The 64,666-nt window shown below is 49.0% G+C and overlaps 13 protein-coding genes across 13 annotated transcripts; 7 read left to right on the top strand and 6 right to left on the bottom strand.

The window, feature by feature from the left end:
* Positions 1-11,128: 11,128 nt before the first annotated feature.
* ura7 (small subunit rRNA maturation protein UTP4) lies at positions 11,129-14,188 on the top strand (the record flags this gene model as incomplete). Its single annotated transcript, XM_026759405.1, has 3 exons — positions 11,129-12,185; positions 12,243-12,475; positions 12,542-14,188. The coding sequence occupies 3 exons, from the start codon at positions 11,129-11,131 to the stop codon at positions 14,186-14,188; spliced, it is 2,937 nt and encodes a 978-aa protein (XP_026612310.1).
* A 672-nt stretch (positions 14,189-14,860) lies between these two features.
* Positions 14,861-17,466, top strand: CDV56_105540 (uncharacterized protein; the record flags this gene model as incomplete). Its single annotated transcript, XM_026759159.1, has 6 exons — positions 14,861-14,951; positions 15,041-16,116; positions 16,186-16,419; positions 16,491-16,979; positions 17,050-17,363; positions 17,421-17,466. 6 exons carry the CDS (start codon positions 14,861-14,863, stop codon positions 17,464-17,466), a joined length of 2,250 nt encoding a protein of 749 aa, XP_026612309.1.
* Positions 17,467-18,309: 843 nt separating this feature from the next.
* On the bottom strand, positions 18,310-19,999 carry phzA (putative serine/threonine protein phosphatase; the record flags this gene model as incomplete). Its single annotated transcript, XM_026758962.1, has 2 exons — positions 18,310-18,591; positions 18,662-19,999. The coding sequence occupies 2 exons, from the start codon at positions 19,997-19,999 to the stop codon at positions 18,310-18,312; spliced, it is 1,620 nt and encodes a 539-aa protein (XP_026612308.1).
* Positions 20,000-21,796: 1,797 nt separating this feature from the next.
* Positions 21,797-22,255, bottom strand: CDV56_105163 (uncharacterized protein; the record flags this gene model as incomplete). The annotated part of the gene is made up of 1 exon (XM_026758782.1): positions 21,797-22,255. One exon carries the CDS (start codon positions 22,253-22,255, stop codon positions 21,797-21,799), a length of 459 nt encoding a protein of 152 aa, XP_026612307.1.
* A 3,035-nt stretch (positions 22,256-25,290) lies between these two features.
* CDV56_104532 (uncharacterized protein) lies at positions 25,291-29,933 on the top strand (the record flags this gene model as incomplete). Its single annotated transcript, XM_026758151.1, has 6 exons — positions 25,291-25,445; positions 25,508-25,576; positions 25,631-26,459; positions 28,483-29,011; positions 29,061-29,286; positions 29,339-29,933. 6 exons carry the CDS (start codon positions 25,291-25,293, stop codon positions 29,931-29,933), a joined length of 2,403 nt encoding a protein of 800 aa, XP_026612306.1.
* A 1,134-nt stretch (positions 29,934-31,067) lies between these two features.
* CDV56_104324 (uncharacterized protein) lies at positions 31,068-32,171 on the top strand (the record flags this gene model as incomplete). The annotated part of the gene is made up of 3 exons (XM_026757943.1): positions 31,068-31,128; positions 31,297-31,639; positions 31,718-32,171. The coding sequence occupies 3 exons, from the start codon at positions 31,068-31,070 to the stop codon at positions 32,169-32,171; spliced, it is 858 nt and encodes a 285-aa protein (XP_026612305.1).
* A 1,987-nt stretch (positions 32,172-34,158) lies between these two features.
* On the bottom strand, positions 34,159-35,666 carry png1 (peptide-N4-(N-acetyl-beta-glucosaminyl)asparagine amidase; the record flags this gene model as incomplete). The annotated part of the gene is made up of 3 exons (XM_026757584.1): positions 34,159-34,574; positions 34,639-35,039; positions 35,104-35,666. The coding sequence occupies 3 exons, from the start codon at positions 35,664-35,666 to the stop codon at positions 34,159-34,161; spliced, it is 1,380 nt and encodes a 459-aa protein (XP_026612304.1).
* Positions 35,667-39,494: 3,828 nt separating this feature from the next.
* Positions 39,495-41,201, bottom strand: CDV56_103409 (glycosyltransferase family 20 protein; the record flags this gene model as incomplete). Its single annotated transcript, XM_026757028.1, has 5 exons — positions 39,495-39,546; positions 39,601-39,940; positions 40,005-40,375; positions 40,434-40,809; positions 40,901-41,201. The coding sequence occupies 5 exons, from the start codon at positions 41,199-41,201 to the stop codon at positions 39,495-39,497; spliced, it is 1,440 nt and encodes a 479-aa protein (XP_026612303.1).
* A 1,569-nt stretch (positions 41,202-42,770) lies between these two features.
* Positions 42,771-45,623, top strand: CDV56_102904 (trehalose-6-phosphate synthase; the record flags this gene model as incomplete). Its single annotated transcript, XM_026756523.1, has 3 exons — positions 42,771-42,793; positions 42,871-44,203; positions 44,256-45,623. 3 exons carry the CDS (start codon positions 42,771-42,773, stop codon positions 45,621-45,623), a joined length of 2,724 nt encoding a protein of 907 aa, XP_026612302.1.
* An 800-nt stretch (positions 45,624-46,423) lies between these two features.
* CDV56_102225 (putative chromatin assembly factor 1 subunit B) lies at positions 46,424-50,879 on the bottom strand (the record flags this gene model as incomplete). Its single annotated transcript, XM_026755844.1, has 8 exons — positions 46,424-47,099; positions 47,153-48,251; positions 48,323-48,559; positions 48,616-48,718; positions 48,800-48,815; positions 48,881-48,998; positions 49,866-50,310; positions 50,376-50,879. 8 exons carry the CDS (start codon positions 50,877-50,879, stop codon positions 46,424-46,426), a joined length of 3,198 nt encoding a protein of 1,065 aa, XP_026612301.1.
* A 337-nt stretch (positions 50,880-51,216) lies between these two features.
* CDV56_101815 (uncharacterized protein) lies at positions 51,217-53,800 on the top strand (the record flags this gene model as incomplete). The annotated part of the gene is made up of 4 exons (XM_026755434.1): positions 51,217-51,266; positions 51,349-51,674; positions 51,734-53,472; positions 53,549-53,800. The coding sequence occupies 4 exons, from the start codon at positions 51,217-51,219 to the stop codon at positions 53,798-53,800; spliced, it is 2,367 nt and encodes a 788-aa protein (XP_026612300.1).
* A 705-nt stretch (positions 53,801-54,505) lies between these two features.
* On the top strand, positions 54,506-55,612 carry FGAOX3 (alkene reductase; the record flags this gene model as incomplete). Its single annotated transcript, XM_026755189.1, has 1 exon — positions 54,506-55,612. One exon carries the CDS (start codon positions 54,506-54,508, stop codon positions 55,610-55,612), a length of 1,107 nt encoding a protein of 368 aa, XP_026612299.1.
* Positions 55,613-55,774: 162 nt separating this feature from the next.
* Positions 55,775-57,500, bottom strand: CDV56_101297 (putative MFS transporter; the record flags this gene model as incomplete). Its single annotated transcript, XM_026754916.1, has 6 exons — positions 55,775-55,786; positions 55,839-56,791; positions 56,837-56,874; positions 56,930-57,038; positions 57,089-57,250; positions 57,308-57,500. 6 exons carry the CDS (start codon positions 57,498-57,500, stop codon positions 55,775-55,777), a joined length of 1,467 nt encoding a protein of 488 aa, XP_026612298.1.
* Between the last annotated feature and the right edge of the window lie 7,166 nt (positions 57,501-64,666).

Raw genomic sequence — 64,666 nt, 5'->3', positions numbered from 1 at the left:
GAGATGTATAAAAGAGACAGGAACTCAACGTGCAAAGAAGAATGAGCACAACGTACAGATTACAGTGCAGCGTCTCCCGATGGTTATCTTTGTACAGGGCCGATATCGTGAGGTGAGAGGAGCGTTCGACAACCAACTTCCACATATAAGGGATAGAGGATATGTCGAGGTCAAGGCACCGGAGGATGGAAATTTTTAGTGTCTCCTGGAAGCAAGATTGACAGTGTTAGCCAGCCAATCTTTGTGGAAAATGCAGTAAAATGCAGCTTAAGCAGGATTCGTCTGAGGTGGCATTATAGCACAGTGGCTAGAAGATCTCTCAGATATGCTGCGAATAGCCTTCGTGATCGTCTTCAGGTATGCCACACACATTCCATTCACCACGCCTGAGAACCCCTTAATTCACTTTGGGTGAACTGTACGCTTGGAGCCGACTCAAGGTAGGCGGAAGATTCCATAAAGCTCAGAGGAGAGTGAAATATTTTCTTCCGCCTGCGAACCCCTCGTCTTCCAGCCAGCCATTGTGAGCCCACTCCGACCGTCCGGTCACCCCTGACCCAATTGTACTCGAAGTGTGGCAGGTCACATCAATTCAACGTCGGATTAGGCGAAGGAATCCTGAAAGATGATCGAATCTCAAAGCCTTGCAATGGCAACTGAACCGCGTCTCTGCTGTCGACAATTCCTGCTTTCACTCGAAAGTCGCCTCATCCAGACGCTCGTCTTCTATCGAACAAGGCAACCCAACTTGCATCAGGCCAATTGACGGCTCGCCGTAGGTGCAATCATCGTCTGAATCTCCAATCCGAAATGTACAACCACAGGCCACAATTGCACGAAAGGAGAAAACAACAAAAGAAAAGCCAAGTCTCACCTTTCCCAGGGTCACAACCGAGGTCAAATCATGTACAGAGAAACGATGAACGAGAAGAAATTGACGAGATCCCCGTCTAATCGCTCTTCTAACCGGCAGAAGCAGAGTTAGGGGAACCTGATCGTCGACGTCACGGAACAACGAGGGCACCGAATGTCAGATCAGGGAAAAGAAGAAATTCGCCGTTTGAGTTAACAAACGTCGAAACAGAGGAACGTCGAAGCAAGAGCTGACGGACACGGCTCGACTGGAGAGCTAGTACAGCGGGCTGAAGACAAAGTCGACTGATATAACACAGTCGACAAGATCTCCCTGCCTGTAGACCAGTCTCGAGGATCTCTCCGGAGAATTGGCGGGAGGCTAGAAAAGGGGGGAGGAGAGGGGTAGGAGAGAAGGGAGAAGAGGTAGAAGATTGAAAGAAAAGGAGGAGAGGAAAGTGAGGAGGAGTTGCTCTCTCTCCAGACGGGTGTAGAAGAGGAAAAAGAAAAGGAAGAAAGAGTAAGAGAATGAACGGGACGAGAGCCGGAGATTGAAGTCAAGAGAATTGCTGCAGGCTAGCTGCTTGCCCACTGTATCGTAAAGCGTGTCGCTTTTCCCGTATTGGCTTGTGGTAAATTGGTAATGAGTCCGATGGTCATGTATTTCTTTTGCGTACCGAGGTCGTCTTATTTTTGTTAAATACCAAAGCCTCTGGTGCTGTACAGATGGATCTACCTAGGTGTTTCTGTTTCATCTCTTGCCTCAGTAAACCTTCACAATCTCTACAATGCTGGTTGTCAAGATATACAAAAGTGCTGAAAATTGCCCTCAACAGGCATTTGAGAGGTACATATTTTGCCATGAAACAGCAGTGTCACAGGTTGGCGATGCAACAAGCACAGTAGTTGGTATTTCAAGGCTCTCCTGACCCCCGAAACCACCTGTGACACACCACTACCTGGATAAGAAGCGCAGGGCAACGTTACCGCGTTGTTTACCTTATCGATCAGATATAAAGATGACTAGGTACCTATAATAATAATCATGATGACACTCAATATACTGGGTAAAAGTATGGAGATCATACATTCGATAGTATCATTACCACTATTATTTTATGAGACCTCGCACGCAAGTAATACTTAATACTAGCTCTACATAGTAGCAAATCTGCCTAACAGGGCCTGAGCCCGGAGGATTCGCCCTTACTGAATGCGAGAAAGTCAATAATAGCTTTGCAAAAGCATTTATGGTAGTAGTACTGCAGCAGTGTAAGACGTCCGCCTCCTAACTTACCATAAGGTAGTGTAATGGCGATACTGTCTTGTATGTCAGTGACTGCCTTCTTCCAGTCAAATCTGTTTCTGCCTCACAACCAGCCTTTCCAATCATCCATCAATTATCGACCTCTAGGTACCCTTTTAGGAAACAGATAGTCTGGAATTCTAGAATAGAGTGTTGCGGTTCCGGCTGGAAGACTGTTTGATTATCCCCTGAGAGGAGTCTTTGTTTCTCCAGCAAAGAAATAAGCCATTCCAATGGCTCCGGTAAACCCTCTGTTTCTCAAACCAAGCCTCGTACAGCGGCCAGCAGCAGCACTCCTTCGGTGGGCTTCTTAGTGGGGTGATCTCCGTCGCTAACAACCAGTCTTGAGTCTTCACCACTCGTTTTCCTCCCTGATTCAGGCCAGGAACACCTCGGGCCCTTGGCTAGAGGAGACTAGAAAATTGCAAAATGAAGGTCCGTCTGCGTCACCACTTTGGAGAAGTCAGCAGCAACATCGCTCTAGAATCACGACTTCTCTACAGATCACAGCAGCATGATCATGCCTAAGCGTATTCAGAAACATAGATTTTCGTCCAAAATGTTATGAGATAGTCGATCTCAAATCCAAAACACCACAAGAGCAATTTTACATTCTTATTTAAGTATGTAATTAATAATAGAGTAGCTGACTGCCAGCTGCCAACTAAACCACTACGTATTAGAGCTGTGAATATCAAATTCATAGTCTCGCTGTCCACTGTAGAAACTCCGTACAGAGTACACGGTTCGCGATTGAGGATACTCGAAATGTAGGTAAGCAAGTAATGTAATCACTCCTGTCTGACTAGAGTAGTAAGTACGTACATACATACAGACTTACATCTATGTACGCACATACGTGCATACAGCCGGTCGCGTCCCAGGGTCTTCTACCGCCATTGTTGACTGCTGAGTGGCCCAGCTAATGGCCCTTACCTCCATTAACTTCATCGCATGTCCAATGCCGCAGCCATTCACAAGCGGTAGCTGCATTATCCCAACACTACCTTATGGATTCCAACTTCTTTCAGCCCGGTCGCTTCCTGTCGCACCTCGACCAGTCGATACTCCCGCCATGGGTCTCTTTGTCTTCAGTTTAACAGGGATCTTGCCTGAAATTCAATATGTGTGGGGAGCTAGCACAAACCCACGCTATTGAAACCCAATTAAATTGCTCAAAAGAAAGGATGACACGAACGCAACCCAAGGTACAGGTTTGGGAATGTCTTTATTCGCGTGGGAATAGCTCCTCGACGCGTTGTCAACTTGTCATCGATCTCCGGTACACATCACCACTTTCCTCAGTTTCGGTCGCCAAATTGTGAATTTTAGAGATAATGGACTGTGGAGGCTCCTTTCATCAACTAAGATTAAGTTTGCGGGCTTGAGTTTCTTACTTTGATTCCCCAGGGACATCATTTGCTAAGAAGCCTTCACCTTTGTGCTCTATGAACCTTGAAGTCTCAACTCCTCGAATGTTCGAAATCCACAGCGGGGGTGGGCTGTCGACTGGTCATTGTTGTCTTTTTGGCTATTGCGAATAACCAGCTCGCCTCAAGCACCACACCATATACCAACAGGCTCATGGGTATTCATAGCACACAAGACGCTATCGACGCTATCGACGCTATCGGATTCTGGTTCGGATCTTTGTCAAAGTTGAGGGACACAATATCCGCGGTTCCGCACACACTGGTGACTGAGCAAGTGAGGAGCTCAATTCGATACAGATTCAATCGCCACCCTGTGAGTGACTCCCTATCTAGTCCTTACACATGTCAAAAGAAAGTACAACTGTCTAAGCGCATGCGGACCCACTGTGGCATTGCCTCCTCTGCAATGACTGCGGAGATCAGCTATGATAATATGTTGATGATGAGCTGACTTTGCTTCATCGGTGGGTAGATAGTCCTGATCATCCGTTGCTCACTAGTTCTAAGCAAGTACTATTAGGATGTTCAACTTGAATCTCACCCTCGAACGGACCTGGACGTAGCCACTAGCCAGCATCTAGATTAGTCCAATTCCATTTCAGATTTTAGGAGTCATGGTTGTGGCTGGCCTGGAATCAGTCCATACTCTTTCTATCGGTGCCTCTCTGATAATGTTCATTGGTACTCCGTATTATCTACTGCAATGGCTTGATTGTTCAAGTGGCTACAATATTGAACCTCGTCTAACCCTTACTTGGCTCCAAGTTTCTGTGATCTCCCCTTTTTTTGATAGGGCGGCCCTTGGAATGCATGTACTCTGCCATGGTTCCGCATATGATCTCAACAGACCATTGTTGTGACTACTTCTTGGACCCTTATCATGGAGCATCAGTCGGTGTAGATGCTTCAATTATCAGTTGGATATTTTAGCTACTCATGTAAACAAAAGAAGATATTGGGGCCAACGCTTCTGGGTGAGTCTTGTATTAGAGAGCACAAAGAGTTGAATTAGAGGACGCCAGGGGCTGTCAGAACTACGCTCATAGATTACAATCAGATAGCCATTAACTAATATCTATTTAACTACTCCGTACTGCATTGTGAGGAACGAGGAAAATGTTGACAAAGAATGGGCGACAGGAGCAAACAGACGAGGCATGTTGCACCAACTACTACCGCCAAGTGTCCGAGTCCATGCTTTTGACCAACCCCCCCGTACTCGGCAGAATGAGAAGCCTTTGTGCTCAATTCTAGATTGAACGCGTAAAGGGGTCGAGATTAATGTAAATGATTTTTATAACTTTTGGCTCGTCAAAGCAGGAGGCTAGACCATGTAGCAGTGATCGCTGGGAACTCGGGGACTGCTTCAGTGCTTCCTCACTTGCCCCTTGCGCGTACCTGCAGATGGCTAGGATAGCGAGACGCCGTCAAGGCATTTATTCCTTGATCTTATGATCCTTCAATCTACAGTGCAGAGCCTTCAACTCTCAATCCACAGATCTATGCTTGAAAAACAGACTGTTTATCAATCAAACAATCCTTAACTGCAATAATGGTCGATCAGGATCAGCTTATGCAAGGGCTTGGTCCACGTATGCTCATAATATATAATTACTGATGATTTTAGGATCTCAGCATTCAGTGCTAAGTATCTTGATTGATCACTCTAATTATCTATAGCATATCTTGACTTTCTTTATAATGATACAGAACTTCCTATATTTGCAGTAGCTGCTCCACAAAGGGTCCATCCTGGTTATGGGTAGAAAAATCCTTGAGAGCTGTGTAAACCTGTAAACTACTATGAAGGCTTCAACTGCTAGCTTAATGATCTGTCAACTGGAGAAAGCGAACTGCAAAATCTCCAGCTTCCCCATAATTAAACCCGATCGTGGCTCTGGGCTTCCATTCCATTTCTTTCTAGACGCCTTCCTAGTTTGTGCAAGCGCCAAAAACACTAGCATTGATCCGTGTCAACGAAAAAGCCAAAAATACCTCTATCTCGTAAGGTACTTTGGTATCCAACCCGTACCACTAGTCCAATAAGAACGATGATAGTATTGAGTACCTCAACTCGCAGACTCGAGTCTCAAGAGAGGCAGAATGCCGAATCAAATCCACAGCGGATCTTGAAGAAAAAAAAATCTACATCACATGGAAAGACTTATTCAGTGAAAACTCTTACACCCACTTTGACATACCAACTCTCAAGTAACCAGCGGATACAATTAGATAATAATTCGGCACCCTGGGCCGTTCCGACAGGTCGGAACGGCAAACCCTAAGAAAATGTCAACAGTACGAAAGGCATCATGATTCGCCTAATGGTTCTATACTACCTGTGACTTGCTCGAAAAGGTCTTTTTTGCAGCCCCGCAACTTGGCATACCGTTCCACTTGGGAATTATAGCTATATACCGGTTCGCAGGCGTCGAGCTATGTATAACGTGTGTACTCCGTACGGAATCAAGGACTACGAAGTGCTAGCGGTACCCGGATGCTGCGGGTATTATCTGAAGCAGTGATGCGGTGAAGAGAAAACTTCTGAAGAGGGGCGAAAGGAAAAACAGAAACTACCATTGAGAAGTGAGCAATTATGGGAGAATGTAACCATATATGTTAACATACTACATATGGACGTTGTGGAAATTAAAGTTGACATGCGAGTTGCGACCAATGTTGAAGATCAGATTCTTGAACTATACATAGTACCTCTTAGTTTGGGGAATGTAGAATATCTATGTGCAAAAGACTCAACTCTACATCTAGAGCCAGGACAAGTCAGCTGGGTTCAAGGTTGCACAGGTTGATATTGATTATCAGTCACTCAATAGTTGATGCGTCTCCTAGTCTCTCTCTACAGATCAAAAATGTTACTTTCCATCGTAGCCAAGAATCTCAATCTCGACTTTTTGCTGAAAGAAAGATGTATTTAAGCATGTATTGCATTCCTTTAACCTTGACACAGATACATGGCCCATTGTGGCCATCTCCGAGGTCATCCTTAAGAAAACACACTTTTTTGGTGGTGGACGAGATACATGCCCCTCCATCCAAGTGAAAAATGTTGAGAACAGAATCTCTTTCTCAGTTTCTTCTTCTATTCTTTGATCAAGTCTGGGTTAGAGTAGTAATAACCATTAGTTATCGCCTTTCAGAATATGTCGAGGTGGCAGTAGAACATTGCAAGATCAATGAATTGACAATGAGATGCCCTTTCAATCAAGCTGATTGTTTACTACAAGAAATTCCAACTACATGGATGCAATTCATCGATTGTTGCGAGCGATCTTTTGTGTTCCCTCGAATCAAGGTATCAAGGTCCTGTCTATCAAATTGTCATCATCATAATAGCCCTCAAGGCTTCAATCATAGACGCGGGAAACATGAATCCATCATCATTCACCCAGCTCAGGCAATATGACCTATTTTGAAAAGGCTGTGTCTTTCACAGCTGGGGCAGTGGAGAGCCTCAACCATGGGTACCCTTTTTTTCCCTCTTCTCCATTTCCTTAGTTTTTTACAACAGTCAGCATGGAAGTTGTAGGCTGAAGCAGTCTGCCAGTGTACTGATTATTTAGGTAATGGGGAATATCTGCTGTACTGTACGTATGTACAGAGTAATTATGTATACCTTAGTAAAGGTGGGTGAGAACCAGGACTGTCTCATAGGTAATTACCATGTCTGACACTGAGATTTTTTTGCATACATGGCGCTAGGAAAAGTATGGTCTAGTGGATAATGGAGAGTGGGACCCGATTGTAGTGTAAATAAACGACTCCACATTCGATCACAAAGCCTTAAAAAGGGAATAACTTCTCTTCGCTGCTTCTTGAATTTTGTATGGTATTATCCCTCCATCCAAATAAGAGTATCTCATGTTGACTACTTGATGGTACATCCATGGTTGTAACCAACATCCTTACCTGTCACAGAATTGCAAGAGACAGAGTTTGACACACGCGTGGATTTGATGCGGAGATAAACAAATGTACATGATACTGTGTCCTCTTTGTTACAAAATCATTGCGTCATTGTTGGACTCGCGTCCCATGTCCCAGCGTTCGGCCTGCCCGTTCTGGGTAATCTTGAATCGCGATCTTCAAAAGGGGATGATTCTCCACGATCAACCTCCATTCTTCCCATAAAGTTGATTTGCAGAGGATTCTTCTCTGACTGCATGAGACAGTCCTCTCAATTCACAATGAAAAGGCCCTATATCTCCCTAACTATTCTGTGCGCGTCGGGAGTCGAGACCTAAGATACTTGCTCCTGAAAGTTAAATAGGGGAAGTCTTATCCTTGATGCTTGGCAATACAATCCGAAGTGCCTTTGACGCGCCCTGATTCGACGATCGCGACAAGATTGTCATCGCGCTTGTTGCTAATCTGGCGTGTCGTTCTCCAGATAATCCTGATACAGAAATTAAAAAGAGGTGCCCATCCCGCTTTCATGCTTCACCACTAACTAATCCCGGATAATAAATCAGAATGATTGTGGTGATTAATGGTTGGGTTCGGTTGGCGGCGGATTCGCCTATGCCTTGGAATCCCTGCACGCTGTGAGACGTTTCCAAGATTCCCGAGATTGCTGGAGAGGCGTAGCGTGTCTTACTCTTATGGCGTCTGTTTTCTCGGGTCTTGAGGCTGGAAAAGGGGAGGTCAACTTCCTATCCCCTACGGAGTGCACCATCAGCCACCTCCTGAAGCTAAAAGCAGTGCTGCCTTGTACACCACTATCATTATTACTAAGAGTGGTCGGTTTTTGGGAATTTCCATAGAAGTACAGTCACATGTCTTCGGATATCGCCTGGTTTGTCGATGCTCATCTCAACGTTGCAATCAATGTGTCTCATTTCTTTATCTTGGAGACCATCACCGAGAGAAGTCATCCCTGCTGAGAAGACAAGAAAGTTTCCTGTCGGACCCTTGCGTTCAACAATGATGATCTTTGTCGGTTAAGGATTCCTACACCGATGACCAGCTGCATGATTTGCTCTTGAGTTTAATCAGATCACCGTTGCGAATGGCCAGGCCAGCATATCGAGCCTGCGGCAATCTTCAGCGCAAGCTGCTTTGTTCCACTCATTCTAGGGGTTGTTTGGTAGTCGAAGTAGCTGCCGATAAAGCAGCTTACCTCGAGTTCTACATGATGGCCAGATTTGTGAGATACTACGAATACTCTTTCCTGTTCTACCAGTTGACCTTTAAAAAAACCCCAACCTGTAGTAGAGCATAAAACGGCCGAGACCAAGCATACTATCATAATGACACACATTTGTGCCCTTTGCAGGTTGCCTGTTGACTGATGGAACGGCACGGGAGCGACTCTGTATCATGTCTACATTGGGCAACCCTCAGGCTACTATCTTTGCAAGTGATTTTCCCGTGCTCGTAAATAGCTTGAAACACGCATGTAGCCGAGTAAAGGATAGCACCCCCTCGTAATGAGGTAACATCGCTTGTTGCGTGCGCCCGAAGTGTGCTTGTGCGGTACTAATGGCCAGTCCTCTCCAACTTCAGAAAGTTACTAAATGGGGAAAAAGTAACGAGTGCACGAGTGCGCGCCATGATATGGATGATAGGACGTTAGGAGCTTGAAGATCCTGACGTTTCCCGTCGGTTACGTTTGCCTTGCACCAAAGCCGGAATCAAGCGTTCCATATCAAGAATATGGCCCCTAGTGCTTATGTACCGATTATTCGACCCAGGTGAAGTGCAGACGCGCAACTTACAAGACCACAATCCCGTGTGCGGCTCATGTTTCTAAAAGCAGAAGCGTTGTCATGATTATCAGGGATGATGCCATTGCCAATCAGGTCAGTCGACACCCCGCACCATGCGCATCTCGGGATCGAATCAGAGCTAACACAGACGCTCATTCAGCTGGACATGGGTAGAAAATCTAGTGGACTAGGAACTCAGAATCCTATCCTAACGGCTCATTTGTTGGAATTTATTGTCGAGGATTTCGAATAGCTCCACCTCAATCCATATCTCAGTTCTTAAGTCTCTGCATATTGAACTGTGGCTGACTAGATCCAGACATGGCTGCCTCGGTGCCTGATATCCAACCATCTGCGGCTATCAGCTTCAAGGATGATCCCTATGTATGTTGTGCCTCTTGGGTGCCATGTGTACTGGCCCCTCTAGCCAAGTGGATTGAACTTCCTCTCCAATCGATTCGTACCTCTGACAGCGTCGTGTCGTGTCAAATCATTCGGGCTCAGAGGAAGGAGTAAGGAAAGGCATGCATGGATATGTCTTCCTGCTTAGCCCCGCCGCACGGGACCAGGGTTGGACTGACGTGGCAGTCCCCCGATCAAACCTCGGCCTTGCAACAACCAACGACTCTGAAGGCTACCTGTGTCATTGATACGACATCTGTCTATGAAAGGGCAGCATGCCTTGTGTGATAAGGGCTTTGACTGTGTTTTTAGTACTACTGGTTGCGTCTGGGCCTGTCCGGTGATACTGTCGAGAGTTTCTTGGATTGTGCGCATCCATGTATGCTGAGCTGCAATACTACTAACAATCCTCTTGTGAAGAGGCATGGACTGAGCGTTCTGTAACCATCCTGGCGCAAACCCGGATTCGGTCCCCGGTTCGATGTCGATATCTGGCCTCCAACTGCATGCTTGTGCGACATCGCTCCGGTAGAACCACACCCTGGTCTTTATTGATAACCATTGCATGTCTGATATCCAGTCTCTGTGGATTCAAGTATTGGATAGGTATTGTTTGCTCAGGAGCTTCAGTTTTCTCATTGACAACACGAGCTAGCCAGGTGCAGGCGAGCGACATGTTCCATTGGCTTCATGCCGTTCTCTGTCTCCCATGGAAAGGAGAGCTGATTTGAGCGTAGCAAGTCATGTGTAGAATATATAAACATCAATGTCCTTGCACTCCAGGTAATAGTCGCATAGCAGCTACAGTCCGTCTGCCTCTGCTGCATTCAAATGTAAACATCTGATCGGACATAGGGATATATGGTCAGACATAAATTAGACACCTTGAATCAAAACTATGCCAGCTATATTGTGGATCTCACTGTCTGCCAGAACTCAGAGCCGAATCGGCTTTAAAGGTGATCAATGTCAACTAGATACCTGTCAGTATGATACGAGAAGCTTTCGTGTATTTCCGTAGCACTTTCAGGAATGTACTTCACAAAATCAAACATCTCATCACATCACTTAATGGCTAACTCTTAGAGGTTTGTGGAAATGAGGGCCATAGTCAGCATAACTAGATACCATCACGTGATATATCTCCGCGGAGTCTTTCTTGGCGCGCTAAAAATTGTATTCTACAGGTCAAGAAAAAAAAAGTTAAGAAGCAGAAAAAGCACGTTGGAAACAATCAACACCACGAACAACAATATTTCACAATACCACCGGAATGTTCGTTTAGCGATTGGCTCTATTTTTTGAGCCAAGATAGATATCTCCCTCATTTGACGGATATCTCCTCCTCGCTTCCCATCCTTTACGTTGAAAACTTCAAATTCAGACTTGACCGCATCTGGTAGCCGACCATGGATATTCATCGCTGTCGTTTCGTGCCTTACAACCCCCAGGCGATCAATGCGCTCTCATTCTCTCATCCTCCCTCTGCGGAACTTGCCGGACGAGGTGTCCCTACCCTCCGACTTGCCATCGGTCGCGCAAATGGCGATATCGAGATATGGAACCCAATGCGCGGTGCCTGGTTCCAGGAGACTGTTCTGCGCGGAGGAAAAGACAGAAGTATAGAAGGGCTTGCATGGACTCTTGATCCCCCCGAGGCTGGACCTGACGGAAACAAGATTCCCGGGAAACTGCGCTTGTTCAGCATTGGATACTCGACCGCGGTAACGGAGTGGGATCTGGAGCAGGGCCGCCCCCTGCGTCACTCGAGCGGGAATTACGGTGAAATCTGGTGTTTAGCGGCGCAGCCAAGATGGCAGGCTACGAAGCGTGGCAAGGATGGGAAATTGCTGCCGCCTGCAGAGGGGGAGTACACCGGGCAGCATCTCGCGGCTGGATGCGCAGATGGCTCGATCGTGATCTTGTCTACTGCCGACGGCGACCTGAAATTTCTACGACTGATGCGTCCATCTACGAAGAGAGCGAGAGTCCTTAGCGTCACTTTCCAGAATCGTAACACCATCGTGGCTGGTTATGCCGACAGCTCGATTCGACTATTCGATATTCGGTCTGGGCAGCTTCTGCGTACGATCTCTCTCGGTAAAGGACCGGCTGGTGGTCCTAAGGAATTGCTGGTTTGGTCGGTCAAGTGCCTTCCCGACGGTACGATTGTTTCTGGCGACTCCGCAGGCGAGATCCGGTTCTGGGATGCGAAGAACTACTCCCTTATTCAACGCATACAAGGCCATCTAGCAGATACCCTCGATGTCGCTGTCAGTGCCAATGGAGATACGGTCGTCAGCGGAGGTGCAGACCAGAGGACGGTTGTGTACAGGAAAAGTCCGGGAGAGAGAGGCGACAAGAAGGGCAGATGGGCTGAAGTGATGCACCGTCGGTACCACACCCATGACGTTAAGACCTTTGCTGTTTATGAGACAAGGGATATCAGTATTGTTGTTTCTGGAGGTAAGATTTGACTCCCTTCATTTTCTTTTGTGAGGTTGGCGCGTTGACAATCTTTAGGTCCCGATGCCTCACCTGTCGTACTCCCATTGCGCGAATTTGGAAAAGAACATCACAGGAAGCTTTCGAGTCTGCCGCAAATACCTCAACTGGCATCTTCTCCTTCCTGTAGGTTGGTGATGAGCTTCTGGGACAGAGAGGTCAGCATCTGGCGCGTGTCTCGTGGCCCTACCTCATCACACGATAATCTGGATGGGCAGAAGCACCGACTCGTAGGAAAGGTTCTAATTCAGGTGAGAATGCAAATGCCCATCATGCAATGGCAAGCTGCTAAGTCGTGTTCTATCGTTTTATCACAGGGCGAAGAAAACATCACGTCAGCGATGCTCTCCGTGGACGGAAAGGTTCTTGTTGTTGCTACGGTCTCTGAGGTCAAGGTTTTCTCCGTCCGACGACGAAAGAGTGATGAAAGGGGGGCTTTACGTATAACAAAGTTGGATGTTCCTGCTGCGTTCTCCGAGGATGGTGCACGAGCTGTGGCCTTATCACCGGACAGCCGGTGGCTCTGTGTGGTTCGTCCCAATAGCGCCATCTACCTGGCCAGGCTCATGCCTGCTTCGTCTCCTCAGGAGAAACCACAGATCCTTCCACAGCTTGTCAAACTTGACAGGGCGACTCGGCACACTCGTCACGAGAAGGCTTCCCATGGTACTCTAGGGGATTACGAGAGAACTGTCCGCTGCGTTGTCTTTTCCGAGGACAGCAGAATTCTGGCAACTGGTGATCTTTCTGGTTGTGTGGATACCTGGTTCTTGGAGAATGTCGAGGGCTCGTCGTCAAAGGCTGCCAACAAGCGCAACGGAGCTGCGGATTCTGACGATGAATCTTCGGACGATGAGGATGAGCGACCAGTGATAGATGGAGAGCGCTGGCAGTACGCCGCTGCTGACTCGCCCATACCTAGACTCAAGTCTGGTGTGGTTTTGCTCTCCTTCCGCCCTCAAAGCCCAGCAGAAGCAAAGCTTCTCACAAACGGTACTGATCGGTCTTCCCAAAATACTCTCAGGGGCGAGAGTCGATTGATGGCTCTCACAAGTGAACACCAGCTTGTGGAATTCGACGCTCTCGAAGGAAAGCTATCGGACTGGTCAAGAAGGAACCCCAAGGCTTATCTTCCGGAGCAATTTAAGGGGGTCAAGGACCGCGCAATGGGCTGCTTGTGGGATCTTTCCGAGGCGCGTGACCGCCTGTGGTTGTACGGTACTTCTTGGTTGTGGATGTTTGACCTGAATCAGGATTTTCCCTCTTCGGAAGAGTTGAAGGAAAGCGCAGATGGCCACGAAGAAGGAGACTCTTCGGAACAGCTCGTTAAGGCATCCTCGGCTCACAAGAGAAAGCGTGAGCAATTAGAGGAAGAAGAGAAGAGAAGAAAAGCGAACAGTGGTGCTGGTGATCGAATGTCACTGGCTCAATCAGATGTTCACTTTGGCCCCAAATATCGCAAGATTGAAGGTCACGATGACTCCAAGGGAGAGTGGGTCTCCCTGGATAAGGAGCGCCCACGAGCCGCTGGAGGAGACGAAGAGACCTTTGAATACGACGAAAACTCTACAGCAAGCCATGATGCAGCTTTGGCGCGACTCAGAAGAGGAAAGCTTGAGGAAGACGAAACCTGCACTCCGCGAAAGCGAGTCTCTCTTGGGCCTCGTGATAAGCTTCTTTCGCTCAATGGATTCGATGATACACCCGCTCGGAAGCCGAATGACCACGACATGCTTGACACGCCCCAGAAACAGTTGGTGCAGTCGAACGGATCTCAACCGGCACGTCGGTGGTGGTACACATACAAGTACCGTGACCTACTCGGTATTGTGCCTTTGAGTTCTTCGTCGACCGAGGATGGCGTCGACGAGGGTACTGCTGGCAATACGCTGGAGGTTGCCGTTGTCGAGAGACCTATGTGGGACGTTGAGTTGCCAGGCCGCTACGTCAGGGATTACGCGTAGGCCGCGAATCGATTTGTTTGCAGAAGTGTCTTGAGGAGAAATTTAGGCACCAATACTTGATCGTCGACTTTGCGAATTCCATTGGCAAATGTTCTATTTTATAATCCGGATTTGCCATTGAACGTCATACTCTGCACATTTCTGTCGTCTGGCGCTATGTATAGTGTTCTCGTCTGCCTGTCTTTCTTGACTTTTGTACTCACTTGGCGAGCTGGATAGGTCTATTTATAAATGGATAAAAGTTTATTCTTGGGACGAACCTTTCCCTTCTGCCTGTGCCGGTGCCAGTGAGGCTGTAGGAACTGTCATTAGCTCTTTTAGCCTGAGGCACCGAACACAATAAGCAGGTTCGCCAACCATGACCTCCCTTGAGTCCCTTCACCCCGAACCAGCAGTTGCATCTCTCTCTGATCTGCGCCTGGTGCCTGTTGCTACGCATTAGCCCTGTATAAGGCCAGGCATCAGCTTAATTGCTGAACAAATACGATGGGTTGAATCCCACTCTCTCCAGCAAAACACGCTTCAAAAGCGGGTTGCAGAATGACTCTCAGCCCTATGCTCCAAGTCTGTATAACCCACGTCAAGGACTTGGCCGCACCTAGCCTTCATTCTAGGATTTCCAACACTCTCTACTCATCTCAATCTTTTGAGTGAACAGCCTTGGCCGTTACGATGGAAGGTTCACACTCGCTCTGCGTCATCTGTGGTGCCAGGATCCCATATCATAGTCCGAATTCATCCTGGCAAAGGGACTTCCGCGCAGGTTTGTATCTTGCGACTTTCTTCTTACCTCTTGTATTCTGTGGATTAGTGACAATGCTCTCAGAACATGTTGAGCTAACCGTTCAATAGTGAGATGTGATCAAAACTCCGGACTCGAGGGGAGGCCGTTTTTGACTGGGGTAGGTGGCTATGTACCACGAACCATAATACCCGACTGCGCTGCACCTTCAGCAGCTGAGAGGCGATGGAGCGACGAAGGCTTCGAGTTGTCTGCGGAAGATGTCTTCCCACTGCTCATTGGAGAGCGATTACGTCCACAGCCTGGTTTTCTCTTCCACGAGGTCTGCTGGGAACTGTTGACGAGTCGGTTAGCGCCGCGAGCTGTTCACATCGAGCGGCTCTACGATATCTTACTTTCGTGTCCGGCGAACAAAAAGGGATGGTTGGATTGGGGTCACAATTATGGTGGGCTCATGGATAGAGCTCCTGAGGGATATCCGTGGGAGAATGTCTCCATTGTGGGCTTTATTAAACGATATCTGGGCGATAAGAACTCACCCTTGTCGTTGGCAACAGCGAACCCTATATTTGTACCCGAGTTGAAGCAGGCTCTTGTGGACTCTCAAAGGAAAAATGTTCTAACAGCAGAGGCCTCTTTAATAGCACCAGTCTTTCAGAACGTGGCGGATTGTTTTCAGAGCCTGCCGCAAGAAGTCCTAGAGCTCATCCAGACGCTTCTTCCTTCTCACAGCGTCGCCAATGCCAGGCTAGCTTCGAGGTCCTTTGCGAGTCTACCTTTGAGTCAGACTTTCTGGGCCTCGAGATTAAATTCCCGTCAGGAGCACGGGTTCTGCTTCGAAGCGACGGAACCGTCGTACAGCAGCATCGCCGAGCAGCGCAATCGAGAATGGAGAATCCTTTATGAAAAGACGGGGCTGCTGTTGATGTCTTCACTTGAGATGAAGAATAGAAAACGGATTTGGAATCTCCTCGAAGACTTGGTAGATCTTCTTCTGGAGGAACCCTTGAGTAACGATAGCTTGGTCAGGACGCTGCAGGCCTTTCCAGTAAAGGCGTCAAAGGCATGGAGGCCCATTGGAGGAGACTTCTCTGCGCAACCTGCGGACCGCTTCCCTTGCGGTGTGAAATGCAGGAAGATATATGAACAGACAGTCTCAATCTCAGCACTGATCCGATCCATTGAAGTCTCTTTTAGGCGTCTCAGTGGGCAACGGTACATCTCAGGTGTAAGGTTCATTCTCGAGGACTATTAGGAAGTCACTCTGGGCTACATTCTACCGGCGAACGAGAGAATGCTCGACATAGGCGCCGAATGCTACAGACTCACCGGCTTCATCGCCGCCGTCGGTCCCAGAGGCATCATGGCCCTACGTGCTGTGACGGCTAAAGGCGACGTCTCATCCTGGGTGGGATCATGGAAAGAGTACCCCCAAACTCTCCGTTTATGCATGAAAGAGGCCATCCATGAAATAAAGGGTTGTTTCGATGTGAGTGATAACACACAAGCCTCATCCACAAGATCACGCGAAAAAAACCTACCTGACAAAACCTACTACAGGGCTTCAAAATGGTCTCCCTAGCCGTCCCATCAACCCTCAACCCGCTCTTCCCCTCTGACCCCAGAGGCGAGCACCTCCCCCTCCGCACAACGGGACTCTGGTACCCAGACCTCCCACCACCGTCCCTCCACCTCCACGACGGTACGTTCCCAGGCGGTCAAATCCCCCTACAGGAATACCGGCCCCTCGTGCACATCATGTTCGGCGGACCCAGGGGCCATATGCTGCAATACCTCACCCGCATCTCGGTAACCGTCTCGAAGACCGCAATTGTCGGAATCGATTTCTTCTACAGCGACGACGCACCCGTCAAATGTCTACAGGCTTGCCCGGCAACCGCTACGGGTGACTACACAACCAAGATCCCCTTTCCCGTTGACGGCCCAGCTGGTGAGCGGTTGACGGGGCTCCAGGCCGATATGGATTTCTTTGCGAGTGCGCCCGGCTGCAGCAATCCTTACAACTATGGGGCAATCACGTCTTTGAAGGTGAGTGGCCCAGGTCGAAGATAGTGTGTTTCATTGTCGACGGAGCTTACTGACTACGTACGTGACGCAGGTGACCACGAACTTCAAGACCGTTCCCTTCACCTTTCAACCGAGTGCTATCCTGCAGCTGAAACTCCCTGTTGGCCCATGCATCCGCCAAAGATCCAGAAAGACAGAGATAGTTCCTGGGACGACTTTGACAGGGATATACTTCATGCATGTGGGTAGTCAATCATTGGAGGAGAGTTCTTTGTGCCAGCCGACTGATTCATTCTACGTGGACGACCAGGATCCAAAGTTCGGCATGTTAAGCATGGGGTCTATTTCCCAAGATCTCACTGCAACTGAGAACGTGCCACACCAGAGTATAGAGGATGAGATAAGGTGTCGAATCCTTGGATGAGTTCTGAATCTTATCGCCCTGATGCTTCGACTCAGTAGTGAGATTACTGACAGGCGCTGCTACAAGGCACGTCTGGCTATTTAAATCAACATGATCAATATTGGGAGAATCCGATGCGTGATGGAGAGAGAATGCTGACCCCACAGGTGTCAATTCGTGATTCCTTAAGGATGTCTAATAGAGTGTTTGTAGAGAACGCCCACGCCTTGTGCTTCGTTGTGAGAAGAAAAACAAAAAGAAGTGAAACAAACAATAACTACCGCTCTCAATCATATATCATGACGTAGCGAGATTAGTGCGAGGCAAGAAAAGAAGAGTTGAGAAATTGTAGAAGAAACACCTGGAAGCGAATACAACAGCGGCTTCTGCCAACTGTTTCGTGTCTGGTTTCCCGTTCGTCATTCATGGGACGAAATCCGATAACTGCCCGGAATGGATGGAGACAGTATATAGTTGTTGGAGCGGCCACAGGCGATTTCGAAGCAGGCCCTCGTCTCATCCGTGCGGACAAATGCCTCCTGCAACGGGAAACTAGCATCGAGCAACCTGTCTATGCGGAAGACCGGACCCGTCAGATTCAGGGTTCGGCCGGCCCTATTAATGACATACAGGGTAGCCTGTGTTTGAAGGTGCAAGGGTTGCGGGGCAGCAAGGAGAGCAGCCCAGAAAATGAGCACCATAGCGCTCAGATATTGACGGTGAGAACACGCTCTCGTAGAGCCTGCACCGTACCATAAAATGCTTCTCGCTTCCGAGTATTACCGAGAGAATATGCACTTTTGAGAAAACGTCACATTTGGCCTCAATCGGTCGAAATGGGCTCGGAGATGCTTCGCGGTAGCATGTTGCAAAAGCCAATTTCTTGGCGGGTGATCGGTGGAACATTTAATAGCTTTGCGCCGATACGTGTGCGGGCTAGAACTATCATTAGTGACTGATGCCCCATGTGACGATAGATGGATAGGCAAGAAATAGACCACAAGCGCCTCGGCAAGGTTGCACGAAGAAGTGGTGATCTTCCTTGGCGAGAACGAAGCGAAGCAAGGGCGAACTTACAGGACTGCTTAACATGCTGTTCCGCTCTTTCCTACCCTTCTTAATATGGTTCTTCAGAGCAGTGGAATCCAGCGGTTTTAGTAGCTCGAAGCTACATAGCAGCTCGCCGGACACTGACATAATGGCACCCCAATTATCGAACTCGCCACAGTACTACAAACACCAGTCAGCAAACAGAGTAATCTTCACAAAAAAAAGGACAAAACGAAAATTTGGTACTCACGTTAGGAGCTGAGAAGACAGTGACTAAAATACGGTCTTGATAAAACTCGTACCCGTCCTCGACCACCATATGCGCGCGGCAGACCAAGTCGAAGTCGTGACGCTGCAAAAAGTTCATGATCACCTTTTTACCAAAGCAATAACTGACACCGCGTTCGTTGGGCTCCCAATCTTCTTCCATGTCTGCTGGGTCGCTCCACAGGAGGTCATTGAGCAGGCCATAGTCAGGTACGTCAGTGGGCCTTGCAATTCCCCGAATATCGTCCATGTGAGAGAGACTAGGAGACAGCCCGCCATGAACACAAAAGATCTTGCCAGCGACGGTGGCAGCGATAGGAAGGCAGTTGAATGTATCGATGAAAGTCTTCCAAATCTTGATGTTGCAGCGCCGCTTGCACTCATCATAGAATCCATAAACACGAGTGACGTTGGCACATTCATGATTACCGCGGAGAAGGAAAAAGTTCTCGGGAAACTTGAGCTTGTAACAGAGGAGGAGAAGGATCGTTTCCAAGCTTTGTTTGCCGCGGTCGACATAGTCGCCTAGGAAGAGGTAGTTGGAAGCGGGAGGAAAGCCGCACATCTCAAAAAGACGAATCAAGTCTGTATATTGGCCATGGACATCGCCCACAATCTTCACAGGAGCCGACAGCTCCAGCAAAGCAGGCTGGGAGAGGAAGAGCTCCCGTGCCGCTGAACAAATGGCCATGATCTCCGCATTCTTAAGGCAAACAGTCTTTGTGACTTTGGTGGAGTAGCCGGCATCGAGAAGTCTCGAGATCATGTCATCCAGGTCGATAGATTTTAAAGCACCCATTCCCATACCCGGAGATCCAGAAGTCTCTAATGGAGCATTCATGATAAAGTCCAGGATAGGATTCAGTTGGTTCTCTCTTTTGATGAGAATCGATTCGCCGACTTTCTGGGTCGATGGGCCCGAGGGCGCAGCGCCGGTGGGAGGTACATCGGACACATGGTCGACTTCGCCACTCTGCTGCATAGCATTGACATCTTTGTGGCCACGTTTCAAGCTATTCGACAGGGAAGGAGATGGAGGAGGTTCGGGAGCATCGGTTTGAGAAGCGGTATCATCGGGAGATTGGACGCTTTGGTTGGTGGAACTGCGTCTACTGGTGGTCGACTTGACCGATGCTGCGTCGGATTTATCGTCCGACAATCCTGCAGTCGATCCTCTGGGACTGTCGCTACTCCGAATCTTGGACCGAATGGAGCCTCGAAAAGAGCGAAGAGACTCCTTAGTATCGGAGCGGGAGAAGGATGGATATGACTGCAGAGAGTCGCCAGGGCCAGAATTGCCCTTGGAATGCGACTGACCCATTACTGCAAGGCGTGGATATCTGCCAAGCTCGAGATTGTATGATCCAACAAAACGTGTCTATTCAAGACGATACGAAGTTCCGGGCTGGCACTGGAATGCTCGGGCCTGCCTTGGCCTGCACGACGGTACTGAAATTATAAAGGAGGATGGAAATCCGCCGGTGAGAATCGAACGGAGACTATGCCTTCAGATCGAGATTTCTGCAAGAGTTGCTTGGAAATAGTTCCAGATGCGAAATAGTGCAATTCTCGTTCGTTGCCGACCGTTCAAGTCGAGGAGTGAGGAAGGGAATTTGCAAAAACCGACCGAGAGGAGAATGGCATCACAGTACAGTGTCCAAGCCACAGAGCTAGCTGGTCGGAAGGGAAAGCTCCGATTCGCCGGTAAGAAGAAGCTTCTGAAATATGTGAGTTAGTATGAGCGGAGCAGGGTAATTTGACAGACAGGACACCGGGGAATTGGGCAGGTGACCGACAGTGGAATGACTAGGGGAATGGTATGTGGGTGGAGGTGGCTGAAGAGGATTTGCGCGACGGATGAGTTTTGAGTTGACTTGGGGATGGAGGGGAGGAAGAAAGATGCACTAGACGGGGGGAAATACTGCGTCATTATGGGGTGTGCAATGGACGGAGATACGGTACCTGGGACTGGGGCAGATCGAAGGGACGAAACGAACCTGTATGAGCCTATGAGGCAGTACAGATGGAGACAGTAGGGGAAGAAGAGGTCTGAAGCTGTCAGGAAAGTAGAACGGACTGAAGAGAGGGCAAAGAGTAATTTTCTGTTTGTAGCAAGTGAGTTGATTGTGGCGTAGAAGACGACGAAGTCAACAGGTGTACTACTTTAGTACTAGGGAGTCCACTTCCAATTCGGTTGCTGAGATTTGCTGGGATTGGGAAGCAGTTCTGTCATGTTCGCCTTCTCAATCTCCAGGCCGTCCTTTTTGGGTCTCGATCATGCGGTGGCTGTGGGCATGCCCCGGATCATCTGTCGGCCCGGACAGCTCGGGTCTGGTTTTGGAACGCCTAAGGCCTAAGGTATCGACGAGCTGCCCCAAGTCTATGATGTTGATACTGGTGCCTAGTTCTATAAATAATTATCGATACGTCTAAGGTTGTGTAAAATCCGTGTGTACTATGTCAGAGAACCTCTTTCTGACAATTCAACATCGAAATGTGTTATCAAAGTCATTAGCATCATCACATTGACAGGCCCACTGCTTGTCTTACATCAAAGAAGAGAAAATGAGGTAATGGTGGCCAATCACCGTTCACAAGGGATGCCTGTTTGTCATCTTTCCACTTCTGGGCTTTCGGATACTGCTGAGCCACCGGTCAACAGCGCCTCTGGACGCCTCGTGACTGGCGAGTGTGGAATTGAATTTGACACATCTTCAGCACAGACAACACGATCTCGTTTTCCCCCTCTTTTCTCTTGGCTTGGCAGGTTCTTTAAGCGTTCCGGGCTTTGAGTCCTTGAAGATCTGAACCCATTCTACAAAGAGATTGGCATGCAGTCTGGAGAGCATGTGATGGGCAGTATGAGTCAGCTGTTCTCTAGGATATAGTTAAAGAGATGGTGACTATGTAAATGCTTTCGGAGCACTCCGAATTATTCTCGGCCTCCAAATTTGGTCTTGTGAAGCTTAACTGACCATACAAAGCAGACAAGCGTGGAACAAGCTATGCCGCCAGTCGCCTTGGTCAATCAAGCTAGCTAGTTAGTAGTAATTGCTTAATGACTCGACAGGTTCTAAGTCCCGGACATTGAACGAAATGAAAAGGAATCTTCCTCAGTTCACTGCAGGAACACCGCCATTTCAATCCCCGATCCCAGGCCAGCTTTGAGCTGACCGTGGCTTCTATTGCCAAGCCATGTGTCCTGCGCCAAGTGTTCTCCTGCTCTGTCTCCCAGCCACGTTGTAGTTTGATAATGCGAGAAGCTGCGTTGGTTATCCTGACCGGTGTCTTGGCGGCGCGCAATGGTATCTGATTTGTGCAAAGCAGGAGTTTTCAAGCAACAGATCCCGATAATCTCCTCGCTTCTGAATATGCGGAGCATGCACAATGTTGCACAGAGCAATGCATCCAGCCCCTCCTTTCGAGGCACCATAGCTCTCATCATCCCCTTCATTCGTTGTAGAGCCTTGACCACGCGACTTGTGCCGGTCAAAATCGGAGCAGCTGTGGCAGACAATGTCCGTGTACGGCTCGACATCACGGACATCGGATATGCCCAGCGAAAGAGAGGTCTCATGTCTTCCTCAATGTGTCTCGTAGACGGCTCTGCTGAGGCGTTTCCTCGAGCTCAATTTTCGTAATATGCTGCCCAGGGACAACGACAAGACCGATAAACCGACTCGTCATATCCACTGTGACTTTTTTCGGCTCCGGGTTTGCTTCGATTGGTTCGTCATTGGTGTTTACGGTAGCATCCCTGATGGCTGACGGGGAGGGAAAGCGATACTCGTATGTGCCCGCGAGGATAATATCCCTTTCCTGAGAGACATGAGCCCAGTCAGTGATTGCTAGTAACGTTTCCTCTGATAAGGTTTGTCCGTGCCTCTTCTTCAAGGCCTGGAATCCAGGTCATGACAAGGTTCATGGCTTACTCACCGCATCTGTACATTTGAAAGTGCCTACAAACATGCGCGTGTCTGTAGTGTGCACCCGTAACGTTTGTCCGATCAACGATTCCAGATAACGAATAGCTTGCATTTCCTCCATGATTTTATGTTTCGCGGCTGTCTCATAAGGCGAAGACAGCAGTTTCACTTTCAATCTCGGTGGGTTCGACCAATGGAAGCAGTACGTTGGCTGTTTTGGTCCTGAAGAAGAATAACAAAGGACCGCTTTGGGCCGCAATTGGCGAAGGAATGGAGAGAATTGACCAAGACCTCAGTCTTCTGACTAGAAGAAATTCGGTTGCCTTTCGCAAAAAAGTGTCGACCGGCTGACAGTGCCAGATAGCTAGTTTGTGATGGGCGGACGGACAGTTATTGAGCGGAACCTGAGGCTTCCGCCTCAGTGTGGTCGCATGTGACACCTCACCTCACCATCCATCAAGATATTAATACCTTGGTATAGTAAACAACAAACGATTCTCTACTTCAAGAAACTAATATTGTAATGTGGATTATTCGTCTCACTTGATTTGATTACTCTTTGTTAAGTGTATTTTCGATAAACATGATATGGGTATATTGAGGTTTGGTGTCATGGGGACGTGCACCTTGGGCAGAGACCAACCTGTACACAACTATGAACAGATTGATGAACAGCCAATGCCGGGAGTGAGGGTGCTTATGCAATCCAGTAGTATAGGACAATGCACGAAAGCGGCCAACCAGACCTATATGAAGGGAACACTGGTGGATACATGACAGCAGTGTCTCCGGTCGAATGTTAATAGGCATGCAGATCATTAAGGGAAGGTGTATATCATCGCACGTATTGGGATTCGCCGATACTCTTAGTTGCGAAACACATACGGACAGCCGATTTGAAGGAGATAAGACCATCATGTCCACGCCAGAGGTCCAGCCCATCCCTTCGAATCTTGAGCTGAATCGTCGGAACTTGATTCCATACCCACATCCGCATCGGCGCTCGTAAACTGTAATGCTGAGCTGCTTGAGCTGCTCTCGCTTGAGACGCCTGGTGAGGCTATACTATGATTGCAATTGTGCAGGAAGATTCTCTTCGACTGTGAGGTATGGTGCATTTGTCGGTTTGTAGTTTCATTTGAAGAGCGAAGAGAAGAGGAAGCGTGAAATGTTTGAAAGAATTTATGCAAGGTTTGTTGGCGGGGGTCGGTAATTTCTGACGGCGGAATTGGTTCTGAATCCATGTCTGCGTCTTCGTCCTCGTCCTGAACGGCTGGAGGAGCAGGTCCATGTTGGTGTTTTTGAGCATTGAACAACCAGCGGAGGGTATTTTCTATAACCATCAGTCAATACGGCCGAAGTAGATGAGGCGTAAGACCAGGCGGGTTCTTACCATATACCACCTTCTCGTCTGGCCGATCATCTCTAAATCGCTTCCGCGTTCGACTGTTAAGATGTCTTGGTGAATCTTCCACCATTCGCGACGGCCCCGCGACAACTGGCATTGCATTTAGGGGCGACAGCGCGGAGAAAGAAGCTTTTCGTTTGAGAGACATGGCACTCTAGTATGCTGCAAACAACGATCAAGATGTCGAGGTCGTCAAAGTCTCCGCGCTGCCGAAGGGCGAACCTGGAAAACAATGCTTGTAAATGGAGGAGCCGTATCGCGAAGAAGCATACGCCGGGAAGAGTTCATTCGCAAAAGAGAAGAGGGGAAGCAATGAGTCCACGAGGCTGAAAAGCGTAGGGGTTGCTTGAGAGCACCTATGTAGGAAAATTGAGTGTGGTTGGCTGCTCAGCGCGTCCTGCGATACGAAAACTCGCGTCATAATTGGTGTGCCAGGTATGAAAGAATGCGCTAGGCCGCATTGAGATTAATTGGCATCACGAGGCAGGATCAAAGATCGTGATACAGTCAGTGATAAGAAGCAATACACTAACTAATTGATACTCAAAATAAGGTAAATGAGTAGTAAAAGGATAGAAATCAGGTAAAGTCTCAGGATCGAGTACTTTTTGTCTGGCTGTCGTTAGACATCCTCATGTTCAGGTCTGCATCAAAGTCACACGATGTTTTGCACAATTTACTTCTTAATAACTTGTAGACTCGAATCCCTCAGAGAGTCGAACGTAATCAGTTAACGGAAGGAGAAACATTGTCCGGACCAGAACACAAAGCTGGCTATCTTTTCAACGAAAATGAGGTAGTATATACCTTCCTAGTAACAAGGGACCATCGCAGAAAACTGCCTAGTATATATCTCGCCATCAAATACAACTAATGTGCAAGCGGTCAAGCGCCCACGCTATGAATTGGGACTATAGTCGATGATGTATACGACTACCAGTATGTTTCACAGCTTAAAAAAGATTGTCAAATCTATTTATTGATCTGTCTGAAACCTGGCTTCGATCAAAAATACGTCGCCAGTGTTGACTACCTACTAAGGCTCATGTTCGGCATGCCGCTGTTGGCTGGATCTCGGCATCCCGCGGGGCTCTGTGAGGTTATTAGGCTGTTAGCCTGTTAGTGTTTACAGACTCCACTATGACGATGTCCCGCTTCCCCGCTTCCATGGACGATGCTTCCCCAACTTGCTCAACACTAATTGAAGACCTTTAGCACTGCAGTCTCTCAAGATATATGCGAAGATTTTTCAGCATCAAGAAGGAAAAAGCAGACATTATGCAGTCCAGAGAGCCCTCTCATGCCGGTTCATGGTACTCTGACAACCGAAGCACTTTGACCCGCCAACTGGACCAGTGGCTCGCTCAAGTTCCCAACGAAATCGAGGGAATCGGCTCCTTGCCCGTACCTGGCTCCCGAGTTATCATTGCCCCGTATGTATCATAGAAAACTGGACAAAAAATTTCGTACTCGGGAGTTGGTGCTGATGATTCAGACATGCGGGCTATGCCTACTCAGGACCATGTGCGGCTTACGCATACAAGGCTCTGGACTTGTCCAAAGCGTGAGAAATGTTCCTGTTCATTGCCTGTTGTCGTTTCTGACTGATTGAGACCAGGAAGCGGATTTTTGTTCTCGGTCCATCGCATCACCACTATCTCTCGACACTTGCTCTCCCTCAACTTACTTCCTACTACACCCCGCTTTCAGACGAGCCTCTACCGCTTGACACGGTGCTTATCGCTCGGCTTCTTTCAACAAAAGCAGTCAAACCAAACGGGTCAACAGTCAGTTTTACTACTATGACCCGGTCGGTTGACGAGGATGAACACAGTATTGAGCTTCATCTGCCCTATATTCACCGTCTGCTACAACTACAACATCCCACCAAGCGGACATCTCAATATCCGCCCCTGGTACCGATTTTGGTTGGAAGCACTTCCGTGTCAACAGAGCAAGCCTTTGGAGCCTTACTTGCTCCTTACTTGGAAGATCCCTCCAATGTGTTTGTGATTAGCTCAGATTTCTGCCACTGGGGCCTCCGCTTCAGCTACACATACTACGTCCCCCAAGCTCCCAAGCCTGGGCCGAAGCTTCCTCTTTCCGCCGATTCTCTGCCTCAGCCGGGCGATGGCCTGGACGAATTTGAAAAAAAGATTGAGCTAGTGTCGGCGGGTCACGCTCTCCAGCGGAGAGACCGAGCTCACAGTCGCGAGCCAGCGATTCACGAGAGCATTTCTGCTTTTGATATCGCAACTATGGCTGCCATAGCCACAGGCGAAACTGAGAATTTTCTTGATGCAATACAAAGAACAGGCAATACGGTATGCGGCCGTCATCCCATTGGGGTGATCATGGCCGCGATTGAAGCAAGCAAGACCCAGGAGGACGGGAAGAAGGGCATGTTCCATTTCATTCGGTATGAACGTAGCTCGGATGCAGTCGATGTAACTGACAGCTCCGTGAGCTATGTCTCCGCGTTTGCCGTCTTGTAGAAATTTGTCCTCATCCTCGATTTCTATCTCTGAGCGCTTACGGAGGGAATTACTTTGCTTACAAAGTTTGACATTAAAAATAAGTAGCTTATGATTGTTTTTCTTATGGTATGATGCAAACGGTGTTGAGTTGTCATATGCAATTTATCTATCCTCTTAGTAAAACCCTGCCCTTCGGTTTTATGCCTTCTCATAATCTATTGATGCGTACCACCAGACATGGAACAGTAACACCATGGATGTCGCCAGAGCTGCACACTCAGTGACACATGTTCTGAATAGACATGAAAACTTCCCTTCTACCGGGCCTATAGCTGTGTGCAGCCGAGTCGTTACACCTTATCTTGATCTACTTCTCCAACCTCTGGCTTTAGATGCAACTGAAGACAAGGATGGCGACTCAGGAATCGTTACAATGACTCTAAGTTTTACTATCCGCGTGTTACTCAGAGGCTCCAATAAGAGACGACGGGATCATGTCACCATCACACGGGTTTGAATAAATAACTTCACGTCACACAAAGAAAAAGCGCAGTGCGTCAGTGGTTCGATTAAGGTCGCAAGCCATCCCGCCACATCTAAAACCATCAAGACTTTCGAGTCCTGCATTGACCGACAGCAAACCTGATGACTATATCTCCCAGTTTGGGAGCATAGTCCAAATACTCGGAGCCCTCTCTTCCCCAATCATAACCAAACAAGCCCACGACGACATAGATGCCGAACGTCCGGTGATGAGATCGCGTGGTTGACCGGCCAGGAATGCTACCCCGCAAACTTGTCCTTGGATTCATGGCTTCTCAGGGTTACAGAGGCTCATTAACGGTATAAGTGGTAACATGGTGTACGGCATATGCCGGTATACAGCTTGACTGGACACTTTCTCGCCTCTGTTGTGCCCCGCTATCCCCGCCATAGGGGTCGAAAAATGAAGATGAACATGCTTTTCACATCATTAAAGCAATCACAAAACCTGATCGTTTGAACGTTAATATTGCCACTGATGATATTGGAGACCGATGACCTCAAAGCTTTGTTTGAGGCTTTCGGCTCTCACGTCCTCAACCCTCTTAGGGTCCAATCGGAGCTATCCGAGTCATTCTAAGAATGAGGATCTCCCTAGCCTTCTCTTCTCAATCAAGTCATGCACGGATCGCACAACAAGCTTTAAGCTTCTCTTATTCCAGATGATGCCGTCGTTTGACTAAACGGCCCCGTGGCCTTTGCTGAAACCAGACGGATTTTCGGTTTCTGACTGGAACCGCTCCCTTCATCATGTCTCGGCGCCAAAATGAACCCGGCCATTGGGGCTGCCCTAAGCGTTTGAGACAGGACTCTTAATCTCAGGAATACTGTCCTGTGAAGATTTATGTGATACCGTTGCAATCATTGGCCTCATGATGAGACGCTCCTACAATCCTGAGGCTTGTTTTCAGGCCAATGACGAGTTCAGAACGGAAGATCAAAGGTCTCTGGTGAGCACACTGCATCCGTTATATAAACCGTCCGAGAAGTCAGTGAAGATTTGACTTGACCTTCTTGTTCAGTATTCCACAAGACCGTTCCTTCAGACCTCTCTAGTATCAGAGAATGTCGACAAACTAGCTCACTGTCAAATCAAGCTTTTACAGAACACTCATTCCTTTTGGCTTATTGCCTTCAATCATTTAGCTTATTAAATTCGTTCCTTCAATACTATCATGGTTGGTCACACCACGTTGAAGCATGTGCTTTGCTGCATTTATCCCAAGCAAAGGCTGATTGTCCGCAGATGATGCTTCTCAAGTCACTCTCCTTTGCCCTCGCTGGGCTGTCAGCATTGGCAACTGCCATTCCAATGCCAAAGAGCCTTTCAGGAGATGTTTCTGTTGAGGCCAATGCAACCGACCGACTTGTTTTCTGTCATTTTATGGCAAGTCAATAATATCTCTTGGTTGAGTACGGAGCAAGTGACTGACATTTGTGTTCATTCTAGATTGGCATCACTAGCAACCGTCAGAGCGCTGCGGATTATGATGACGACATGCAACGTGCGAAAGCATTGGGAATAGATGCATTCGCTTTGAACATAGGCATGGATCCGTACACTGATACCCAGCTCAATTTTGCCTACGAATCTGCCGCAAGAAACGACATGAAAGTCTTCATCTCATTTGATTTTAATTGGTACAGTACTGGACAAGCCACTGCCGTGGGACAGAAGATCAGACAATATGCTAGTCTGCCGGCACAGCTCAAGGTAGATGGCAAGGTCTTTGCGTCCTCATTTGCCGGCGACGGCCTTGACATCGCTGCCATGAACTCTGCCGCTGGCACCGCAGTGTTCTTCGCGCCGAATTTTCATCCAGGAGTTGGAGACTTTAATGCTATCCAAGGTGCACTCAATTGGATGGCTTGGCCTAACAATGACAACAACAAAGCGCCGACCCCAGGTCATAATGTGAGCGTTGCAGAAGGCGACAATAAATACATCGAGGCCCTAAATGGAAAGCCGTATATTGCACGTGAGTCTTTGAAGTTTTCAGTCTTTGACTTCGGCTCACACAAGAACAGCTGTCTCTGGTTGGTTCTCAACCCATTTCGGCGGCGAGGTTCCCTATAGCAAGAATTGGGTCTTTCCCTCAGATCTTCTCTGGTATGACAGGTGGCAAGAGATCCTGAGTCTCGGGCCTCGGTTTGTGGAGATTGTCACCTGGAATGACTACGGAGAGTCACACTACATTGGACCATTGTCCTCGCCTCATACAGATGACGGAGCCTCCAAATGGGTAATGGATATGTAGGTGATTGCAACATTTGTCGCCAAGTATAGCGCTGACAGCTTCTTCAAGGCCGCACAATGGATGGCTGGAAATGTCAAAGCCTTTCATTGCCGCTTACAAGGCCGGCGAAAAGTCCGCCAACAAATACATCACCGAAGACAAGTTGATCTACTGGTACAGACCGACTCCTAAAGACGTCAATTGCGACTCAACCGACACTACCATGCAGGGAAACCCGAACAATTCAAGTGGAAACTTCTTCCGCGGACGACCAAACGGGTATGAGACGATGACCGATGATGTGTTTGTTGTCTCATTGCTCAAGTCACCCGCTACTGTTCAGGTCACTTCAGGAAGCGCCAGCAAGACATTCCAAGCACAGGCCGGGGCCAGCGCCTTTGCAGCACCCATGGGGATCGGCAAACAGAAGTTTTCGCTCCTGCGCAATGGGCAAACCGTCATGTCCGACACGAGTCTGAAAGACATTGTCAACAGCTGCATCTGCGGCATCTACAACTTTAACGCCTATGTAGGCACCGTGCCGCCGGAGAAGACCATTGACAAACTCCAACCAGCGGGACTGTCAATGCTGTATCAGGGACTGACAGTACCATGTCCAACTAACACTCTAGGACTTACTAGCCCTAGTGCCACCCCTCAGTAGGCATGCAATTCTCAGAATGCATACTTTCGTTCTTTTGTGCCAGACAAGTCGTCGGGTCACTCGTTACAAGGGAGGGTAGGGCTCACTCGCTTTTTTTGTTGACTTTGCTGGCCGAATGCTTGCATCAAGTGTCGCTCGTTTGCATGAACTAGGGATTTGTCGGGAGGAAATTGTCATTCGCTTACGATGCAACTCATGACCATGATACCACGAACAGTTATTGCTTGAAATCCAATGCTGGCATTACGAAGAAGGATCTGTTCCCTTGTCTTTCTCGGAATATCTCTGTAGTCGTTGTAGTAGTCGGATAATGTCAGCAACTAAGACTCATGGATTTTATTCTGACACAGCCAAAACTACATTGAATTGTTGTTTTCTGCTTTCAGGTGATGCGGATGAATTGTGTGGGCCTTATAAGATATGGATTGTAGACATACGCGACCCTCAAGTTTTCAGCACTATGAAGATGCAATCAGAGTGTCAAGTGTTGGATTATATTCCGACACGGCTGAACTTATATTGAACTGTTGTTTACTATCTCATTGTGATATTATCGAGTCGGAAATCATCGGGATGTTGCTGCTGACTCCGAGAGCCACCGATTTAAGTACATCTACTCTGTAGATTGACTCTGGTCACTCTTATCAGTGGATCATACCTAAGCGTTATCTCCCCTTCCTTTATTTAGATCCAATGCCCCCTTTTGTTCATCCTATACTTCTTCACCGACACTTCTTCATCTATTCTCAAACTTCACTTCCTCTACTTACACTATGAACATTTCAGTTTTCCATCCGGATAACATTGATTCGACCGCTGCTCCTGACGCGCTTACTATCGGCTTCCCCTCCCCGCCAGCCACATACAACCCGACGTTCGGATATCGCGTGATTCATTCCTCCTTTCATCCATAACATCTCCTGCGCTGGCTACTCGCGTCTGAAAGGTTTACAGCAAAGCCGAATTGCTCAAATTATACCTGCTATCATTATTCTATATTGATTCCATGGAGCCCATCATGGTCTGTTAAGATGTTGTGCGGAGTTGAGCTGAGCTAGATTGGCGGTGACGAGAGCGTTGGACATTTTAACTTTGAAGAGGTATATATTGGTACTTCAAGTGTCGACACAATTCATGGCGAGGATCAAGCAGGGGGTCTTCTCCTGGGAGGATGTGCTGGCCCAGCGGTATCAGAGTAAGTCGAGCATTTGTTACCTTGTTTATTGTCGCGAAGCAAAGGTCGATGCTACAATTGCATGTATGCCTTGTAGCCTGGATCCCATGGTTGCAAATTCCTCATACGGAATGTACCTCAAAATGCAAAGCAATATCATGCAGTGCATGACTGACTGAGTTGCTCCAGGCAACAAGCCAGCCGCCCTACCCAGATCGAGAAGGCACAGTGCCCTCTCCGGACGAAACCAGTCCCAGAAGCGGTCCGACACACGGCTGGAATTCACATTCCAGACCGACTGCTCGCTACTGATGAAACTCGCGCCTGAGTTGCGCCTCCTGATCTGGGAGATGGTCTTGGGTGGGATGCGTATACATATCATCCAGCGGCCGAACCGCCGGATGGGCCACATCGTATGTTCTCTTGCTGAGACCTGCGATATCTGCCGCGGCAATGTGCCGCAGCTGGCCAAAGACGGAGCGGCCAGGCCAAAGACTCAACTGCTGTCTCTCGCGTTGACTTGCAAGCTGATGTAAGTGGCCTCTTTCCTGGCAAGATGACAGAGCCATTCCCTTTCTCTTTGCCCCATTCATCTGATTCGAAACCTCAGCTACTGCGAATCCATCCACCTGTTGTACACGCTCAACATCTTCGAGTTCAGCAATACCTGGTCCCTCACATATCTCCGTCCAACCATCCCCGCCGACTTCTGGGACGGGATTCGTGAAGTCGAACTCCGCTGGGCGTTCCCAGGCCACTGGCTCCCCAGTAAAGACCCAGTCAAGACGGTCTATTTCTCCGCCGGACGCCAGCAGTGGGTCGAGACCTGTCGCGTGCTGACGCGGATGAAAGGCCTGCAATCGTTCACGCTGCAGCTGATGGGGAACTGGTTTTGCGAACCGGTGGAGAAGATCCCCATGTTTCTGGAGCCGCTGAGGGAGTTGAACCTGAAGAACCGGTGGAAACTGCACTTACCCCGGCAGCCGTACTATGTCAAGGAGATCCGGAATATTGACGGTGATCTGCACCAGAGGGGCATTGACTGTTCTGTTCGAGCTGTGTGATGGACTTGGCAGTTACTGATCTGTATTGACCGGTCGGCTATGTTCAAGGTAGGGTTTAATCTTAAATACGGAGTATTTCAGTAAAACATGTATTTTGACATTGTCTGGAAGAGCCCTGCTCCGAGAACATACGGCCACTGCTATCTCCCCGATTCCATCGTATACAACATCCTCCTATCAACCCTCACCGTGAGCAGAGGCATATCTACATAATACTGTAGCCGAACACAGTATTTAACACGTCATCATATCCCTTTTCCCACACTCCTCTTCCCCATACTCTCCGACCTTAGTCCTACTCCTACCAACCCCAACCAAATCAAGCTAGCCGCCTCTCGGTCCTCGGATCCGACACACCGCCGACCTTACCTTAGTCACCTTAACACCTCCCTACCCTAACGAAGCTAAAACAACCAAGCCCACCACTCACAAAATCTCAAAGCACAATACTACTCACCTGACCTCAAAAGCCAAAACACCCCAAAGCGGTTAACCACCCGCAGATCACCCCCTTCTCGCTTACAGAAAGTATATTTATAGATAGATGCCGGAAGGATCTTTGGCTGGACCCTCCGGGGCTGGGCCGAGCCCCCCCCCCCCCAATCGCGGGGAGGGGGCCATTGGACCAGTGGCCGGCCCCAGTGCAGACTGCAAATCGTAATTAAACTGGCATGGGTCAGTCAGGGTCTTCGCCGCTAACTGCTCAGGAACTTGGGAACTAGATGCTTTGATTGCCTGAATTCGTCGCATGTCTCAGACTTGGAGGGTTTCGTTGCGACTTCAAGCCTGATCGAGGCCTGATCTGTGCATGTCGGCTTGGATTCTTCCTTCAAAAAATGCTCGTCCGACCTCTATACGAAGATCTACCCTGTACAAGTCAATTAGGAACAGTATGAGGATATCAATTGGCTGAATTCTCCAAGTATTGATTTTTCCCCTGAATCTCTTGTTGATGTAACATAGAAGAGTTGAGTTGACATTATATGGGACGCAGAAATTTGAGATCGCCAGGAGTCAGATCAATTTCAGAAAAGGTAAACGCTTCATCTATAGATGGCTTGCTCATTTTCGAGCATGGTCACCAAATGCAAAGCATATCTCCAGAGTGGTGGTGTCGCTTCCGTGTCTCATGGCATTGACTGCAATTGCAATCCTTGCGTACACGCTGACCACAAACATGATGGGAGAGTCAAAAAGAAAATCAAGAGTCAAAGAGGGATGAAAAAAAGAAAGAATGTGAAAGAATTATAGTAGAAAATTAAATGTATAATCATGCCAATCTCGCAAACACATGCGAGAGCCAAGTTCAAAAGTATGCTGATCATGAAGAGTGCTAATTACCAAACACCTCAATCATATCCAAAAAGAAAGTGTTGCAGAGTAGAATAGTAGATATAAGAAATAGCAGTTTTCTGGACGGAAAGAGTGTCATAGTAGAGCTTTGCAGGAGATAGGAAAGGAGAGAAGAGTCCTTGACTTGGTGTGATACACCATTGAGAACTGGCATTGACTGCCAGGAAAGCAGCGCCAAAGGTCATGTGATGATGGAATGTTCATTCACACATTGGTTTGCAGGAGTTGAATTGAAGTGCCGAACGTGTTCGCGCTATATCGAAGATTCCTGGATGATGGAAAAAGGTAAAAGGATGGGGGCGTATCGACAAGTATCGAGACTTAGGACTCATAGTAGACAACAGCGTTCTGCCATAGATGGCGGATACACTTTTGATGAGCGGCCTGACCCTCCTTCCTACTCATGGGAAATCCCTACAGTAGGCGGTGAAGCTCATGCGCATCGCGTGTACCTCGATCGCTATTCATCTAAACAGTTCAGTTAAGACGAAGCGTCGCATTGTCGCGGGAGACACGGAATGAACTTTGAACTTAGGTCAACATGGCGTCAGACGAGCACCAGCTGGGGTGTCCCTGAAGACGGCCGTAACCGCAAGAGGTGAGATGGATGTGTATAGACGACTAGTGCTTGATGTTACCGGCCGTCCTGGGATCGATCCGGGCCAGACTGGCCGGGACCCATCTGTCGAGCAGCAACCCAGTCTACCGGAGCGTCCTGCATTGAAGCAGGTGTCTTCTGCTCGTCAGGTCGACCACTGGTCTGTTGCCGAGGGAGAAGGTTGTTGATCTCTGCGGCCAGTGCGGAAGCCATGTAGGCACGGAGTTCCTTTTCTTCGCGCTCGTCCTCTTTCATGAGCCGTCTTTGATCTGGTTTTGACATACTCTCCCGTCGCTTTTTCCGGATCTCGTGAATGACCCATAGTAGGACGTCCTCTGGCACACGATTTCGCGGAGCGCCATGCTTGACCGGGCTTCGTACATATCGTCTCGTAACATCTGTCGCACCGTCAATGGAGAAGGCAATGCAGTAGGATATCTTTCGACCCCAGCCTGAGAAATATGGTCAGTCAGCATTCTACAATAGTCTGTAGCTTGACGTGGAAGATTTCCCCACCTTCAGTGTAAAGGCGTGGCTGATCCCAAGCCTCTTCGCACGCATCTACGTGCACCCAACGCCTTTGATGCTCCGAGTAGACCTCGGTCCAGACGTAATCCTCCGAATTCCATACCCATCGTACCCGACCACCCAGTGCTCTGCAGAACATACTGAAACAGTTGGCCCATTCACCCACACGCCCCCTTCTGCTCTGTAACAATTGCCAGACATCAGAATATCGCGGAAATCGCTCATATGCGCCACACGTCGATTCCGAGCAACGATATAGTTCGACCCGCGTTGCACCACGCGCTGTTTCGTCTGGCGTTGGGGGAGTCATGCCCTGAGCGATTGTAGGCATCAGGCATCGAGAGCAAGGAGGATTGTTGACAAATTGAAAGAAAGAGTGTTTGAACCATCTGTTCAAATATTCACAGTTAGTTTGACGCCATCCAGCAAGAACCAGTCCCATCCGGAACGAACCTAAGTAGAGCCCTAATCACGCAATCTTGATATCCCCACTCAGGTTTTCCCCCTACGCTAGCGGCCTGAGCCTGCATAATCTGGCTCTCCTCCTCCGCCTCGGAGTAGAGGCGATCGAGTGGGATAAGAGAAAGAGCTTCATCGAGGAGGCCAGGGTTTTCATATTTGGTCGGCGTGACAGATAGAACGTGGAGGAGATTTCGAAATTTTAACGATTGTTGATCTCGAGGGGGTGAGGGAACGACTGGAAGATTTCTCAATAAAGGCGACAACGCTGGCGATTGATGCTGTTGACGCTGTTGATGTTGTTGCGATGGTGACTGAGATGATGGGTAATGAGCACCGGTCGGCGGAGGTGGTGGTGCCCGCGAGGGATGTGGTGGTGTGTGATATGAATGAGCGGGAGACGGCGATTGTGTGCGAGATCGACTTCTTGATTGTTCCTGAAGAAGATTGAACCTCTTTGTCCGCATCAGTTGCTCGAACGCACGAGTCAATTCAGTGGCATCGTAAACGTCCGTTGTTGGCGCCCGTCGAGTGCGCTGTTGTCTGCCGTCCGCCATGCTGGTAGGGGGTCGACTACGCCAGCGATCGATTGATTTTGTGCCTCCAGATTGTATCAAGAACCGATGAACCCTTTTCTGAGATGCTGACAAGGCCTGCTTTCTAAGTCACTCGAAACAAAAGTCAGTAAACTTGGTTGCGTCGTAGTTTGTTGATTTGAAGGTAGAATGAGTTGGTATGTGACGATGGTCGCACAGCCCAGCCAAGCGTGGCGACCGCTTGGCGTTGGTTAAGCAGCAAACTGGGCAATCCTTAAGAAGGTAGACGGGAAGTCGAAAAGGATGATGAGTTACCTTTTCTGCTAATTAGTGAGAAGCGAAAGAAGATATCGATCAGTAGCAAGTAAGTATCAGGCGAGTAAGAAGTGTATAGGGTGTCGAAGGTGGTCAGGTGTGTTGGTAGGCAGGTTGGTAGGGGAGATGAAAGGGTCAGTGAGGTTCAGGTCAGGTTAGCAAGCAACAAGCAACAGAATCAGAAGGAGTAGATAATAGTACTCCGTAGTGCGGTATTATTAAGGTAGGAAAGTATGATTTCTCAGTCCTGGATCATTGGGGCCTTTCTTTTTCTTTTTCTCTCTCTCTTTTTTCTTTTTCTTTTTCTTTTTTTTTTTGGTTTTTCTCCCATTTCCACGCCAGCAGTCTTGAGCAGTGAGGGCGAAGCGTCGTCAGCCTTGGACTCCTCCCCCAATCACGGCCCCGCGAGCGCACCGCAAGCCGCGTGTGTCCCGCCCCGAAACAGTTAACCATACCATGGCCAAGACACTTTTGGCTTGTCCGCAACTACTGCTGATTCCCTTCCACGCACGTCGATTGGGGTTATGCAGACGTACATACGTGTACCCTCACACTGGGTGTCAATTCTTCCCTTCCCTCCAGGGGTCTGGGGAATCATTCTACATGGGCTCATTGGACAATATCATGGCGATGATCCCAGGCCATCATCACCTCGTCATTTCTCCTTGTCATGATTTAGAATTCATAAATCGGATATTTTAACCTTCAATTGCTGTTTCATCGTTCTCTGACACTCCACGGTTTATCGAAGACGAGCGATCAACCCCCAACACTTGCGTTGAACAGATTACGACTTCACCCTTGATGGTCTCCACTACCGGCTTCATGACCAGCAGGCAGGCTGCAACTAACTTCGCGATCAGTCTGCTGATAAAAAGACTCTAGTTTTCTCTCCACCTGCTGATGAATTCCCACAAAGCTTGGCTCCAACTGGTACGATTTGGCTTTCTGCTTCGCAAGCCCGCACAGTCAATTCTCCGACTTGAGAGAGTTATCTCTATTGAAGGCAGGTATCTACTTGCTTACAGTCATGATCCTTCACGCCATATCAAAGGAACGCCAAGTTTACTGCTTCCCACCCGCGCCATGGTGTACGTGGGATATCCGCTGTCAAATTTCGACGTCAATCATCTAGCCCGTCTTACGCGGCTGTCCAATAAACAGACTAAAATGTCACCATTTCACACTTGGGATGCGCAACTACTCCCTACCACACCGACCAGCCATAGACCTTACGCCCAAAGATACGTCAACAGCAACGGACTTAAGAAGATCGCGGATAAGAATTTTCTGAAGCATCAGGAACAGCCCCAGGAGGCATCGAGATTCGACGAGAAGAGAAAATACCCTCAGTAGATGTAGCGGGTTGAACCGACTGCGGGCCCAACCCAGGCTCTGGCTCTACAATAACTTACCCAACGGAGCTGACGAATTAAAATCTTATTGATCATGTGCTGCTCTCCTCCCATGAACACCCATCCAAGGATTTGGCGCAAGAGTACGCGGCGACGCCTATGCGCCATCAGTCGCAGAGTCTGCTTGAACAGTAGAAGACCTTGATAGCCACACACGAGCGTAATCGTCCCGCGGCAGCAGTCAATAATCAATGTTGATAACTTGATCATGGAGAGCCTGGTTTGGTTCGGTGGTTTGGGATTCCAGGGTCTCTGGAGGAAGGCCTGGTGTGGTCGGCTATTATTCTGTGACTAGATTCTAAGCTCGGAGATAATACGGGCGCGTGGAATTGCATCTATCAGCCGATGATCACTTTTAGTTGACTAGTACCTCTGGTAGGATATGTAAGTATCCATTATTATTAATGTCTTACAGAGCACAGTCTTGTAGATAGCCCTGTAGAAGTATTCAGGGCCAGGAAATATGAATCCACGCGGCCTACGTGCACAGGGCACACCTGATGAGTTTGCATCCCCACTCTGACAGCAGTTCATGTACATCAAAGCAACAGGATATGCGCACTCACCAGGTCTGCAAATTACGCCCTATTGCCACATCATGCCGAAGATCGGAAACTATAGCCCGGTATGTGCCCAGAGTCCTCAAGAGTCAGAGTTCCAGGGCAAATACATAGTATCGAAAGTAGGTATGATTTCATTTTCGAACATTTCCCCTCCAGTCCCTGAGACCCTGAACAACCACGGAGCAGTCACCTTTTCCAGCACCTCGGAGAATAAAAACAGAACAGAACAGCCTGGACAAGTGGACACAGCGCTCAGCGTTACAAGATCACCGCATCCTATCCCTAGCAGGGAGACTTGGTGGCGGAGACGCGCAAGCGTCCGTCTTGGCATTAGACAAGATCCGACTAGCGCGGCGCGTAGGGATCCACTCATCACTAAACCGATTTCTGATCACGACCGCAGGACAGTCAGAACTTCCAACTTCTCTCGAGCCCTAGACCCTGAGCTAGGGGGCTTGGCGAATGCCTCTGTCCAGGTCTGGGTCACTCTGGGACAGTCTGGCTTTTTGCATGCAGACCTTGGGAACTTTCAGATTCTCTCCATCTGGAAGGTCTTGGAACGTCTTCAGAGGAATGAATAATTTCTCAAGCATGCGCAAAGCAGAGTGCAGACTACATGATAGCATAGTCTTCTGAGAAGTTGAATGCAGAGTATGGAGTACTCCGTACAATGCCTCCTGATCCTGCAATTTAGGTATGTCACCACCATCGACACCAACTAACCCATAGAGGGTAAGCTCGAAACAGCCAATGAAAATGCCACCAATCCTGTTTGGGAAAAGTACCTAGATACCTACGTAGATAGTATGAGGCTCCCGAGTCCCGAGTCCCGACTGGCCTGCTGCGCCAGGACCACTAAGCCACGACTGATCCCAGAGACCCAGCCAGACCGATAAGCCACGATTCTGAGTGGCTGATGATGGAAAGCTGCGGATATGATTGGGGGAGGCTTTTACATACTTGGTGTCGATCACAGTAAATTGTACAGTACCCTTCTATGCTACCCTAACCGGGGCATGATGATCAGTACTAGGGGCACAGTATTGTTGAGTTACGATTGCAATTAGCGGTTAGCCAGCAATGAGCAAGAAGTCGATTTTGTCTATTTCCAAGATGCGGGGAAGATAAGTTAGGGATTTCCTGGAAAGGATATGGCGTAGTCATTATGAAGTCATATATCTCATGCTCTACCCCTAGTAAGAATATGCATCGAGTATTGACATTGTGGAACCATCTAGATTCGCTGTTACACTCAGGCAGGATTCATGCCAATGCTCATAATATCGGGGGATCTCCAGGATGATTTCACTGTGACATTGAAGCATTCATGTCTCAAGTTGATTGAGATCTGAATGTACACGCTTGAAGAGGTGACCTCAAATGAAAAAAATAAAAAGAAGAAAAATCTGGTTCGTATCTGCGTTGCCTATTGTCACTAATATTCTATTTACCTTTTGTTTGGTCATCGCTATGCATTGTGCAGGGACAGTTCGCCACGCTTAAATCCATACCCCGTAAAGAGAGTAGAATGAGGGGAAAAAAAGGAATAGCTTTCATCATGTCGAGCATTGAAGTAATTCTGCCACAAACGATTTGCCCCAAAAGGCACTGAACCCAATTAGCTTGCATACAGGGGGGTGATCCGCAGGGTGAAATACGTACCTCGTGTACTTGGAAATGTACTTGTAAAGCTTCTCAAACTTCTGGGCGCGCTGTTCATCACTCATTGAAACAGCCTCATGATACGCTCTAGCGAGCTCTTCCGTGTTCCATGGGTTGACAACGAGGCTACCGTTGAGACTTTGAGCAGCTCCTGCGAATTCAGAAAGGATCAAAACGCCCTTGCGCTTCTGCTGGGTTGCAATGTATTCGAATGATACCAGGTTCATCCCGTCTCGAGTAGAGGAGACAACGCAGGCGTCAGAGGCAGCGTACAGGGCGATGAGCTCATCAAAGCTAACTGACTTGTGCATGAAGTGAATAGGCATGTAGTCGACGGTACCTGTTTGAGTGAGGGTATCAGCGATATTGTTTTAGCGAACTTGAGCAAGGGATTCCTTTCTTACCAAATTTGCCATTGATACGTCCCACGAGCTCGTTCACCACCGCTCTGAGGTTCTGGTACTCTTCGACATCCTGTCGACTGGGAACGGCAACTTGGACAAGGACGACCTTGCCCACCCACTCTGGGTGGTTCTGAAGAAAGACCTCCAAGGCGTGCAACTTCTGCGGGATACCCTTGATGTAGTCCAAGCGATCAACGCTGACCATCAGTTTGGTGCCTTGGAACTTGCTCTCGAGGCTTGCGATGCGATTCTGCACTTTGGGGCTCTTCAGACCCTCCGTGAACTTATCCGGATCGATTCCAATCGGAAAAGCGCCTACGGCTACGGATCTGCCTTCGTATTTGACGCTGCTCGGGGTCGTGACCAGGCCTCTGTACGGCGCCATTAGCAATTATCGCGAAGCATGATCAGGGTCTTGAGCAGACCTACAGTAGATGTGAACAGCTGCTTAAGAAATGACGTGCATAGTCATAGGTGTGGAAGCCGATCAAGTCACAGTGCAACACACCGCGCAGAAGCTGGCCTCTCACAGGCAGAATTCTGTATATTTCACTGCTGGGGAAAGGTGTGTGCAGGAAGAAGCCGATCTTGTTATCTTTCTTGCCCGCGGCCCGTAACTCCTCGCGAAGCAATTCTGGAAGAAGCATGAGATGATAGTCTTGTACCCAAATCAGGTCGCCATCTTGCGCTTCCTTTGCAATTGTTTTGGCGAATAGAAGGTTGGCCTCACGATAGGCATCCCAAGCGCCTTCGTCGAAGACGATCTCGCCGGGGTGGTAATGGAGGAGGGGCCATAGAATCGAGTCTGAATACTCCAATTAGCGATGGAAAGTTGATGTTGTCGCTCGCACACCATCAGGCGCAGACTGTATAGACTGTTGGTAGTGGTGACTTACTGGAAAAGCCATTGTAATGACGATCAGCCAGTTTGTCGTCCATGAACACTGGAGTCGCATTGAACTCATCCTTCAGCCTCTTCTTCACCGACCCAATTTCATCCTCCGGCACTTCCAGGCCTGGCCAGCCATACCACTGGAAAGTGGTTGTTTTCGACAGACCACTCAAGCCAGTCACCAACCCTCCCGATGACATGGAGAACTCATACTTTCCTCCTTCCGACCGTCGAATTGTGATGGGAAGGCGATTCGAGACAATCAGGAGGCGATGGTCGCCTTCCGACCCGTTCGTGCTGGACATGACAGAAAGAACTCGTAGCTGTCTCGCAAAGCGGTGCGCGACCCGGAAACAAATGCCCCGCTTCGAAGGTAAAGCTGTAATTAGTTGATCGAGAATAAATGAGGGATGTGATTAGATGCAACTGAGATATCTGATACTAATAATACGATAGATTGAGTGAGTAATGTCAAGGAAGATAACCAGGACAGAAAGAAGCAATAAGAAAAACTTGGAAGAGCGCAAGCAGCCTGGAAGCTGGTGATGTTAACCCTTTTGCGGTGACGTTTTTCGTGTTTGTTACCCAAACTATACGAGGGGTACTTTGAAGGTCAGGTAGTTCCAGCAATGCAATTCTTTCTATCGATTAGAACATTCTGATCTACCATGATTCTCCGGATGATTCTAATTTCGAGGATAGCAGAGGGGAAAATATTCCACACCATACCATAGTAGTGACTATTCCATCTACTTCTCAGCAAGTAGAAACAGGGACATCGCACCGAGAAGCGGCGGGGTCCAGACTCCCGAATCTTTTTTATCGAACTGTCTCGAAAGATCCTTACCATAGTGGGGGAACTCCTAACGAGATATCTAGACTTCTTGCATAATCCCACGCAGACACTCTAATCCAGAGCTGATTGTCTACGGATCTGCCCGGCATTCAGGCCAGGAAATCGCTGTTATTGGGCCATTCCCTGCTCAGAACGGAGCGTTAGGCTGATGAATCTATGGCAGATGATATATCACACCTGTCAAAGCAAGTATGCAAGTCATGCACATTCACACCTGAGTAGGTTTGAGTCTATGTAGGTCCCTCGATCAGGTATGCAATATCTAGGAAGAGACTAGTTGATGAAGGACGGAAGGGGAAATGAGCGCAATTGAAGGCCATAGCCCATTCTCCACCACTGACAGTCCAAGGGGAAAAAACCCTCATATAGATGGCCGTCCAGTTGGATCAAGATAAGACTGATGATGATATTAACGATGATGCCCAAGGCACAGAAGCCTCCGGAAACCACCCCCTCCTTCGTCGTCTTCGGCTTCATTCATGCGCTTTTGAGTTCTTTTCTACCTTACCAATAAATCTCGGTTTGACTCTTTTCTCTCACCTGGAAGATCCCTCCCCCTCTTGTCCCTCTCCTACCCAAGAAAAGCCCAGAATGTTCTTTCCTGTCCCATCATATGCCTCAGCCTAAACATGCAGGTTCCATGGTCCAATCATCAACGTCATGATCCCATTGTTTATTCAAGATGCTGCGAGGATGTCTAAAGTCACCGGGAATTTCAGGATGCATTGATTTTGAGTGACCCGCAGAAACATATAGACAGCCATTCTTTTCTCCCATCAGCATCACCAACTTCACCTAGTCAAACCATCAGTGCCATCCATCATCACCACTCATCCTTTGGTCCGCAGCCCCCTCTCTCCGTACATCATCCGTTTTCCTCTTTGCCCTGAATTCCTCGAGCTTGAATTACTACCTAATAGTGGTTGACTCCCATTAGACTCTTGGATACGCTGCAGATAAAAACTTTCTTTGAGGTGTTGGAGAGGTTTTCAGGCTTCTCCTCCTGCCATCAGAATCAATGACGGTCTACATCGCCTCACTGTAAGTTGTGCCCCTCATTGTTGCTTGCCTTAGCTTCAGGTGGTTAGCGGCCGTGATAATCTTACATATCACATTAGCTTCCTTCCATACACCATTGACTTCCAAGCCACCGAGCTGAGGCATGCTCGTCGCAAGTCATCCACCAGCCACACTCCAATAGACGACCATGTTATTGGACGGCTGGCAGAGGCGCGTCAGAGACGCCACAACAAGTCGCTCAGTCTTTCCTTGACTCCTGGTGCGACTACGGATGATGAGAAAATCTTCAAGCCGTATGTCTCTCGGTCAGCGGGCGAGATACCCCAGGCAGATGATCCCAACGGTCCTGGACTTAGCGAACCCAGAACCATTTCTTGGGGTCAGAGTCGTAAATTTAATCAGCCACGATCCACGGCTCATGTTCATCCCGAACCATCAATCTTAAGAGCGTCAGATGCTGGGGATGACCTAAACAGCCAGCTCTACGATGGAATTTTAGAGACCCCAGATTCAGAGGAGGATCATGGAAGTCCCCGTGCGTTACTATGTGTTGATGACTGGGTTGTCAAAGCGGCAGAACAAGGCAATGGTGGGCTGCGCAATGCAGTCTATGCAGCCGAAGAAGCCGGTATTCTGACAGACAAGATGTGGGTGGGCACACTAGGCATGCCTACCGACTTGTTGAAGGATGCGACACGCGCCAGCATTTCCGAGACCCTCGAAGATGAGTACGAGTCGTTGACGGTATTTGTACGCGATAGCGAGTTCGACGGCCATTATGCCCATTTTTGCCGTTCAGTTTTGTGGCCAGCCTTCCACTATCAGATGCAGGAGAGCCCCCGACACACTGAATACGACGACTATTCCTGGAAACAATATGTCAAAGTCAACGAAGCGTTTGCCAACACCATCGCTGCACGATGGCGTCCCGGGGATAGCATTTGGATCCATGACTACCATCTTTTACTTCTTCCACAGATGCTCCGACAGCGGATACCCCAGGCAGAGATTGGGTTCTTCATGCATGCTGCTTTCCCGTCTTCCGAGGTGTTCCGCTGCTTGAATCCGCGCGATGCACTACTGAACGGCCTGCTCGGCTCTGACTTTGTCGGCTTTCAGACAGAGGAGTACTGTCACCACTTTCTGCAGACATGTAGCCGTCTTCTCAGTTTAGAAGTCACCGTTGGTGGCGTTCAACTGAAAGACCGCTTTGTCCGCGTCAAGAGTATTCCTATCGGAATCGACGCCAACGCCCTTGATGACCTACGCCAGACCAACGAGGTAAAGGACTGGATCGCGAATATTTCTTCCAGGTACAGCGGAAAACACCTAATTGTCGCAAGAGATCGATTGGATGCGCCGGGCGGGATCAAGCAGAAGCTGTTGGCATACGAACTGTTCCTGAAGAAGTATCCCAAGTGGAGGGAAAACGTAAGTTTCCATTTTCTATTTGAGCCATGAACCGACGTACTAATGAACACAGGTCGTTCTCATCCAGATAGCATCGGCATCTGAGATGCCAGAGCTAGAGTCTCAAATCTCAAAGGTAGCAACGAGGATAAATTCCAAGTACTCGACGCTCACTCACCAGCCGCTCGTGCTCTTGAGTCAAGACATCAGTTACTCTCAATTCTTGGCCTTAATGAGCGTGGCGGAGATTTTTATGGTAACAAGTCTGCGAGAGGGTATGAACTTGACAAGCCATGACTACATCCACTGCCAGGACGGCAAAGTGACACCGCAATACCATGGATCCCTGATCCTGAGCGAATTCACTGGCAGTGCTTCGATCTTTCATGGCCACGAATTTCTCGTCAACCCGTGGGACTACAGAGAGGTCGCAGATGCGATTAACAAGGCACTCGAAATGTCGCCTGAGCAGAAGCAACGCAACTGGGAGTTCCTGCTTGAGAGGAAAACACCTCACACAGCCGTAGCGTGGTGCAACTCGTTCAAAGCAGCCCTTGCCGAAGCTCACAGCGCGCAACTGTCCCGCGAACTCAGTCTTGTTGCAACACTCTCAGTACCCGCATTGAAAAAGTCATATGAGAAGGCGACCAAGCGACTCTTCTTTCTCGAAGATGAAGGAACCAGCCCTGTATCCGCCGAAACAACATCGCTGCTGGAAGCACTTCTCCGGGACCCAAAGAATCTGGTCTACGTTACAAGCAACAAAAGCCCGGAGCAGATCGAATCACAATTTGCAAGCTTCTCCGATAAAATCGGATACGTCGCCGAGAATGGTTGTTTCAAGCGGGAAATTGGAACAACTCAGTGGAAGCCGCTGGTGGATATGGAGAGGGCGAAGGACTGGAGGAACGGTATCCGTCGGGTTATCCAATACTACCAGGAAAGAACAGACGGTAGCGTCTTGGAAGAACGTCGCTGTCTGTTGAATTTCTGGTACAACAATGCTCAAGATCCCGAGATCGCCGCCCGGCAGGCCTCCGACCTTGCCGACATGATCAACGGCTCCCGCGGCAGCGAGGCCATCCGCGTCGTCCTCACAGATGGAGCAGTCAGCGTCGAACCCTTGGACGTCACAAAAGCAAAGGCCGCAGAGTCCATCCTGGAGCAGTTGCCGCAGGCCCCGGACTTCCTCTTCGTGGCCGGCGGCTCCCGCGGCGATGAGGCGCTCTTCCGCTGGGCCAACCGTCTGCATGGCGAAGATAAGATACCGGACGTGATCACAGTCACCGTGGGCTCTCACGCCACCGAGGCTACGGCGGTGCTTCCCACCGGCATGAGCATCGCGGACGTTGTCAACATCCTGACTTCCTCGAGTGTGAATGGTGCGAATGGTCATGAGCCTACTGTCAATGGTGACAATTCCGCCTCCCCTTCCTCATGAAGGCTGTGACACTCAAGACGCCATGACCCTAAATTAACCTTGTTGAATTTTCTGCTACGATACCTACGGCATGATGACATGATTTCCTACTCCTGCTTCCTTTGTACCTTAGCCTCACTTTTCATTCTTGGGAAAGAGGGATACACGTGGATCATAATGGTTAATCTGTCTAGACGCTTAGACAGACCAATATACATCCTTATTTCTTTCTTGCTCCTATACTAGTATCTCTTCCGTAAGAAAAAGCTGGTTGACTGCACTATAACCAGACAAGAGATAGGTCCACATTTGCGTACAATGAATACGTTAAGAAGCAACAAGCATGAAGTGGAATTGAGAGAAATCTTCATAGACCATCACTCCTCACGCTAAATTGTTGCTTCGAATGAAGAAACCTTAAACAAAACACATCTCGTCCCCTCCCTGAAATGTAAATACCCGTAGACCTCTGATGTGATGTCAGACAAAGCACAAGCTAAGAAAAACTGGGATCAGAGCAAATCGAAATTGTTCGGAATGAAAGAAGGTGAAATTACATCGCGCCATACAAAAAGATATGACAGTGCCCGACCCAGCAACCGAGATCCCAGCATGCGGCGGACAGACTCCCCAAGCCAGATTATAAAAAAAGGGCCGTAGGCAGACGAATGGAAGCAAGGAGGAGAATTGATAGATAAAAACATAAATCATTAGGGTTGTGCTATGAACACTCACATGATTGTGAAGTTGTGTCGACAATCAACCGAAAACTCAAGATCATCAATGCTTAACTAGACTATAAGTAATTGCTCATGGAAGGCTCAGCCACCAACGCCGGCATTATAAGATTCATCGTTCGGAGGTGAAGAGGAAGGGGGAGGATTAGAATTCGTGCCGGCGGAAATAAGAGTAGGGGCTACACGTCTCTTCTTCGGCTGTTGTACTTGCGGGACCGAGTTCTGGTCCTTTGGGTCCTCCTTCTCAGACTCGCTGATGTCTCTTTTACCCAACACACTGTTGCTCACAGAGTTCGTCCCACTTTGCGACACTGCAGACATTGGTGTCTGGGGTGGTGTAGTAAGCGGCAGAATCGGGGGTTGAGCCGAATTAGTGGCAGTGACGAGCGGCACTGATCCTAGAGTGGGTGTTGGATTGTTGACCACAGAAGTGCCCGATTGCTGGGCCGTTGCCTGTTGAACGGGAGATTGTGCAGTCATTGAACAGGTGGAGTTGGATCGTGCGGGACTTGCTGGAGGTACTTCGGCTGGCTGGACCGGTGTCGAGCTCAAAGAGGGTTGGCTCAACTTGAGGGGCGAGGGGATATTGGCCGAGGACGGTAGTGGTGCTTGATTTGCGGAAGTCGTGCCAGCGTTCGCAGGATGCTGAGCTGCTCCAACTGGAGCTGTATACGGCTGGCCCAACTCTCCGGGGGCAAATGACAACGTTGAGCAGAAGCCGTCAGAGGAGCTCATTATTAATGTTAAGCCATCATTCGACCTGATTTTGTCAGTGTTCCGAACGCATTGTAAATCAAATGTCAGAGAACTCACCATGTCAGATCTGTAAATGTCGCAAAATGCAAGTTGCTCACAACACACAAGGGAGTCTGTTGTTGCGTGTCGTACACCAAAACGGCGTCCTGCGTAGCCACCGCGTACACAATCCGGTATGGTAACGAGAAAACCGGACTCGGACTCTGGCCAGCAGAAGCTCCTTCACCCTCGGCGTTTTTGGACGCAGTGTTAGCTTTAGACAACTCGCTTGCAGAAGGAGTCGACGACGGAGGCTCCATGGAAGGCTTGTCAGGCGTCGCCTTCGTGGAAACTGCTGGTTCAGGAAGAGATGCAAAGGATTCTTCCCCAGAGGAGGTATCCAGGGTAATATGTCGGGCAGGCTGAGGAGCCTTGCGCAAAGTATACAGAATTGGAGAGCACTTAACCGCAACGGAGGGCTTCTTATGGCCCGGCAGATGAGAGACAGGGGGCTTGTTGAAGCCTGCACGGGTGTAGACGTACACTGTGTTAATGATCTCATCTGTGGTTTTTGTGGGATCTGTGGCAGGAACATGCGAGGTCTTGTACTGGCCAGCTGGAGTGAACAGTAGACTTCCATCAGGGGTGAATGTCAGTCGCCTGAAGAATGACGTGAAAGTCTCATTGGCATAGATGTTGGCGTTCTTGACTGTGAGACCACCCAGGACGTTTGGCGAGGCTACTTCTAGTGGCTTGACGGCGGGTAATGGCAGGGAAGGTGCCGGAGATGCAGAGCGGCGAATCGAGGGTGATGAGCCAAAGGAAGAACGGCGACTATGAGATACCGGAGGAGGATCCATAGGCAAATGATAGGTCAATGGTGTACCCGGAGTCGAGGTAGCGGGAGAAGCAATAGCAATGGAATTGCCTGTTGCGGGCTGGGACCGAATAGAAAGGTCAGGCGGAGCAGGGCTGCTGGACGAGATGCGTTTGGCTGGAAGATCCATCTTCAGGAACTTCCCGTGAGACGTTAATGTGAATTGGCCATCCTTTGTCTTCAAGCTGTAGATGTGGACAGATCGATCCGATGACTGGGTAGCAACAAATTCATTCAGAGGATCCCAAGCCACTCCTTGGACGTAGTGCGAATGCTCTGCAATCTGCCGAACCATTTGCCCTGAAAGTATTTGGTTTTAGCCTCATGATGGGGATACAAATTCTAGGAGAGGCGACGAGGATTTAACGCACCAGTCTGCGCATTGTATATTCGAGCAATGTTGTCCATGCTCCCTGTGATAATGAAGACCCCGTCTGGAGACCACGCAAGGTCATAAATCTCAGCACCGGAGGACCGGCACATATGCTTCACACGCCACGTTTCCTTGTCGTCCGACCGGTCCTCCCCTAACCCAGGCTGGGTCTGCAGCTCTGACGGGACCCAGAGAAGAACGTTCCCGTCATCTCCTGCAGATGCCAGCATCTCGCCTAGAGTCATACATCAGAAGACTGTTATCTCACTATAGACAAACCAGTGTATGTACCTTTCGGGCTGAAGCGGACCACATTGACGGCCTGTGTGTGTTTCACAAGTGTGCTTAGATAGGTCACCTTTCGATCTTCACCTGTAGACTCGACTTTCCATAGCTAGTGATTCGAGGTCAGAGTCGACGAAGGAAGCGAGAGAGGGAGGGAGGGAGGAGGAGATGTAGGTGGTTGGAAGCATACTCGAACATTGTTATCACTAGGTTAGACAAGAAACATTAGCAACGCCTCGACAGATGTATTGAGTAGGTCACCTAGACGTACTTTCCAGCCGTAGCAAGGCGCCCTTTACCATTGGGGTCGAAATGGACCGAGTAGATTGGGGCATTGTCATTGTGCCACGCGATGAGCAATGGCGTAGCCTTCATGGTGCGCACAAAAGCTCAATGCCCCAGAAAGTCTGCGTTAATGTGATCAGGAAGGATAGTGTTCGTAATGGGATAGATCAGGAGGTCGAAATTGTGGCAAGATGGGGATCTTCAAAGCTGGGAATCCGTAAGGGTGCGTGTAGTTAGTAAAGTTACAGTAGCAGCTACAGCGGAGAACGTGGAACAATAATCAGACGTCTCGTTATTGAGGAGCGAGGTGTTATAAGACAAATTCGGTAGCGAGTATTTGCTTATGAGGAGAACGGGAGAATGAAAGGACAATGAGGTAGCGTATCCGAAATCATCCAATAATGCAAATGAGGTCGAACACAATGGCAGCTGTCGTCGAGTGGTGATGTCGTTGGTTGATGATGGTTTGTTCGTCGGTTGCCCGTCGGTCCCTCGTGTCTCACGCCGACGCGCTCGGCGAATCGCAGCGCATCTTCCATTTTAACCAAATCGGGCTTTGCTTTACCTGTACAGTATGCGTAGATGTGCAACCAAGATTCTGCAAATATTGGCCCCTAGTAGGTCCTTCGACTTAATACTTCGATGCCATGATTAGTGTAGTCACGTTACGCGATAATCAGTCTCTATCGCTCCATATAAGCAGTCTACAATACTGTACATGGTGACATGCAATGCTCTCAGTAACGAAAGTATGTCGCCCTCTTCATCAGGTAAATACTACTGATAAATAGAGCCTGTCTGCTAGAGAAGTAACAAAACAAATTCATTCATTCCGCATCCCATGGTGAACGCCAAATGCTCGCTTCCGAAACCATAATGCTACGTCTTTCCACTGAGATAGATCCAACCATGCAAGAGTAATGATACAAGAAAACCTGTCGAAGTTCTGGACGATCATGTAACCCACTTACCAATCGTCTCTCCAAACCAACTGACAGCCCTCTCGCGCCGTTTCAAACGTGCATCCTCCTGTGTCTTCATGAACGGACTGGCCTCTTGCACATACATCTTCTGTTGTTCGATCTGCGCATTGTGTGCCCGGATCTCCAATTCCCTCTCATGGGGTGTAAGTTGCTCCAGTGGCTTCGACGGTTTGAATCCGGGCGGAATCTCCTCACCACCGGGGACCTCAAGACTACCCGGGGTATCGTGGGATTTGAGTTGCTGGGGCTTCGCCTGCGGGTTGAAGAGCGATGTGAGGGGCGGTGGTTCCTGACCAGCCGCCCGACACTCCGCGACTCGCTTCTCATAATCCAGCATCTGGTGGTATAGTTTATCCGCATGCATTTGAATCCGTTCTTCCTTTTCCTCGTCCCAATCGAATGAGGCGGCGTAGCCTAATGCCTGGAGGAATTTCTGAGCCGGTATCAGCATACATCGCCCACAAAAAAAGGTTCTGAAGCAGTAACTCCGGTACTTACAGATTGAGTGGTGAAGCAACGAGAGAACGTTGCGTTTTCCTCGGAGCAGGAAGTCACACGAGCCTGCAGTCGCTTCTGCCAATTACCGGTCTGGAAACATAAGGTCAAGGCTTCATGCTCCAATGCGCAATTTTCCATGGCTGCCCGGTGCACGGTGTCATTATGCTTCTTGTATTTCTCGATCACCCTTTCCGCGCCCTTCGATTCTGATCCGCCCTCTTCCTGAGGAGGCTTGTAGGTTTTCCACAGGTGAGCATATCGGCCATCGGGGAAGAGTGAAGCGGAGGGAACGGAAGGTTGCGAGGGCTCGCCAGCTTCGGCAGATGCGCTTGGCTTTGGTGCTTGTGTTTGAGAATCTATTGTCTTTGAAGGTTCTTGCGTAGAAGGAATCGATGTCGTAGGCACGTATTTTGCTGGAGCTTCATTTTCAAGGTACTCTCTGAGGCCCGGGTCAAGCCTCTTGACAGGATCATCTTGGTTCGAACTGCCCCAGAACCAACCCATTTTACTTAATATCGTCAGTAGTTGCGAATTATACAGTAGAGAAAAAAGACAATTGCAATTAGCTGAGGTCTGAGGAAAGATATCCAGCAGGACTGTGGAGATGTGGAAATGGAGCCGATAATTTGGGCCATCCTCAGTTTCCCGCCAAACCGTTTTGGGCCAATGTAGTCCCTCCATCGGTTCCATCCAGCTGCTCTTCATACAACAACAAAGCTCGATCTCGAGCTCCACGTATAGCAGCATATCGCGTCGATTTGCGCGTTGAATAGCGCCGCTTCTCCATCATGAATTCTAGTATGCTCTCAACGCTCACTCTAATAACTGATAGACTAATGCAATGGCGACAGATCGAGAGGAGCGGCTGCAAATGCGGCAGCGCGGAGCAGCGTACGCGCATCACTTTATCCCTCCGACTCGCCGTCCGATTGTTCAAGAAAGTAGGATGCTAACAGTACGATTGATATGGCAGAACGCGCAAAACAAAAGCAATTGACTTCGGATTCTCATTTGGACTTGCTTCGGCACCCGCAGAGTCCACGTCGGAACCCGCGTCGCAACCCGCCGAGACTGGCACTGTCACCGAACCTGCTGGCCCTCCACAAACTACATCAGCACCAGGAGAAACAGCACCGTCGCGGCTATCACCAGCACGGACACCTTCATCTCGGAATATAGGTTCTAGCCAGCGGACACCAGGAAGTGCGCGCAATGGCCTCCCCGAACGACCGTCGATGTTCGATATACCCTCGGATAGGGAGTTAGAACTTGGGCGCAGCAGCAAAAGGAGAAAGATTGGTAGGTTCTTGAGGACTCCTAATAATTTGGCTACAGTATCTTACAATGTGACATTTAAGAATCTCCCAGCAAGGTTGCTCAAACATCGGCCAGTTTCGACATTACAGCCCAAGAGACCAGTATAGCACAGCCCCAGCCGAACAGCCCGACAAAGAGCACACAAGAAGTAATTCGCGATGGACCACAGGCTGCGTCACCTACCACAAACGCCGTACAAGTATCCGAAGATGCAACTGAACCGGCCGTTCCGTCAATATCAAACAGCCTGGTCAATGACCAGACAACGGCGGATGAGAACCCGGAGTTTCATGGCGCAGCGGAAGAAACTACGGCGATGCGAAATGATGTACAACTACAAAACGGCTCGAATTCGCCGCCCCTGGACACCACGAGCGCCGAGCGCAGCAGACGAGAGTCAGAAACCCACGAACTCCCTCCACCAGAAGCTTTGGTGGTGCCGCAAGAAGTTTTCCCAGAGCAGGTGGTGGAAGAGCAGGCGGGGCCAGAGCAAGTGATGCTATCCCAAGCCGATGAAGACACACAACAGCCTACGCGAGCCCCAGAGGTACCAAATGAGCAGCACATCGCTACTGAAATGAAGGAGCTACAGCCTCAGCGCCAGAAGCGCGCAAGGGGCAGGCCACCAGCATCTAGCCGATCGCGTTCAGCTACTGGTGAAGGCTCAGAGCGAAATGAAGATGACCCGCCAGAGCAAACGGCGGCTCCAGATCATCCGAGCAAAAGACTTCGAGGCAAGAGTACAAGGAGTGCCCGAAGTACATCGAGTGCTCTTACCGATAACGTTGTTACCGATACCAACTTAGCCGACGGACAGGACGCGGTACAGCCTGAGACGGACGGTGGCGACACTGCAGCAAGGGGCCAGGATGTTGAGCAACCAGTCTCGCAGAAACCACACCAGAAGAAGGGCAAGCGTGCTGGACGCGCTGGCAAGGCCCAACCTGTGGAGACTGAGCAAGACAAATCTGATCAGTCGGGTGAGACAGTTCGGCAAGAGGGGCAACCACAGCCAGGCAGGGAGCAAAAGCCGGAGTCGGAGCCTGAGCCTGAGCCTGAGCTGCAACCTGAGGCCGAACCCGAACCCGAGACTGCAAACAGGACGGAATCTCCAACAGCCCAGGAAAATTCTTCACGACCTAAGAAACGTCGTGGAAGACCGTCGTTAGCATCGAGAAGGGATGACAGCACAGCAACGCAGCCTGAAGAGCGACAAGAGACACAGCAAGAGGCTGAAGAGGAGAATCCTAAACCTACGAGGAAGCGGACCAGACAACCTCGCGGTGAAACCGTACCCGTGACTGTCCACCGTCTGGTGAATGTCGCTTCGCTGGCACCAGGAGCTTCTCGTCCTGATTCACCAGTGGAAGATGGCGAATCGGCCGATGAACTGGCCACCAGGGGGAAGACTAAGCTCCCCAATAGAGGGGGTGTCAACCCAGCCGATGTACTGAGCCAGATTTGCCGAGAGACGCTGGAAAAGACCCTCACTACTCTTAAGAACGGAATAGCCAATGAGACAAACCCGGCACGACGTGCGGAATGGACCCGCAAGAAGAAAGCCGTCGAGGCTTTCGAAACAGAACTTGAGAGTCGGCTGTTTGAGTTGAGCGAGATGCTGGATAGTAACTTTGTTCTCGGCGTCCAGCTGAAGAAAGCAAAGCGGGAAATGATGGACTTGCGGGGCCGGCTCTACCAAGTCCGCAAAGAGAGAGAGGCGGTTGCTTTACGAATGGATGCAGTGCGCCGAAAGCATGCAGAGGAGGAAAGTGCGAGAATGGTAAGCTATGCGCCCCAGTTCAGAAGTCTATAGCTACATCTTCGATGTGTGTGTGATTGGTATCTGATGTTTCCAGGCCCGCATTTCTATCAACAATTCCTTGCATAGTCTCGAGCTTGCGGTCGAACGAAGCCAGAATCGTGCTTCTGCCAATGCCGACGACACAGAATCGGCTGATGCTTCCCCCACAGTTGGCCTGGAGTTTATGCTCCGTAGCGTTGCAGAAGCAGTGAGCTCTACTGCTCCCGGAGCTCAAGGTGGTCTCTTGGACCAGATCAAAAGCTTCAATGCACAATTAGAAGCAACAGCTCGCAAACTGGAGAGCTGACAGTGTATTTATTCTTGCTTGTTGATTACTATGACGCTCAATACCCTTTGATGACTTGCTGGATCGTGTGTTTCCAGATACTCCTGTGTGTGGTGACTGGCGAACATGACCATTTGATTTGCATTGGCTGCATATACTCGACCTGATATATCAAAGTACACTCTTGCCTTGCTTCTGTTTAGTCCAGACTGAACGTAACAGCGCCACTGACGCACAGCATACCCCTGTTGTAGCCTTGTAGGATCACTCTGTCTCTTTCCCTCATCAGATAGAGACCTAGCTGCCTGAGGCAAGAACTGAACCCGCCACTCAAACAAGGAAATCAATCGGATCGGATCAATTCAAATGACGAAATTTGTCCGAAGCATTTGTCAGCCAAATTCTGACCAATCAATGCCAACAATTTGCGGCATGGCTCTTGCGAATGTTGTTCCCCTTTTCTCGTTATGGAGCAGATTTCGCTGATTTTTTGGTTGCCGCGCTAAATTTCGCCGTCCTCGGGATTTACGGAGCAGATGTGATTTGAAATCAAGCAGTGGGGACAGCTTACAGCCTCTATAGTGTTGTCCTAGACACAATGCTTTCCAGAGGTTGTAGGATAAAAGCCGACGGCCTCCCGGTATTGTCTCGCCTCAATTAACACACTAGGCGAGCTATTGGCACTTCCTGAGTGAAATCAAGTTCCAAAACCCCAAGAAACCCACCATGTCGAAACTCTTCTCCCCCATCCAGGTCGGGCGCATGCAACTCGGCCACCGCCTGGCCATGGCCCCCATGACCCGATTCCGCGCGGACGACGACCACGTCCCCCTCCCCATGGTCAAGGACCACTACGAGCAACGCGCCGCCGTCCCCGGCACCCTCCTCATCACCGAAGCCACCCTCGTCTCCCCGCGCGCAGGCAGCTACCCCAACGTCCCGGGGATCTGGAGCGAGGCGCAGATCGCGCAGTGGCGCCAGGTGACCGACGCCGTGCACGCCAAGGGCTCGTACATCTACATGCAGCTGTGGGGTCTAGGCCGCGTCGCGAACCCGGAGACCCTGAAGAAAGAAGGCGGTTTCGACCTCGTGTCTAGCAGCGACGTCCCCACGGACGAGACGGCGCCCGCGCCGCGGGCCCTCACCGAGGAGGAAATCCATGCCTTCATTGCGGATTATGCGCAGGCGGCGCGGAACGCCATCGCCGCGGGCTTTGACGGCGTCGAGATCCACGGCGCGAACGGATACCTCATCGACCAGTTCACCCAGGACACGGCGAACAAGCGCACGGATGCCTGGGGCGGGAGTGTGGAGAAGCGCGCGCGCTTCGCGCTCGAGGTGATCCGCGCCGTCGTGCAGGCTGTTGGTGCGGACCGCACGGGGATCCGGTTCAGCCCCTGGAGTACCTTCCAGGGGATGCGGATGGCTGACCCGGTGCCGCAGTTCAGCTACCTGGCGCGGAAGACGGCGGAGTCGAAGCTGGCGTATGTGCATCTCGTCGAGTCGCGGATTTCGGGCAACGCGGACGCCGAGTCGACGGATCAGCTGGATTTCTTCCTCGAGGCGTATGGCCGTGCCAGTCCGGTGATTATTGCTGGTGGCTACAAGGCTGATTCCGCCCGGGAGGCGGTCGAGTCGCACTACAAGGATTACGACGTGGTGATTGGTGTTGGTCGTCCCTGGACATCTAACCCTGACCTGCCTTTCAAGTTCAAGGCCGGTATCCCTCTTCGGCCGTACGAGAGAGAGGTCTTCTATATGCCCAAGGATCCGAAGGGTTACATTGACTACGAGTTCAGCGAGGAGTTCAAGGCCACGCTGGTTGCGGCTTGAATCTGATGTCGCCTTTCCCATTTTCTCTGCTCATCGGTGTTTTCTAAAAAGATACCAAGCGCTTTGTCCTGTTGATCATGATTGATGACTGCATTGCATATCGCACAACATGGCGTGTATATAGGCTATAGAATTGACCTTCAATGATAGACCGTTGAGTTCTCAGTGCTTGTACTGTAGTCGAAGCTGTCAGAACCATGCTGTACCGCAGATGAGACGGACTCACCCTAAAATCTGGATTCTCCATGTCCGTTAGATCTAAAAAGCCAGAGTTCTCCAGGTGCTGTCGCTGGCCCTTCAAGTCCCGACGCCGATTCTCATACATATAGTAGCATTTCAACAGCACCGCAAAAACAATTGCTACCGAGACTGTCGCCACAATCGCAATCTTTGCCGGTATGTAGTCCGGCTCATCTTCCGTGCGGAATGTCAACGGACCCAGAATATTCCCGAGACAGAACGACATCAGCACGATCGCGTTCATGGTTACTTTCTTGGTGTGGCCTGCGACATTAGCACCAGCGATGGAGTACATCAACGGCAGAGCGGCCCCGATACAGTTGGTCAAGTAGTTCCCAGCTAGCTCGGCGGCTTTCATTCCATCATGGGAGAATGCCATCAAGCAGCCTCCGAGGAGCCCGCAGGCGAGGATCCCTATAAGACTCAGGCTTCGCTGATCAAAGCGACCGGCGAGATATGTGCCTGTCAGAATGCTGATCACGCTGACCACGCCGCCGGGGATGGTCAGTAGCTCGGTTTCCTTGACGGTGAAGCCGAAGCTTTTGATGATCAGCGCGGAGAAGCTGCTGATGGCGGCGTTGGAGATGTTCATTGCGGTCACGATCACGGCAATGAAGTAGGTCTGGGGGTCCTTGAATACCTCTGCGAATTGATTCATTTTGAAATGCTTGTTCTCAATACCTGTCCCGTTCTCCCGAAGACGCTCAATCGCCAGAAGTTTCTCCTCGTGGGTCAGCCGGGAAGCCATTGGATTGTCTGGGAGGAATATGACGACGCATATTCCCACGGCGATGGTGATCAGTCCAAAGATGAGGAACATGATCTGCCAGGATCGGAACCGGTCACCGGTATAGAAGAGGAGTCCATATGCAACGAGAGCTCCAACGATGGTGGCTGTTCCAGTACCTAAATACCAGAAACCTATCCGCTTGGGCTGTTCTGTGAGGGTTAGTAACGTCCTCAATGATGAGAGGTACACCTTACCATTCCTCTTGTACCACATGGAAGTAATCAAGATCAGTCTGGCACTTGTCAGAATGTTCTCAGACATTGAGATTGCAGGGGTAAGCAACATACGCCGGAGCAACTGCGCTTTCAAAACACCCTAGCAGGACACGGAGGACAATGAGCCCAGCATAATTTTTCGCAGCACAGTTCAAGGTAGTTAGGAGTCCCCATAACGTTACTACAGTCTGTAAGCTCCGCACAACATGCCTTACTGGCGAGAGCTCCTACCATTGACGCCAAGGTATTTCGCAGTAGGCAAACGTTGCATGAGATATCCTGTTGGAAACTCGAAGAACAGGTAAGAGACGTAAAATGCTAAGGCCAGATTCGAGAACTGGTCCGTCTGCATGCCGGTATCCTTGAGCAAACCCATGACAGAGGCATAATTGACTTGAGGTAGCGTGAGTCGCTGCAGAAATCAAGAACCGCTCGCGAGGTCTTACTTACTCAGAATCTTGTCCTGATACTGGAGAAAATAAATTGCCCACATAAGTGGGACGATCATCCAGTCGATTTTTCGAACAAGCTTCTCTTCATCGATCTCGGTAAGTGTCGCCGTTCCTTCTGAGACAAGGAAATCTAAGGCTGCGTCTGCCTCGGTTGAAGCTGCAGGGCTGAACTTCTTTGCTTCGATATCCATGCTTTAGTGGCCGTTCTGTGGTCTTCTTCGGCTCAAGTCGCCTGTTTCAGGAACTGGGCGCAAAACACTATTGTTGTAGCCAGAGTTCTGAAGAAAGGGCTTGACATGATGCTCTTGCTACTCTTCTTATACAGCTGGCTTTCGCTGCATTTGCGATGCCCATGTTATCAGTGCGGTCGCAGACAGTATGACTCGCATCAATGACCTTCCGAAAATGGATAATTGAAGACTGATAAGTGAGAGAGCAGCCGCAATGATAGAGACATGTTGATATCAACGCTTCTCCAACTGACAGGACTTCGTCCAATCGAACTTCCCTCGAGGAGTGAGATTATGTTGAGTCAGCGACAGAGAACATGATAACGCGGAGAAGCGTCTGCTGGATAGATACTCCAACTCTGGCGATCCGTCCGAAAGAAGCAGGTGATAATACTCCTCCATCGCACTGGAGATATCACTGATAAAGACGATATCGATCCCCGCGTGCGGAGAGATTTTAACAAACACCATGATGATAGGACTTGCATCATCAATGTGATTCATCAGAAACTTTTCATCAGTCATTTTGTTAGAGTCTGGTAGTCTCGATGGAGGATCATGAGACGAGTCCCTTGGCAGTGAGCTGTCACTCATAGCAGACAATGCTTTAGACAAGGGTCAGAGGCTTTTAGTCGTTCAAAAAGCTCCATGGTCCAACCTCCCCTAGTGAGGAAACTGCTGTGCAGTGAGAAGCCGAGAGCACTCTCAGATTATGTGGCCATTAGTATCACAATAGCAGCTGAGGTTAGTTGGTATGAGCATTCGGCTCCAAGATCACAAGATATGCCATTGAATATGGTCTCTCGGCCAGTTCAAGTACAAGAAATTGATCATTTCTCAATTCATCTCGCGAGAAAATCTTGGATCACTCTACATGGGCTCCTCACCCAGGCAACTGCTCTTCTCCTTACAGTACGCTCAACTGATCGAAGACGATATGAGCGGTGACTGTCCCCATGATCTGTTGAGACGCAGTGATAATTCCATAGAACGAATGCCACACAGTAAAGTGCACTATTGATGACTATTGATGTCGGGTAGGATTCTGAAGATAAACTCAACATGATTTCGATAGTTCGAGCTACCACCCCATCCGGATCGTGATTGACCGACTGACCGCTTCTTCCTTCCTGTAAAATTCACCAAATCGGCGACTCTAGCTTGGTCATCCTATGTTCTTTCGATGTCGATCATCAGCTCGGTATCAATCATTGATCGACCTTCTAGATACATCATCGCATGGATGATGGGAAAGCGAGATGCGGATCTACAGTGCTAGAGTGGTCATTTGACCGGCATCTACCCCAACAAGATATACCGATCGTGATAGATGCTGATATCAAGAGTTCCCGAGCAGCAAGGACCAGATCATCCTCCCAAGTCCCAACTCTGATGTGTGAGGAACCGCCAGCTTCCGCTTCTCCAGGTGATTCTCCAGACAATTGCGTTGTCAACCCCGCTTCCACTACGCCTCTCTTTCCATCCTCAGCAAGAGAATCGGCTTTTCGTATTCCGTACAGTGGAGACAATACTCTGTCGATTCAAGAACGGACACATCCCGATAACTGCAGCTACCCCAGTTTGTTTGACTGGTTCGTATTGCCACCTGGAACCAAGCTGTGAGCTGCTAAAGCCCGGAGTTCAGTCTTGCCCAGAAAGCAAAAGGAAGGGTCCTGAGTGGAGCCCGAGAGGATCCCTTGATTCCATAAAACTCTCATGGGCCATGGCTCAAAGTCGAGTGCCTTGTGATTGGACCCTGATCTATTCCTCCCAGTCCTTCAGTGACTTCCGCTCCGCCGAACCGAAGGGTAGCCGAGTCTGGGCCGAGAAAATCATCAACCTGGAAGAACGGCATAGTTATGGAGCACGTCCTAATTGCTGTACTACGTATTCCCCAGACCCCAGTTATCCGGGGTTATCCAGCCTCGGCATCTGGGTATGGAACGATGTCGGCTCGAAGAGGTTTGACGCTCATCCAGTCCAAGACTACAGCCCGTATGTCCTAGCCCCAAGAGAGCGGTTGCCAAGCATAAAAACGTGGCTGTCTCGTGGCCTTGCACGGCTGAAGGAGAGTTCAAATCCACGAAATAGCACCCAAGCCACAAAGCATCTGCTTTGTCTTGGACACGCTCAAATCCCGAGACATCAGGCAATCATTCCTGGCGTGTTGTGTCGAAGTAGGTAATATCACATTGGTATTTGGTAGTCATATCGAAGCGGGTCGGCGCCCTCATCCCATGATTTCGCATGGCCATGGTAAGCGAGGATGCTATTGTTTGCTTTGTGATGTCGAGACTGCTATAGGCTGTCTTCTTGATCCTTTGGTTCACTGTCCGGGGTAAGGTTTGGAGAGATTGCCGGTAGTACGTTGTTGACCGCAGATCTGCCAGTCACTGTTCTCTGATCATTCGATATCACCACGGTTCAAGTATGGCAAAAAGTCAAATCCAAACTGACATCATCTTGAAGATCAGGTATAGTAGGTCGAGTACAAAGCTGAACCAAAGTATCTAGCAGCAATAACCCGTCCATTTTCTGGACCTTGAATCTTGCTTCATGAGAGGCTGAATCTGTCAGAGTCAGTTTGCCCCAGAATGAGAAGAGCCCCCAATTTTAGGCACTTACATGGTCCAATAAGCGACCCAGTCAGCAGCGACCTGTGCTGTCGTGGCAGAGTAACTTGTGTTTGGGATCGTACAGTAAACCACTTAGAAAGGGGGATTCAAGCCCAGGATAGAACGCCAACACCGCCAAGGTAAGCAGTTGTCAAAGGTAGAGTGAAAGAAAGCGTGAACTTCGAGTCTGCAATTTGGAGGTTGGAGGTTCAGTATCAAGAACTTTGTCATAAAATTAACTTCGAAAAGTCATCTCGCTTCAAAGGGAGCTTGAGTCAAGTCTCACCTCTCTTCTTAATTGAACAACAGAATGAAGCAAGGACAACAGCCTAAATACAAACTTACTAGGGTGTCTTCGTAGATATGGATGGCAGGCTACAATTAGCTATCTACAAATAGCAGCACAACAATAAAAGTCAACATAGTTAAAATTCCAAGGCACAACCACTCATCAAAATCATGATAAATTATCCAAGAACGCCCCTGAGCTTAGCAAACCACATAAATCTTAACAGCGCACAGTCTCACTAGTACTGTCTGCTAATTTCCACCACAAACAACCACCCGCCTAAGCACGCAGCTTTAATCAAAATAGCCATTAGTCTAATTTTGCAGCCACAGCTGTATGACTGGCGTCTGCTGTGAACGTGGCACGACTTGCAGTACGGAGTAATTCTGGAACATAATCCGGCGTACCAATGACACAGACTTCCATTACATACTCTGCAGTACCCATAGAGATGATAGCTAGTATCCGTGCCATACGCACCCTCACCGCAGATAATTCTCCTTGACTCGAAGGATTCCATGACCCTGTCCAGTCCGAGGTTTGAGGTCAGGAGTTGACAAAGCTTGTTGAGATGTATCTTCAACTCATCTGAGACAAACAACAAAGTAACCTCGTACTCCCTGCTGATTGACCCGCTAACTCTGTAGGCGAGGCCAATCGACTCCATTTTCCTGTGGGTGTAGGTGACGGACTTGACGGCGTATGCAAGATGCAGGGGCCCCTAGTCGCAACTTACGAGTTAATTTGCTGGTCTCACAAACCCTGACCATAGCGAATTTAGTTCTATCCAGAGTCATATGTGGTTAATGTTGGATGATTACTTTGTAGTCCGTACAATCTCGAGGTTCCAGACTTTGGTTAGATATTACTCCGTACAAGGTTCAGAAAGTCTGGACTTGAGTCAAATCTTGACTCTTTGTGCCGGAGGTAATAGAGTTAGATACGGAGTACTACTATCTAAAAGCTGAGACGACAGTGACACTTGCCGGTCAAACGTCCGATCGGTCATGGCCCGAGGGAATAAGAATGACTGATGGTCTCATCATTTCCTATTGAGGTGGTGACTGGGGACAGTTGTGCTCCGTAAGGTAGCTTTAGAACGCGTACTTTGACTAAGCCTTTGATGATCCTGTCAATAATGTCAGTATCGACTACTCTGTCAAGGGATTGTCGAGATAGATCTTCCTCTTTGGGTGGATAATCTGTGCTTTAATAACGATGAGCCATGTGCGATGGGCCTGATCCTCTAAGCTTGTTCATCCTGTTATGAAGCCGTGGGGAGAAAGGGGATGCCAGTCGCATCTATTATTAGTGACCCTCAGGGAATACATGAGAGATTGACGCAAGACAAGCAAGTCCACCCCGTGAGATCTGAAGCGATGGCCTCAAGCTAGTCAAGTCATTCGTGACTGCTAATATCATACAGTTCATACTACACAGCCAGGTCGGACCCGTCAGACTTCAGCGGTTCAGCCGCTGATAAATCACCCAACAGGGAAATAGGCGAACGACGGGCGGGAAGACGGCAGAACATCACAGACCGAGGTGTTCATTGTTGAGAGTTGAGAGTTTGAGACAGGAGAGCGAGCTCTATCTACTCCGTACTGCGTAGGCTAAGTGGATAAGTTCGTGTTTCCTGGACGAATTTGGCTTTGATGATCACTAATAGAATTCCCTGAAACGGGGCCAACTCAGTTCCAGACTACTCTTAGTCTCTTTAGTTCCTTGTGGTGACAAGCATAAGGGCAAGCCGCGTCCGTCATTGGTGCGTTATTCCGCCACTGGGGAAAGCTCAACAATAGCGCCATGATGAGGTTGTACCTTTGTAAGTATGCTTGCTGACCGGGGAGGTTTAACTCTGCTTTCTTTCTTGCTTTTCATTCTCAATTTTTCTGTTTGTACTTTATAGATTGACGTTCTGAGCATGCAGTAGGTAAAATCTTCCGGTAGATCATGAGGAGAATCATCCATTATCCCTTTCGTCACTACAGCTACGTAGATACTCCATACAACCTAGGTATAGTGTACGGAGTAGAAGGATAAGCACTGAGCTGCAGGAAGGCGATCAGTATTCCACAAATCAACGCTGCACTTCGCGCTAATTGTTCCGTCCAAAAGTCACAGGCAAGGTCTCCTGTAAGAGTTCTTGGCGAAATTGGTGCTCAGCCCAACAATCAATCCTCACCAGGGGATGATGATGGCTTGTCAAGTTGTCGAAGAGAATGCCCAAACCTACTAAGCTGTATTAGTGTACGGCTTCCTTCGTCCTCCGTCTCCCTCTCCGGAGTATGTGACTACCTACCTTACCATCGTATTATTGTCGGACTTCAAGCTCTTCCGCCTCGGGAAAGTGATGGCTGCCACTGCTGGGTTACCGGCTAATGTTCCACTCCCACCGGCTGCTGTAGACGTGATAGACTAAGAAGTACGAACTCTCGTATGTATGTAGGACAGACTAAGTCAGACCATGGAGTACAGGAGGTAGACTAGTCACTAGGGTGGATGATGCGCACGAGAAATGGAGACTACTACAGTAGTTAGTAGCATCGTGGATGGATCGGCAGTCTACCTGCCTGAATGGGCCCATCTGCATGACAATTTCCCAATTAACCGTGCTACTGGCTTGGACTACGATGACCCTCAGCAAAGCCTGCGAGAAAGAACTCCTCGCATGGGTTTCAATTTTGTTTCATCATGTCCTGCCGATGAGTTTATTAATATTGACTGAGGACCAAATTGAATACAGTTCGATGAGATTAACAAGACGAGTAAGGGGAGAAAGCGGCATAAAAAGGCGGATGATCAATGACGGAATCCCCGGCTCACGGGCTCAGAGACTTGCCGTGTGCGGACAAAGAAAGACCAGAGTCCAAGACTGAAAGGTAGGATTATTAAGTTGTCTTGTCATGTTGCCAACATTCTGACAGCCCAGGACATCAGAATTAGATTTCATCAGGAATTGCCCTGTAGAAGCAAGAGATAATGTCTCTGGTTTGTCCTACTCTGTCATCTGTGGTCCTGTGTCATTCCCCTCCGATGATCTCTCAGATTTGCCTCTTTTCCCCGGACATCCCTCCCCACTCCCTTATGTGATGTTCCCCGGGTCGTGGATTTTTGCTTATGAATATGAATCCGTGAGTTTCTTTCAAACCAATCAAAGCCACGGATGCTGGAACAAGAAAAACTTCCTTTTATCCAGGAATCCTTGAGAGTTTTCCGTCTCCCCATCCGTTCTAGATCGCTGGTAGTATTGGTTGACCGAGTTGCTCTTAGTCGTCTCCCAAGACTAAACTCCTCCCCGCTTTTCTCCCTTCCCTCGGAAGAAAAAGAAGAAAAAGAAGAAAAAGTAACTCTGCATAATCGTGCCTTTTCTCGGCATTATTCATATTATTATTATTTGACTTGATCTTAATAATCATCATCTCCACAACTACTTACTTACACAGTACCTTAGCTCCTCCAAACCAAGAGTCGTCAAGATTCAGTAAGAGCCAATTTCCCATCTTCCGTCAAAACAACCTAGAGCCGTTGTTTTTGGTCCCATTCCAGTTCCATTTTTCTCTCCTTCCATCCATCCATCCATTCATCCTGCCAGCTTGCTCTGCTCCAGTCTCCAGTCTCCACATTCCCTTCGACAGACGGAGTACTTAAAGTTAGTGCTCATCCACCAGGGTCACGTCCTTTCCACAGCTAACTAAATAATAATATCTAGTCTAGCAAGGTTGCTTACGACTATCTAACTACTAGTAGTTGATTCCGTGCTGGTCCCTCATCCTCACTGCTCACCTCAGTCTAAAACTAGCCTCGACTAAATCCCTACTGACGGCCCTTCCTCCCGATTCAGGTAAGTTGCTCTTCTTTTCCTCCCCTGCACTTCTTGGTCCGTGTCATTTGTTGTTGTCGTCGTGCCTCTCTGGTCTGGCCTCGTTCGATATTATTTTGGTCCTTTTTTTTTTTCTCTTGCTGTCGCCGGTCGGGGGCTTTTTTTTTTTTTTTTTTTTTTAAAAAAAAAAAAAAAAAAAGTTCCCTCCTAATTTTTTTCTCTCTTTTTTTTTCTCCCCTTTTTTTTTTTTTCCTTTTTTTTTTTTTTTTTTTTTTTTTTGTTTTTTTTCGTGTTGCTTTCTTTTTTCCTTTTTTTTTCCAACACACACATCGTAGTTTGGTCTTCTCTTTTTATAAAATATCCAAGCCAACCAAAAAAAAAAAAAAACAATACGTACGTT

The sequence above is a fragment of the Aspergillus thermomutatus genome (assembly GCF_002237265.1).
Source record: "Aspergillus thermomutatus strain HMR AF 39 chromosome Unknown NODE_178, whole genome shotgun sequence".
NCBI lineage: Eukaryota > Fungi > Ascomycota > Eurotiomycetes > Eurotiales > Aspergillaceae > Aspergillus > Aspergillus thermomutatus.
This window is presented reverse-complemented; position numbering and strand designations above follow the sequence as displayed.